General features: G+C 41.6%; 2 protein-coding genes and 9 non-coding genes across 11 annotated transcripts; all 11 read right to left on the minus strand.

The window, feature by feature from the left end:
- Positions 1-3,454: 3,454 nt before the first annotated feature.
- LOC139412415 (cadherin 16, KSP-cadherin) lies at positions 3,455-32,385 on the minus strand. Its single transcript, XM_071159214.1, has 17 exons — positions 32,359-32,385; positions 32,111-32,209; positions 29,905-30,039; positions 29,422-29,551; positions 28,490-28,648; positions 27,780-27,976; positions 23,388-23,513; positions 21,971-22,121; positions 21,533-21,745; positions 21,094-21,170; positions 18,321-18,512; positions 15,650-15,891; positions 15,418-15,548; positions 14,465-14,704; positions 8,554-8,670; positions 7,024-7,140; positions 3,455-6,752 (listed from the first exon to the last, which is right to left on the minus strand). Exons 1-17 carry the CDS (start codon positions 32,383-32,385, stop codon positions 6,652-6,654), a joined length of 2,454 nt encoding a protein of 817 aa, XP_071015315.1. The 3' UTR covers positions 3,455-6,651.
- Positions 32,386-34,078: 1,693 nt separating this feature from the next.
- Positions 34,079-37,022, minus strand: LOC139411377 (GTP-binding protein RAD-like). Its single transcript, XM_071157658.1, has 5 exons — positions 36,912-37,022; positions 36,213-36,576; positions 35,636-35,709; positions 35,224-35,428; positions 34,079-35,037 (listed from the first exon to the last, which is right to left on the minus strand). Exons 2-5 carry the CDS (start codon positions 36,565-36,567, stop codon positions 34,760-34,762), a joined length of 912 nt encoding a protein of 303 aa, XP_071013759.1. The 5' UTR covers positions 36,568-36,576; positions 36,912-37,022; the 3' UTR covers positions 34,079-34,759.
- Positions 37,023-46,931: 9,909 nt separating this feature from the next.
- On the minus strand, positions 46,932-47,004 carry trnaf-gaa (transfer RNA phenylalanine (anticodon GAA)). Its single transcript has one exon. It is a non-coding gene; the product is annotated as a tRNA-Phe (tRNA).
- A 4,814-nt stretch (positions 47,005-51,818) lies between these two features.
- trnaf-gaa (transfer RNA phenylalanine (anticodon GAA)) lies at positions 51,819-51,891 on the minus strand. The gene has a single exon. It is a non-coding gene; the product is annotated as a tRNA-Phe (tRNA).
- Positions 51,892-52,502: 611 nt separating this feature from the next.
- trnam-cau (transfer RNA methionine (anticodon CAU)) lies at positions 52,503-52,574 on the minus strand. Its single transcript has one exon. It is a non-coding gene; the product is annotated as a tRNA-Met (tRNA).
- Positions 52,575-58,102: 5,528 nt separating this feature from the next.
- trnaf-gaa (transfer RNA phenylalanine (anticodon GAA)) lies at positions 58,103-58,175 on the minus strand. Its single transcript has one exon. It is a non-coding gene; the product is annotated as a tRNA-Phe (tRNA).
- A 611-nt stretch (positions 58,176-58,786) lies between these two features.
- Positions 58,787-58,858, minus strand: trnam-cau (transfer RNA methionine (anticodon CAU)). The gene has a single exon. It is a non-coding gene; the product is annotated as a tRNA-Met (tRNA).
- A 5,528-nt stretch (positions 58,859-64,386) lies between these two features.
- trnaf-gaa (transfer RNA phenylalanine (anticodon GAA)) lies at positions 64,387-64,459 on the minus strand. The gene has a single exon. It is a non-coding gene; the product is annotated as a tRNA-Phe (tRNA).
- A 611-nt stretch (positions 64,460-65,070) lies between these two features.
- trnam-cau (transfer RNA methionine (anticodon CAU)) lies at positions 65,071-65,142 on the minus strand. The gene has a single exon. It is a non-coding gene; the product is annotated as a tRNA-Met (tRNA).
- A 5,528-nt stretch (positions 65,143-70,670) lies between these two features.
- Positions 70,671-70,743, minus strand: trnaf-gaa (transfer RNA phenylalanine (anticodon GAA)). Its single transcript has one exon. It is a non-coding gene; the product is annotated as a tRNA-Phe (tRNA).
- A 611-nt stretch (positions 70,744-71,354) lies between these two features.
- On the minus strand, positions 71,355-71,426 carry trnam-cau (transfer RNA methionine (anticodon CAU)). Its single transcript has one exon. It is a non-coding gene; the product is annotated as a tRNA-Met (tRNA).
- Between the last annotated feature and the right edge of the window lie 479 nt (positions 71,427-71,905).

The raw sequence follows: 71,905 nt of genomic DNA on the forward strand, positions 1-71,905 counted from the left end.
CCGTTTCTGTTACTAAATTGGACCTTATTGGAGCCAAACCATGCCTTTCTGTTTCTGGGAAGGCTATGACGTCATGAGGAGAAGCTGGGGACAGCTGGATATGTTGGATATAGTTCCATGCAGCACAACAACAGTTAGGCTACCAGAGAGCAGAGGCAGCCAGCTGGAGCATGAGGTTCACTGTCATGCAATCCAATACCTCAGTAACTTTTTCAATGTTTCCTGTCACTGAGTGTTTACAAGTTAATCTGGAAAGACCTTGAATAGCCAGGGCTTTTCATAGGTAAAACACTAATAGGCATAAGAAGAGGATAAATTATAACTAGGTTTTAATATAGTCAGCGAATCCAATCATGTTGTAATCAAAATGCTAAATTCAGACACCCTGTTTCTTGATTTCATGTTTCTTGTTTTGAATTTGATTCAAATTAGACTAATAAAACGCAGACACATTTGAAGGAGAGTAGTTATTTTCTGCAGACGTATTCTGTGTGTCGCAGAGCAGACCCTAATCACAACCCCAAAATGGTCCCTTTCCCAAACCCACGGGAGAGAGAAATACTCGATATGATTAAATATCCATCAGATCAGGGAAATTACAGGTTTCCTGGTAGAGAGAGAAAGGCTTTTCACATTCTGTCTTCTAACCTTCAGTCGACTTCTGTAATCTTGCCCGTTGTAAACAGGCCGGTGCAGTGGAGGTAGGTGGAGAGGGGGCTAAGTGGCCAAAGCCCTATTAAATTAATCAAGGCAGCGGCCCTCTCTTTCTGAGAGAATAAGTGGGTTTATAAATAGGCGTTGGCGGCGGTGATGGTAAATTCCTTCCAAGTGTGTAACTTTCTATCTGCCCAGAGTTTTGTCCGAATTGGCAGTGGTGAGAGCAGCTAATTTTCACGCTGCTGCCAAGGCTGGCATGGCATCACTTTAAGGTCATTCACTTCCTGCTCTTACCAACTGAACAGGGCAACAGATAGAAAGTAGAAGTGGGTCCCCCACTCACGGCAGAGGTAAAGCCCAGCAGAGGTTCCCCAGGGATTCCCTAACGAAACATTCAGTATGGCAGCTTTTAAACTCTCAGGCACACTTGTTAGGTTCTATAATGGTACTATGATGTCAAACTCTCCCAGTGCTTGACTTGGACTAAAATAGGTTCCGGGACTCATTTTGGTTTACGGTACTGTTTATATTTAGGTGCAGGAGCTCCACAATACATTTGAGATAATATTCTATAAGAGGAACAGGAGTTCAAGCAGTAGAACATTTGAGGTGCTGGTACTCACCTCTGTTGAGCTCCTGCCCAAGTTGAGCACTGAACTTTCCTACATGCTGCTGAAATACAAATAACCCCCATTACAGATGAGCACATTATCATGTTTGACCAAAGTCAAATTGCTCACTGAGAGAATTCAAAATATACTTTTTAAAATGGGGGGGGGACATACCACAATGTTAAGTGACCCAGCAATGGAAACAGTACAGAATGCAAGCAAAGTCACAAAGCATCCATATGTGGTGCATTACCTCTCATTTTCCTTGAGCCAGTTGGCGTTGACACGTCAAAAAACGTCTCCTTCGGCCTCCTGGATGGTGCAGTGGTCTAGGGCACTGCATTGCAGTACTAGCTGTGCCACCAGAGACTCTGGGTTCGAGCCCAGGCTCTGTCGCAGCCGGCCGCGACTGGGTGCTCCATGGGGCGACGCACAATTGGCCTAGCGTCGTCCGGGTTAGGGAGGGTTTGGCCGGTAGGGATATCCTTGTCTCATCGCGCACTAGCGACTCCTGTGGCGGGCCGGGTGCAGTGCACGCTGACCAGGTCGCTAGGGGCATGGTGTTTCCTCCGACTCATTGGTGCGGCTGGCTTCCGGGTTGGATGCATGCTGTGTTAAGAAGCAGTGCGGCTTGGTTGGGTTGTCTTTCAGAGGACGCATGACTCTCGACCTTCGTCTCTCCCGAGCCCATACGGGAGTTGTAGCGATGAGACAAGATAGTAGCTATTAAAAAAACTATTTTTTTTAAACGTCTCCTTCATACATGTCCCTGTCCCATAGCCAGCTGAACCACTCTGGTCCACAGAGACGCAGAATATGGGCACAGAGAGGCTAATAATAGAGCAATAGTCCCTCACAGCCATACTAATGCTTGACCCTATGTCAAAAGCAGGCTTGTTGGGCCTCTTCTACAGGGCTTTTGCGGTTATTCTGATTCCGAAGTATGTAAGCATATGCTGTTTTTAGCTGGGTCACATGAGTATTTGTTCCAGTGTAATTCCCTTGTGTTTGATTCCATGCGCATGTACTACTGTTGGCTACTATTAGAAGACAACATGGAGGAGCATCTTGCCTACCTGTTCTATATATGGTACACTGGATTGAAATGTTATTTTCAAAGTGCTTAGTGCTTTCCTGTTGTTGTTGTTATTGTGTTTTTCCTAGTACAGCCTAGTACGCCTGTGGAGCATTGTGGAACACGGCTGAGCAGAGTGCCTGTGAACTCCTTTCTGCTTTGATACACCACAGCCCATTAACCCTGCTTGGGAGATTATATCGCTAACCCATCTGCTGACCTGCACACAGATGTATACATGAATAGCTATTGTCTCAGCGTCCACATAAACCAGATGCATGACAGGGAATAATGTGGCTGCTGGTCTTTGTTTTAAGGGCCGCCAACGGAGCTTGGGCCAATTGCTCCAAGGGAAAGTGCACCATTAGAAAACCATAATGCATCGACTTGGCTAAACATCTTTCCTTTTTTAGTATACAATTATGTTGGTTGCCGCTGGGCGTCATTCAGTGGACCTTGAGCATTGGGCTATTTATGGCATCCCCCGGGTCTATTTATAGCCCAGCACCCTTGTCAGGTCATCAAGTTCACCTATGCTATTGTCATCATCCTGTAAATTGGAGGCACCTTGCTAAATGGGATTAAGACTGCTCTCTGGATAACCCTGGCTGTTCTTTTACATGTATAACCATTTTGAGGGGGTTATTATAGATCCACAGGGGATGGAATGATTAAAGGCCCAGTGCATTCAAAAATGTGATTTCCTGTGTTTTATATACATTTCCACACTATAGGGTTGGAATAATTCTGTGAAATAGTGAAAATTATGATAATGCCATTTTAGAGGTTTCTAGAGCTTAGAGGTTTAAAGACCACCTGAAATTTTAGCCTGTTTTGGTGGGTTAATTTGTTAATAGACCAATAAGAAAGAGAATTCCGAACCTCTCTGCCAATAATAAGTACTTTTCAGTTATCCCCTCCCCACTCAGACCACTCCGACAGTCCTAGCAAAAGTCTTGCTTGAGAAATTGCTCTACTAAGAAGCTATTTTTGTTATTTTATGCCATTTTATTACGTACAGGGTATTAAACCTGGGATTACTTTAACAATATATCAACCTCGATGTGGTTAAGCCTTCTAAAAAGCATTGTGAATGAACAGTAGGCTTCTCTTTTCAATAGTTTTATTACAATGTGAAATGTAATCAGTGGAATGATATGGTGCGAAGAATAGATTAAATTTGGCATCGTGCATTTTAATTACAAGGTTTAAAATCAACATTAAACAGGAAAAACCTACTGATTCTTACAAATCATTACATGTCAATATTTGAAATAGATAAAATAGCTACATGCTAAAATAACTAAATGTAACATCCCTATAATGCATAGCATGTATGACGCAATCTTAATTAATGATAATATTGTAATTGTGAGTATTGTGTGTGTCACAAAATATGACAGATACTATAACTGAAACGCAACAAATGTCTCATAAATGCTGTAGATGAGCAATGCCAAAAGTCTACAACTTGGGTGGTTCTTGAATTGCGGTGGCATTTAAAACCATCAAAAACACTTTCAAATGACGAATAGTTACATTTCAAACATGTTTTTGTCTATGATAAAATATAATACAAGCCATTTATACTGCCTTTATATTTCTGCATTTTTGAAAATATTTAGGGTTAGCAAATTGCCTTGTCCCAGTTGTGACCCAGTAGAGTTGTAGTCGGTGTCATATATTGAGAGTTCAGCCAGGTTTTTAGTCGTATGTTAGTCGTATGTACGGGATACGCATGTTATACATAATATACATTGTCCAACAAAATACTTGTTGGCACCTTTATTCACAACATTTTGGTGATATTTTGGTTACGAGAGCGTCTCCGACAATTCCCTATGAAATGACCCACCCCTCATGACAAAGTACTACTGAATTACTACACAAAACCTATTTGTGCAGTAGTGACTATGTAGAGTCTTGTAGGGAGTGTGTAGTGAATATGTAGATTATGCATTACTCAAGATACACAAGTAGAGTTTTGTAGTATTCAGTTGGAAAACAGTAGTGTTTCCAGTAGTAATCAGGTATACATTTTTACTACTTGATGTTGATAAATAAGTCGTCTAAACATTACAGCTTTACTACACAGGCGTGTCTATAGCAATCAAGTGGAGTTTTTACTACTTGATGTTGGTAGTGAATAAGTATCACAACACTACAGCCAGACCAACACGTTTTTTTGTGACCGCAAAAGAAGACAAAACAGGAAGTCATAGCTACTGTTTTTGACAATCCCGAATGTAATCATCTTCCATCCTTCGTAATCCAGACTTTCATAGCTGTTATGCTGGCACCATCTTTTATATTTTATGAAAACTTTCATGTCGTTGTTTAGCCATTTATATTGCTTTTTACTACATCAACAAGATTGCTAGCCAAAACGGTATTAGCCGTTAGCCATTGTCATAGAGATGTATTGAGTTTAGCCTAGTTGTTTGCTAGCCACATTGAAATGTAGATATGTAGCCTCTGTTTTTGTCATGCTAGTTAATTAGTATGTGTGTTTGTATGCAAATGTTGGGTATGTTCATATTGGTATACTTAGCCATTCTACTTACCTCTTTTGACATAAGAAGACTAGAGACCACTGTTGGTAAGATTAACATTGTTTATCAAATGTTTTTCTGTGTTGTTTTATGTGACCTCTGTTAGCTGATGATTGGTAATGGCTTATAATTGGTTGTCTCTTCTGCTTGTCTGTATTTTCTAAAAGGTTACGTGGTAGAGAAATGTTGCTGCAACAGAAAACAGGATCTAAAGATAGTTAAGTCAAAGCTGAATGAAGACAAGGCCTGAAATGGATTAACATAAAAGTGGAAATGTGTCATTTAATATGTCATTAATTTAATACAAATACAAAATGTATATATAATTGTTTGATGATATAACTACATTTAGAAACGGTTATGTAGTTACACAGTAGTCATTAAGGGAGAATTATGTAGTGATTTGAGTAGGAAATATGTTGTGTTCACCAGTCATAAAATGTCCCAATTTATCACTCATTACTACTTAAATTATTACATAAATCACTACTGGTTTACTACATATCTCAATAGCAATCAAGTAGTAAAATCAGTAGGTTTTGTGTAGTAATTCTGTAGTACTTTTTCATGAGGGGTCTGTAAACAAGCAAAACAGAGCAGCAATTTTCACAGACGTTTTTTTAATTATCAGCATTCTGAATAATGTGTATCCAAGTCTCTAATGTGTTGTGGTGTCAACAAATTGCATTTTTCCACTTTCGCGGGACATCTTCATAGGTTTTTAAAAACGACCAGAAATAAACATTACAGCGTGGAAGCGTTGATTATCACTTAGCAATGGCTATGGAGCAAAAAGTGTCTCTTTCAGCGCGTTCAGACAGAAATTACATTGGCCAAACTCTCGCTATATACAGTATACTCTATGGCTCTGGTTGTTGTGACATGTTTTGGGGGATTTAGAGATATCTATCTATTATTTTGAATGCTAGAAAGTAAACAAAAGTATTAAACAGATTGTAAAGATCTATAAAAACAGCTATTAACGGCTATTAAAAAAAAGTATGTTTTACTAATATAATGTTTCCCTCAGTTTTATATCATTGGTGTTACCGCCTCGAAAATAATTCATTACGTAAGGGATAATCAACGAGAGGCATGCGTTCTATGCAAAATAATGAGCAACTTGGAAGGTGTGTTCCACAACACGCAAGTGTATTTCCCTCTAGTGAGCATTCCCTCCAGTGGCAAACTGTTAATGGGGGAATGGTCTATTAAATACAATTACAAGCTAATCATACCCTTTTAGTATATCATACATTTAAGGATTCCATTGATCATTTGATGTGTCTAAATCCAAAGTCTTGCATGGTGTTGCTCTATTTAAATGAAGGAAAATGACATTGTGAGCAGAATTATTACTCATATCACTTTAGTAAGTGATCTTTAAAGGGTTAATGACCTTAGATTTTAGTATACTTGGCCTCCATTTCAGAAAATCCTAATTTACCTAAAATGTACTCCTACTGGTGGTACAATGTTATCATAATGGTAAAAATTATTTAAAGTCATTAAGCTGCCATTAGTTGATTTATACTGGGAAGATGTACCCAAATACATTTACTATAAATAAAAAAAATCTAGAAATATTAAGTGCATTTTTTCCCAAATGCACTGCCCAAATACCACCGCAATATAAGAACTACCCACTAGGTAAATACTATGCACAGTACTGAATAAACATTCTCACTATGTCATTGCTCTACTATCATGGCCCTGTCCATATGGGCAAAGTCGGAGACATATGCAGGCAGTACCCTCACAGTGAGATCCTCAGGGGTTCTCTCTCCTGGTTGGTTTTGCTCGGAGGTTTGGGGTTCTGGTAGGACAGCCTCACAAACACAACGATTAGAATGATTCCTGGGATAAATAAGAAAGATAAAATTAGGCCCAACATACTAAAATATCCCATGACTAACTCAAATGTAAGATCCTGAAAAAGATCCTAAGTGAACTCAGATCATCATGACACAAAATTACACAAAGGTCCATTTTGCTTATACTTCAGGCTCGGTTTCTGAAGTAAAACACGCTTTAGAAATACATTTGATTGATTGATTGACGTGGCTATTTTAACTTGGTAGCTTAATTAAAGGTGTTCAGTCTACAATCAAACAGCAGCTACCCTTACCTATGACCCCCAAGGTTCCCAGTAGGATGCCGACGGTGGACTGGACGGTTGGCATTCCTTGCAGCTGCTTAGCGGCGGTCCTGCAGTTTCCTCTCACATTGCATGGGCACACCGTCACTGTGATTTAAGACACAGTCAACGCAACTCACAAAGGGGACATATTCAGCACTCGTAAACACATTACAGATACCCCGAGCAGACCACGATGACAGGGAGAGAACATCTCCATGCCCCTGAGGCCTCAGGGTTTTACTAAATCAGTTCGGTGTGCTGTAGAGGGGGATCACTAGGCAGAGACCAGGCTGTGACAGGGGGAGAAGATGCACCTGCGGTACATCCTGTCATGAGACCGCGTCAGTCTGAACACAATGTCTCAGGATGACCAGTACTCTATTCCAACATGCTGCCATTCATCAGGGAAACAAATCTACAGGGATTATTTTATTTAACTAGGCAAGTCAGTTAAGAACAAATTCTTATTTTCAATGATGGCCTAGGAACAGTGGGTTAACTGCCTTGTTCAGGGGCAGAACGACAGATTTTTACCTTGTCAGCTCGGGATTCGATCTTGCAAACTTTCAGTTACTAGTCCAACACTCTAACCACTAGTCTACCCTGCCACCCCAGAGCAGATGCTGTCAACCAGATTGAGTTGTGGAGATATTCTGAGGGGTGGGAGGGCCAGGAGAAAACACATGAACACAGACCCAGCATACTGTATGCCCAATCCACTCCTATTTGTTTTCAGAGAAAGGACATTAATTACAGAGTAATTACAGCTGCAACATCCCAGCGTGAAAGGAAAGGACAGAAGGGACATTGATTGTAAACACTGCATGTTTCTTTTGATAGTTCAATTGTCCATCGACATGACTGTAATAACAGCTCAGCTACCAGAGAGAACAATGGTGGTGCTGACAGAAATGTATATTCTACTGAAAAGAATGGATGACAAATAATGGCCATCTATTATTGTGACAAAATCAAAGTTACAACACATGAGAAATGATACGTGTCACATTTTGTAAACATGTCCTCGTAGAGCAATATATTCTGCTTCAACACATACTGTTGAAGTCAGAAGTTTACATACAATTAGGTCGAAGTCATTAAAACTTATTTTTCAACCAATCCTATAGAACATTTGTGGGCAGAACTGAAAAAGCGTGTGCGAGCAAGGAGGCCTACAAACCTGACTCAGTTACACCAGCTCTGTCAGGAGGAATGGGCCAAGGAAGCTTGTAGAAGACTACCCGAAACGTTTGACCGAAGTTTAACAACTTAAAGGCAATGCTACCAAATACTAATTGAGTGTATGTAAACTTCTGACCCACTGGGAAAGTGATGAAAGAAATAAAAGCTGAAATAAATAATTCTCTACTATTATTCTGACATTTCACATTCTTAACTGACCTAAAACAGGGAATTTTTACTAGGATTAAATGTCAGGAATTGTGAAAAACTGAGTTTAAATATATTTGGCTAAGGTGTATGTAAACTTCCGACTTCAACTGTATCAATATGTGTCACCTGGCAGGTTGATGAAGGTGCTCCTGGGAGGAGAGCTGCTGTCAGAGATGGTGAAGGGGACCGTGTAGACCTCAGGAGACAGGTATGGGATGTTCAGGGACAGGTTGGTATGGGTGTCTGAGGAAAGACAGATATTACATTGGTAGCCTATGGTAAACCTTTATGACAAAGGTTTATTGGGCTCCATAACTTTGACATTTTCTGTACGTATTCTTGGTCAAATTAAAAAATTGTTCACATAACCTTTCCAAGAATCATACACTATATTACCAAAAGTATGTGGACACCCCTTCAAATTAGTGGATTCTGCAATTTCAACCACACCTGTTGCTGACTGGTGTAAAGCATTGAGCACACAGCCATGCAATCTCCATACACAAACGTTAGCAGTAGAATGGCCTTCCTGAAGAGCTCAGTGACTTTCAATGTGGCACTGTCATAGGATGCAACCTTTCCAACAAGACAGTTCATAAAATTTCTTCCCTGCTAGATCTCTCCAGGTCAAATGTAAGTGCTGTTATTGTGAAGTGGAAACGTCTAGGAGCAACAACAGCTCAGCCACGATGTGGTAGGCCACAGAAGCTCACAGAATGGGACCGCCGAGTACTGTAGCGCATAACGCGTACAAATTGTCTGTCCTCTGTAGAGGGGGTATCACCAGGCAGACTGGGCTGAGACCAGGCTGCGACAGGGGGAAAGGGTGCACCTGCGGCCCATCCTACCCTGAGACTGAGTCAGTCTGAACACAATGTCTCAGGATGACCAGTACTCTGTTCCAACATGCTGCCAAACATCAGGGAACATGCTGCCAAACATCAAGGAAACAAATCTACAGGGATCTATGAGATGTCCTTTTCTATTTACAGAGCAGATGCTGTCAACCAGATTGAGTTGTGGGGATATTCTGAGGGGTGGGAGGGCAAGGAGAAAACACATGAACACAGACTCAGCATATGCCCAATCCACTCCTATTTGTTTTCAGAGAAAGGACATTAATTACAGAGTAATAACAGCTGCAACATCCCAGTGTGAAAGGAAAGGACAGAAGGGACATTGATTGTAAACACTGCATGTTTCTTTTGATAGTTCAATTGTCCATCGACATGACTGTAATAACAGCTCAGCTACCAGAGCGAACAATGGTGGTGCTGACAGAAATGTATATTCTACTGAAAAGAATGGATGACAAATAATGGCCATCTATTATTGTGTCCTCGGTTGCAATACTCACTCCTGTGTTCCAAATTGCCACTGGAAGCAACGTCAGCACAAGAACTGTTCGTCTGGAGCTTCATGAAATGGGTTTCCATCGTTCTCTGGAGTGATGAATCACGCTTCACCATCTGGCAGTACGACGGAAGAATCTGGGTTTGGCGGATGCCAGGAAAACACTACCTACCCCAATGCATAGTGCCAACTGTACAGTTTGGTGGAGGAGGAATAATGGTCTGGGGCTGTTTTTCATGGTTCGGGCTAGGCCCCTTAGTACCAGTGCTACAGCATACAATGACAATCTAGGCAATTCTGTGCTTCCAACTTTGTGGCAACAGTTTGGGGAAGGCCCTTTCCTGTTTCAACATGACAATGCACAAAGCGAGGTCCATACAGAAATGGTTTGTCGAGATTGGCGTGGAAGAGCTTGACTGGCCTGCACAGAGCCCTGATCTCAACCCCATCAAACACCTTTGGGATGAATTGGAACACCGACTGCGAGCCAGGCCTAATCGCCCAACATCAGTGCTCACTTATGCTCACTAATGCTCTTGTGGCAGAATGGAAGCTAGTCCTCGCAGAAATGTTCCAACATCTAGTGGAAAGCCTCCCAATAAAACTGGAGGCTGTTATAGCAGCAAAGGGGGGACCAACTCCATATTAATGCCCATGATTTTGGAATGAAATGTTTGATGAGCAGGTGTCCACATACTTTTGGTCATGCAGTGTACTTTTAAGACCAATTTAACTGACGGTACACAGAAACTTTTGTCCATTTTGGCTAGCGTCTAAAAGCAAAGTAAACATCAGAGGGAAATTCCAAAATCTCCAAAGCCTGTGCAAGAATGAAAAACATTACCTCAAATATATTTTTAAACATCTGCTTGTTCTCAGTAAAGAGTCTGCGATACAGGCCAATTCATAATTATAATGCCATTCACAGCTAAATATACAGTAAATACTCATGGCTGAATGATTAACTAGGTTTTGGTGAACATGTGTAAAATATTGGCATGATCAACAGCCCACATCAACATTATTCTGATAGAGGAAAGACCTAGGTCGGTTTATCATACACATGCTGTATGTGTGAGGGACCCTGTCACTTGTGTCTGGTAGACCCTCTGTGACGCAAAACAAACACAGTGGCCAAGGGGTGACGAAGGTTGGTTCTAGTGCAAATGCACTGATACTTGATCTAATCTATGAATTAATCCAAAATACAGCGATGTATAACAGAGGGTCTACTATCAGACTGTTAGCTGTTATCCGGGGGTCCAAAAGCCCCTGGCTGGCCTCTGACACTGCTCCCCTTCATGTGCCTCTGTTCTGAAAGAGATGGAGAGACTGTGACGCACCTCTGGACCAACACAAAGGACATTCTTATCTTCTTCTATCTTCTACTATTATCACTACAGTTGCTGTACCAGGCGGTGATACAGCCCGACAGGATGCTCTCGATTGTGCATCTGTAAAAGTTTGTATTTTTGTGACAAGTCAAATTTCTTCAGCCTCCTGAGGTTGAAGAGGCGCCTTCTTCACCACGCTGTCTGTGTGGGTGGACCACTTCAGTTTGTCCGTGATGTGTACGCCGAGGAACTTAAAACTTTCCACCTTCTCCACTACTGTCCCACAGATGTGGATAGGGGGGTGCTCCCTCTGCTGTTTCCTGAAGTCCCCGATCATCTCCTTTGTTTTGTTGATGTTGAGTGTGAGGTTGTTTTCCTGTCACCACACTCCAAGGGCCCTCACCTCCTCCCTGTAGGCCGTCTCGTCATTGTTGGTAATCAAGCCTACCACTGTAGTGTCGTCTGCAAACTTGATCAATTGAGTTGGAGGCGTGGCCACACAGTCATGGGTGAACAGGGAGTACAGGAGAGGGCTGAGAATGCACCGTTGTGGGGCCCCGGGGTTGAGGATCAGCGGGGTGGAGATGTTGTTTCCTACCCTCACCACCTGGGGGCGGCCTGTCAGAAAGTCCAGGACCCAGTTGCACAGGGCAGGGTCGAGACCCAGGGTCTCAGGCTTAATGACGAGTTTGGAGGGTACTATGGTGTTAAATGCTGAGCTGTAGTCGATGAACAGAATTCTTACATAGGTATTCCTCTTGTCCAGATGGGTTAGGGCAGTGTGATTGTGATTGCGTCGTCTGTGGACCCATTGGGGTGGTAAGCAAATTGGAGTGGGTCTAGGGTGCCAGGTAGGGTGGAGGTGATATGATCCTTGATTAGTCTCTTAAAGCACTTCATGATGACGGAAGTGAGTGCTACGGGGCGATAGTCATTTAGCTCAGTTAAATTAGCTTTCTTGGGAACAGGAACAATGGTGGCCCTCTTGAAGCATGTGGAAACAGCAGACTTGGATAGGGATTGATTGAATATGTTCGTAAACACACCAGCCAACTGGTCTGCACATGCTCTGAAGACGCGGCTAGGGATGCCGTCTGGGCCAGCAGCCTTGCGAGGGTTAACACGTTTAAATGTTTTACTCACGTTGGCTGCGGTGAAGGAGAGTCCACAGGTTTTGGTAGTGGGTCGTGTCGGTAGCACTGTATTGTCCTCAAAGCAAGCGAAGAAGTTGTTTAGTTTGTCTGGGAGCAACGAAGCTGGTTTTCTTTTTGTGGTCTGTGATTGACTGTAGACCCTGCCACATTCCTCTCGTGTCTGAGCCGTTGAATTGCGACTACTTTGTCTCTATACTGACGCTTAGCTTGTTTGATTGCCTTGGGGAGGGAATTGCTACAATGTTTGTATTCTGTCATGTTTACGGTCTCCTTGCCCTGGTTAAAAGCAATGGTTCGCCAAAAGTGTGCAAAGCTGTTGTCAAGGCAAAGGGTGGCTACTTTGAAGAATCTCAAATATAAAATATATTTTGATTTGTTTGACACCTTTTTGGTTGCTACATGATTCCATATGTGTTATTTCAAAGTGTTTGATGTCCACTATTATTCTGCCATGTAGAAAATAGTAAAAATAAAGAAAAACCCTTGAATGAGTAGGTGTGTCCAAACTTTTGACTGGTACTGTATGTAAATGTGATATAAACTTCTTTTTTATATATACATTAGCAAATATTTCTAAAAACCTGTTTTTGCTTTGTCATTATGGGGTATTTTGTGTAGATTGATGAGGGGGAGAAAACGATTGAATACATTTTAGAATAAGGCTGTAAAGTAACAAAATGTGGAAAAAGTCAAGGGGTCTGAATACTTTCCGAATGCACTGTATATCATCTTGTTAGGTAAGGCTGCGACCGACCGGCGTCAGTGACATAAACAGTAGAGGAGCCCTTGGTCTGCCGCATCCTCAATGGTTCTTATTGTGACTTTTCTTTGATGTCATTGACAGGAATAGTGTATGTGAGAGTTCAAAAAAAATATAGACCTGCTTTTATCACAGCCCACAGGAATAATGGAAAATATAAAGGTAAATCATTGCTGTGTCTATTTATGACTAATTAGAATTGACTGACTGTCTGTTCTGTGGTGGACAGGAACAGTGGAATCTACTGGTACCCTCTCAGGACAAGCACAGCACAGCCGACTATGTGAGCTTCTCAAAGACAGAGGCTGCGTCACACCTCCGTCACTCTCTCCAGCCTCTCCAGTTGTCAGGGAGGAGGGCTAAGAGCCACAAAGGTGAGGTAAATAGGTGCGCCACGGCACGTCTGCAGGAGGTGTTATTAGGGACAAGTCTTGCAGCTGCTGGGTGCTGCTGGGAAAAATACACTTTTAGCCTCTTAGCCTTTCAGCCTGGCGGGCCCCAGCTGTGACATCACACAAATTAAAAGGGAAATATAATTATAGCCAGCCTTCTGCAGCTTCCAATAATAACGCGTCAGAGAGAAATGGCGAGAGAGAAAAACTAAAGAGAAAAGGTTGTCACGGTGATACAATAGAGAGACTATGACAGCACAGCCGAGTCGACACGTCTGATTAATGTATGTCAGCCTGACACATTACAGACAGGCACAGCGACAGGAAGAGGGCCATTAGGTGATTTAGAGACATTGTCTAGTCAGAGCGCCTCAGAAGAAAGGATGGGGGCAATTTACTTCCACTGTCAGTCAGTGTCTCAGTGCCACTCACTCTAATCCTCTACACGTGTCTGTGGATCAACAGGTGGTCTGAATGGATCCCTGAATTACATCCTATTCACCGTTCATCACACTGTAGCAAAACACCCCGGATTGTTCTCTTTCCAATGTTATTGCATGTACATGCTTTCTATTTTGAAAACCATTTTATCGTCAATGACGTTACCCTATACACGGGTAACCACAGTGAGAGTGTCAGGTCTAACGTCACCGTGACGACTCAAATAGAATAAGTGGCCTAATTTGGTACTTTCATTTAGCTGTCTGGTAGTGGTTCTTACACAGACATGACTCAACCAATCCCATACCTCGATCTGGATTGATCCTGCAGAGAGGTTAATGTTTCCTGGGTCCTGCATCCTACAGCATGGTGCGAGCCTACAATGTCATAGCGTTGGGTCACCATGTCGCTACTACAGTGACCACACCTACAGTATTGTCATGGTAATATACACAACAATTTCCACTGCTGGACTGGTTACTGAAATATCTGATGTTCTAAGAGGCTGGTTTGAGTGTGTGTTGATCTTTCTGTTTGTCAAGATAAAACACAAATGTGTTAGTGAAAAAACAGAAGATAGTTTATCTGGATGATGAGGCAGACCATTGATGGGGGTGAGTTTCCAGTTGCCGCGCACAGTGGCGTCACTGCGGAGGGAGAAGTTGAGCCTGCCACCGTGCTGGGGACCATCACTGTCCCGGGATGCCAGCACCAAGGCCTGGTCCTCCCAGCGTGGGGTACATAGGTACTTCCAGGAGTAGTCTCCCACCAACACCGGACTGTTGTCATTCACATCCAGGATATGGACTGTGACCAGTGTTGAAGCTGACAGAGAAGAGTTCCCTGGGAGGCAAATAGTACAGTTTTAATAAACATTAGTACCCACTGAATCATTGGTAACAACAGTCCTCGTGTTGTACCGTATTGGGTGCTGCTGGCCTTGCTTTGACAAGCACAGAGGGACATTAAAAGCATATTTTAAAATGTTTCTGATACCTGTACACTTCGATCCAACTAACATAATACATGATCTCCTCCACCAATTAACGCCACTGCCCTCTCTAACCTCTATAGGTGTGGATTCAAGATGTGAGTCAGAGCCCCCATTCTGTGGGTTATGGACCAGTCTGAATAGATTTTTCACTAGATGTGATAAGTGCATGCGAGGGATAAGGGCAGCGGGTAATTAGAGAGGTGCCGTGTGCAGCTCTCAGACCCTGCAAGTCTGTCTTCTGTTCTGAGTCGTGCTTAACTATTGTGGGGGAGGATTGGATTGGAGTTTTCTATACAACATACACCCCCTCCTCACTTCCCACTCTACACCCACCAGCTAGCTAGCTACACACTGGCTGTCACTTCGCATGACTCACTCCCTGCTTATTACACTGACAGTGAATACTGTGTGGTCTTGAATTCTCAATGTAAGTATTGTTTTAGCCTTGCATTATTACATTTGAAACCCTCTGGGGCAAACACAAGGTTGAGGTCTAAGTTGCCCTGGACCCTCTGTCTGGAAAGATATAGAAGTAGACATTATTGTCAGAAAACCATCTTACGTCCATCTTCAGCCATGACCTCCATGGTGTAGGTGCTGTTTTCTTCTCTGTCCAAGGCCTGGACAGTCTTCAGCTCACCTGAGTACTTCCCAATGGAGAAATACCTCTTTGTGTCTCCTCTGAGCGAGTATCTGGACCAAAACAAAACGGGGTGGGATAACACAATGATCCATGCCTTTAAACTGTGAATTAATGTTTATTTTTATATTATTTCCGATGAACGATGTTTCACCTGATTGGGTGTGAGTCTGGGTCATATCCACGAATAGTGGCAATAACCCGTCCTGGCTCCTCCCCCTCTCTGACGGTGACCTCGTAGTGGCTCTGGGACAGGATGGGGCCCTCGTTGATATCATCCACATAGATGGAGACGGTTGCCGTGGACGCTGGGCCATACCTCCCTCGTACCAGGGCCACTGGGTTTTGAGCACTAAGGACCAGGATGTACTCGCTCTCCCGCTCAAAGTCCAGCACCTGCATGCATACAGGTTGCCGTAGAAATGCTGCTCATATGGAAGGGCATGCACTTACATACATGTAGTGTTCGAATAGTTGTGAAACATGGGAACATAGTGTTCTACAGTGCAAGAATGAACACCAGGAAAATAATCATGGGAGGGATTTACTAACATTTCCCAGAAAATAGCAGACATAATCTAAAGAGCATCAAAGCAGTCAGTGAATGTGTTGTGAATGTGCCATTTCAGCACTCCATGAGACGCACAGGCTGCTCATTTAGACTGAGCAACATATCGAACCGCCCCCTCCAACAGAGGCATGGGATTGTATTACGCTCATGGAGCAAACACAGGAGGTCAGAAAGAGCCTGTATATATCTGCTGGGAATCGACGTGTTCCACAGATTTACAGGCTGATCCTACTGGAAAGGAGAGGGTTGTGGAACACTGCACAGTGACTCTAAACAAGTCCTCTATAATACCGTCACCTGCATAATACCGTCAGACAAGCTGATTTACCGGCAGAGAGGAGTTTTATTTCCACTGTAAAACAAACTGGAATGACAGGGACGGCCATTTGATTCACGTGTCACTTGACATGAATCCTGCCTGTGACAGAGAATCCCGTTAGTGGACAGCCGTTGCTATGCTTACTCTGTGAGTTCACAGCCCGTCATTGTATCCCCTGTGTTGTCTACGTTCGGGTGAAATTAAGTGATTGCTGTTGCTAATAACATGTCGCCTGGCCCAAATAGCTACCTCTGTTGCTAGAGAGAAAACACAGATGTTGTTCAGTGTTGGAGTGACTAATGGTGTTGACTGGAAGTGAAGTGCAGGTTTGTATCAGGCAACAACCAGAAGAATCCAACCACCCCTCAGCTGCTGTTGCTGGCCTTAAGTTGCTGTGTGGAGGGCGGCCCACTAGGTTAAATGGGGATACTTGGACGCATGAGAGTCTCCAGCTCACTGGGTTTAAAATGAAGGAGACGATTACTTGTGATCCCCTCTTTCATAGCAAGATCATAATAAGATCAAAGCATTAGTCCAGTGTGTGGGTGTGTGTGTGCGTGTGTGTGTGTATGGTATGTGTGTGTGTGTTAATTTGTAATCTCTATTCTTCCCCCTGAAAATGATTGAATCAGCTATGTGCACCATCCACCCAGCTCAAGGCGACTGACCACACACTTTTATACGCCATCCTCTCTCATTCACTATTCATGACGGCAGGTACTGCATATATGCGCGTAGGAGACATTGCAACAGAACACATGCTTAACATGGGTCTGGTAAAAGGCCTGGAGTTTTCCCTGATCCGGTCACATGGATTAGCACGATATACCCAACCTCAGACACATCCGCCTACAGCACAGCAGGAGCTGAATATTCTCCTTGCTATTATCCTCACGCTCTCACAACAACTGTTGCACAGCACCAGAGAGACAGATTAGCTAGTGTTCAGTTAGCGGTGCCTTGCCTATGTGGTTTATAGTGAGTAAACTGTAATTGCTTTCTACAGACTAATGGAACTGTGTAATTATTCCATTAGACTTTGTGCAAGCTGCTGTTATTGAGACAACGGGACTACCCTCTGGGTTGTCTCAGTCCCGCCACAAGATCACATATTAGTGAGCATGCTCTGATGTACTAACAAGCTATTTTACCAGACGGACGGTCGTTGGCTGGCTTTAAGCCTGTAACTACTGCACTAAGGATACACTGTATGTGGTGCTTCAAAATGAGCTACAGTAGGCCTATGTCAGAGCCTTATACAGCATATCATTACTGTATGGCAGGGTTCATCAGAGACAATGCAAAGGGGATGTGCTCCAGTCCTGTATTAGTTTAGACAATACCGGAGGCAACACCTGTTTTACCTCTGCGGAATATAGGTAACATTCCTCTACTCCCACAGAGAGGTAGAAGGTCCCGCTTCCAGAGAATGGGGACACAAACAATGACAAACACTCCCTCTTTGTCTCCAAACCCCTCCTGTCCAGGCCAGGGGAGATAGCTGACGCAGGGCGGTGCTGGGGCAGGGCTGGGAGGGTGGAGGGGATTACAGGAGACCAGGGACGAGCCAGAGACAACCCAGGGATGGGCTCAGATTATTTTGGGATAAACTATTGTTTTTGTCATGGCTTATTTTTGGGACACGTGTCATTGAAATACCCATGTGTGTGTGTGTGTGTATGAAGAGACATAGAAAGTGATATGCAAAGCAAGATTCAATATGCATGTATCTTTTCCTTATGGTTTACTATTGCAATGTCGAAATGCATAATTATTATCGCTACAACTCCCGTCAATATTGCATAATTCTATGAAGATATTATTACCATGTTAAAAAGCATCCTATTCATCGACATCTAGGGCTCTTTGGGTTGTGTCTTATTTGTGAATGAACCAGAGAGAAAAGAGACTGTTGAATGAAGGAGATTGCCGTACCTTGGAGAGGATGAGTGAAACTTCATTGGTCTGCTTGTCTGTGACCAGCATGAACACCTCCTCCTCGTTGCCAGACTCCAGCCTGTAATTCACCTGCCAGCTGTCTCCTCCCCTCTCATCAGCATCCCACGCTGACACCGCCGTTACCGTGGCTCCCAAAGGAGCATCCTCTGCCAGGTGGAAGGGGCCGTACTAAGAGAGAAGGGGAGAAGGGAGAGAGAAAGGTGAGAGGAGAAAGGGAGCGAGGAGGGGGGATGAGGACAGGGAGAAGGAAAAGATAATGAAGCATGGGCTACTACATCTGCATAGCTTTCTTTTGGGCTCCCGAGTGGCGCAATGGTCTAAGGCACTGCATCTCAGTGCTAGAGGCGTCACTACAGATGCTGGTTCGATTCTAGGCTGTATCACAACCGGCCGTGATTGGGAGTCCCATAGGGCGGCGCACAATTGGCCCAGTGTAGGCTGTCATTGTAAATAAGAATTTGTTCTTAACTGACTTGCCTAGTTAAATAAAGGTAAAATAAAAAATAAAACAATTATCTCTGGGGTTTTAGGCTGGGTATATGTAAAGCACTGTGTGACAACTATTGAAAAGGACTTTATAAAATAAATGGGATTGATTTTTAAAAATGTATTATTTAGTATTATATTGTTTTAGCTTGGAATTTGCACTTTTAGGACGACTCCATTGGTTCCGTTGTTCCAGGCTAACTAGCTAAATATATCAAGTGCATTTCAAATATTTGAACATATTTGACATAATCTAGGTTATGTATTTGACCCAGGTCTGGTGTGTGTATGCAGGCATGTCCCCTGTGGCCCTGTGTTGTTGACCTTCATTCACACACCTCCTATCTCTCTGCTTGGGAGTCCTTTAATCAGCCACTCACTGTGGTCCTCCACTGAAATGGCTGTGTCTCTGATCTGCCTGCCCGGGCTAGAGGGTCGCTGATACCATGGGTCTCACCACTCACCTGCCAGCTCCCTACAAACCCGATCACATGTTGCTGGAAAAAGCAGGGGCACTCTGGCGTGACCCACTCAAGAGCTTTTTCCACCTCTCTGTGTGTGTGTGTGTGTGTGTGTGTGTGTGTGTGTGTGTGTGTGTGTGTGTGTGTGTGTGTGTGTGTGTGTGTGTGTGTGTGTGTGTGTGTGTGTGTGTGTGTGTGTGTGTGTGTGTGTGTGTGTGTGTGTGTGTGTGTGTGTGTGTGTGTGTGTGTGTGTGTGCCAGAGTGAGAGAATATGAGCCTGGGGCTGGCATCGACTCAAAAAATGATCGCCAGCATTGTTGAGGTGCATAGAGAATCCATAATGAGAATGGCTGTAAATCTTTTGGCATGGATTGAACCCAATGAGGAACAAACTGGATGACACTGGAATAACTCTAGAATATGAATATGTCTCCTGTATCTTAACAGTACCTTCTCTCCCTCCGAGAGCATCTAAACATAACAAGCACAGTTAGGGTTTACATTGACTTAGTCTAGCACCAGTGAGGACAACAACAGCTTTGTGCTTCATTGTCACATGTCCCCATTTTAAGATGGTGATTTGCTCCCACATCTTTCACAACTACTACTACTGTCTCCTGCATTATTCAGGAGGTGTGGGTGTAGACTGTTTTCCATTCTGGAACAGTATGTGAGAAAATGGTCTATCTTTGGCCCGTATACTGCATACCTTGAGGCCAGCGCTAATCCAATGTTGTCTCATTGTGACCTCAGCGGTGACTTCATTATTAATGAGGATCGACTATGAAAAAGACCGCTGGAAACACTGACTGTCCCCAAAGATGCTCTCATAGATCAAAAATAGTGTTTATGTTAAGACTAAGGTCCCTTTCAGGGACACTCCCCCCGTACCAGAGGAGATGACGACACTGTGCGGCTAATGAGATTTCTTATGAGTCACTTCTAAGGGCTTTTTATTGACAAATTCCAGAACAACGCAGCTCATTTCTGTACTAGAAGGGATGCATTTTTTCACTTTTAACCAAGTATTTCATATTTCATCTAGAACTGCTTTTTTGGACCAGTGAGCTCAGACATAGTAGTAATTATTGCTCAGTGCGATGATTTTTCTATAAAGATGTGAAATGTTCCGACTGCTGTATGTGTGAGGGATATCATTTAGAGCTGTCTTATGGCGACGCTGTGGATTTGCCTATTCTATAAATAAAGGATTCTCACAGGCCTCATCTGAGGCTTATTCAGATTAACTCAGAGAACATTGTCCATTTGGAGCACAATGAGAAATAAACCCTACAATAATATGTTTCCATCTTTAAAGTTGTAGGATACTCATTTGATCACCCTGTTGTAGGAGAACTTTCCAGCCATGCAGGAAATGTAAAACGTGTAGTGTATTTGAGGTTTGAAAATGCTTCTGAAGTTTGTCATTTCCTCTTTGAAATTTTAGACTTGATTCTCCCTTACGAAAAATTGTCCATTAATTATAATCCACATAATAATTCACATTTTCTGTTGCTGAAGGATTACTTTCCTGCTGTAGCAAACTGGCTCAAATGAAGGTCCTACATTTGTATAAGCCTGAGATTAAAGCTTGGATCCCCCTCAAAGCACTCCATCTCGCTCCCCTCTGGGAAATCAAATCAGTGACCTGGAGGGAGAGTTCACACAGCAGCCATCCAACAGAAGAGAAACATCTAATATACTGTATAAGAGAGAGATTTTCAATGAGTGCCCTGAATCACGTCTATCCCCCAAACCCAAAATCACACTGTCAGTCCCCTTTTCAGCCTGTGTAAAGGTACCTCGTGTGGAGTGAAGACGGGTGGGTTGTTGTTTTCGTCCTGCACTGTCACAACCACAGTACATGAGCTGTTTAAGCCTGCAAATGAAATCATAATCAGAGAGAGATAGGCTCCATTAGTGAGTCACTTAGTTTGGCATGCCTCTTTCATACTGAAGCCCTCAGTCTTAATCATGATCATCAGTCACTGTAGTGTCATATTTAAACAATATTCTCCTCAAAGGAAGCAGAGGGAAAACCTCCAACGTTACATCTGCTAGTCTAAAACTAATTTACACTACCACTGCACCCGTGTCTACATATCACAATAGGTTACTACTATAGAGTATCTCTGGATTATCTTTACATTGTACTATGTATACATTATCTTTGTGGAAGTAATCCCTCACCCCTCTCCCTAACACCACAGAACCACATTGCCATGCAGTACTGTTGGTCACCTTTAGCGTCCTCGGCAGTGATGGTCAGTGTGTACTGTGGGGCGGCTCCCTCCAGGTTGTCTGCCTGCACTGAGATGACCCCAGAGTCACGGTCCACCCGGAACAAAGCACGAGGGCTCTCTGGGATCTGGCCAACCAGCCGGTAGAAGATCCTCACGTTATCTGTTTTCGGATCATCGTTGTCGGCTGCTTGAACTGTGAGGATTTCCGTCCCTGGGAAAAGAGCAAAGTCCTCACAGATTAGTGTTTGGGCAAAAACAAATTTTCTTTGAGTGAGAAACACAGAATCCTATTTTGAGCGTACTGATGAATTTCTCCATGTTTTTTGATTTCGGAGTATTTAGTTTCAAGCGTAAACAAAAGGCCTTTGCGATCCAGTATGTTCCAGAGTTGTCTGTAGGTGTGTGTTAAAAGTGTGTTCTGAGGGTTGTGCCTCACCCCGTGGGGCGAGCTCCTTGACCACGGTGTGGTACTGTGTGGTAGGGAACGTGGGCCTGTTGTCGTTGGCATCGCCCACCATCACCCTCAGCTCCACAGGCTTGGCGATCTCCCTGCCATCCGGACGCTCCACCACGATGCTGATCTGGAACTAACAGACAGAGGCACATGGGGTCATGTGCTTTTACAAAGTGTCTAGATCAAATCTCCCTGCCTGGACACACAGTGAGACCACAGACAGACACACTGGAATTACACAAAGTGCCAGCTCTCAGCCAGGAAAGATCTTCATGTTCTGTATTGAACGTGGCACAATTACACACTTGAACCACAGTCTGAGATGAAGCCACAACAATTTTGTATTCATTATATATTGAGCTTTCTTAGAATAGATGGCGGGTTGGAGGTATGTGGGGGTGTATGTGTGTGAATGAAGTAAGTTGTTGCTTTTTTAGAGTGCAGATTGCTCACCCCCCCTTGCCCCTTTCACTCCGACCTGTCTTTAGAAGATGAAGCCATTAGGTTAACGATAGGCAGTGACAGTGCCAACACTCAGCGTGTCCATTGATTCCTTGACTGCTACTCAGCTCACAGAACTGAGGCATTTTGCTTGTATAGCGCCTTCTTTGACACATCCAGAGATGATTCATCATCTCTGCGCCCTATACGGGCACGCAACTCTGTCGACACCAAGCGAGAGGTACTGTACATGTGCATGCATCCCCTTCCTCCTCTCCTCCCGCTTCCCTCCATCAGCTGTAAGAGTCACATGTCGCTGACATATGAGTCTCAGTCAGTCAGCGGGGAACCATCTCAATCAGGGAACCTGGACTGCCTCACTCGTGTTGTGTGAGGAGGTGGATCGATAGGCTGTGACTCAGTGTGATGCATGATGGAACATGACAACTCCATCATGATAGGTGACAGTCACTGCCAGGTAGGGAGAGAGGAGAAGGAGGGAAGAGGGTGTGTGTCTATCTTTATAATTACTGTACTATAGGTATAGTTCAGACAGAATAGACTCTCTGAGGGCTTTCTGTAGAAACAGCACATCCAATACAGTGATGTATTTTTCCTTGTGTCAGACCAGTGAGCAGTAAGGTCTCTGGCCAGACACGTTGCTTGCTACTCTGCAGAATGAACCCAAAGTCAACCTGTGCCAAAAAGTGATGTTTATCTAATCCTGTACAGCTTTGGAGCTTAGCTTCTTGGCAAACTGCAGAGGAGGAAAAAAGACACGTTGGGATTTGAATCATGACGCTCCTTTTCTTGTTTACCCAGATTTTCCTCCGTCCTTTCAGTGTAATGTTGTACATCACATGACATGACTATGCGTTCGCAGCCCTAACAAGTCCTTACTATATGATAAAGACAGGAGGTACGATACAATATGAATGAAAAATGTGTGGTCACTCACCTGGTCCTGAGTCTCTCTGTCTAGTGGGGCGTTGAGAGAGATGACTCCCTCTCTGCTGACAGTGAACAGCATCTCTGGGAATTCCCCCTCCAGGCTATACTCTACCAGACCTCCACTCCACTTCACCTAGACACAGCATAGGGAAGCAGGGAAAGCACAGAACAGCTCATAAACTGAACATGGTCAATTCAACGTTCTCTCTGAACTGCGGGATTGTAGGATTGATCCCCCTCTTCCGCTGTTCCCACTCTCTGTCTCTCTCATGTACCTAGGCTTTACTAGAAAGGGAAACCCTGACCTTTAGTAAAAACCTGTGAGGTGTTTAACCTGTTATGATAAAGTGCTGTGTCAATGTACAGGAAGTGATGAGGACCAGAGACCTCTTCCAAAACAAAAGCTCATACATGTTGGATGGGGAGCTTCCACTGATTTAAACCACAGGGCCGGACAGGGTATGATTGGCTCAGAGGACCCCATGAAACAGCACCCAAGAAGGAGAGGTCGCCGGCAGAGACACAGGGGGCATGTGCATCTCCTCAACACACTGTCACACTCCACTCCATTGTTTTGGAGCTGGCTCCCCAAACACTGAGGCTGTGTATACACAAGCCCCTCTTCTCACGACTTCTGTCTTCCCAGTGTCATGGTATTTCAGGGCCTCAGTGCTTTGAAGAGATGTAGTATATAACAATGTTATTAATGACTTGGTTGTTCTAAAAATGGATATGAGTAGAGTACACTGTAGCTGATGTAATGTTTTGCTTTCTGTGCTTTTTTTTAACAGCTTGCAGTGCACGCTCTGACTTCTCTGTCACCTTGTGAATAAGCAGTCTTAAAGGGCAATTCTGACACTTTTCAACCTCATATTCATCATCTCCAGCATCATACCGGTGTCTACATATGTGAAAACGGCGTGTTTCTATGATCTGTGGTTAAAAAGATAAGAAGAAAAGTCCGAAAAATGTATCTGTGACATCAGTGATTTTCAAAACCTGCAACGAGTTTCTAGCCTGAGGGAAGGTCTTTTCTTTCTCCTCACGTCACCAAGAAATTCTCACAGTGTTTGAAAATCACCATTTTTTTTAAATGTTTTCACTTTTGATGATGTCATCGGGTAGAACTTTGTAACTTTGTATATTTTTCTTCAAAACGTTGAAATGTGCCGTTTTCACATTTGTAGACACTGCTATTGTGCTGGAGATAATGACAATGAGGTTGAAAAGTGGGGTAATTGCCCGTTAAGTGCATAACTACTGTATTTCTAATAGACAAATCTGACTTCCATGTATACGAAGTATGCACAATGTGGAATTCTCCTACCTTGATTTAGCCTAATCGTTATTTTGGAAAAAGACCGAAAATGACCAAAGAGGAGCAATGCTTCTTGAGATCAACAACCAAAGTTCAGCTGTATCAATATCAATGACTGAAGGAAAATATTTTGAAAGACAAATGCACGATAGAAGAGAAACCCATCAGCATAACGCTTTATGTGTCTCACAACGTTTTACTGAGTAGAAACACGACTTTCCATGCTGCTGATAGTAAAGGGCTCCCAGCCATACTCAGTCTTTCAACATGACCCCCCCAATCTGCTTGGTAACAGCACAGCTATGAGTCCTACCGCCTACATACACATGGTGGTAAATGCAGAGTGGGTGGAGAGAGGCTTTTCCCATCATGTAGGCATCATCACCAGTGGTGGATTGTACACTGTTAACCCTTTACATGGACATGCAGATGTGGTGTTATGTGCTGCCCCGACAACTATAATTATAATATAGTAATAGCATGTTGACAAACAGATTACTACTAAGTAAATGCACTGTAAAAAAAACACAAGTAATAGCCGATATAATATTTACATCGCAGTATAAAATAGTATACATCATGATAAAATAGTATACATCATGATGATTTGTGGACCTTTGTAGCTCTTGGCTCAGTTGGTAGAGCATGACGCTTGTAACACCAAGGTAGTGGGTTTGATTCCCGGGACCACCCATCCATAAAATTATGCACGCATGACTGTGGATAAAAGCGTCTGCTAAATGGCGTATATTATTATTATTTTGCAATCAGATTTAAAAGAAGCTTCTAGTTTTGTGAGGGTTTGAGAATCTCAAGAACAGAGTCATCTTGTACTTTAAACCTGAGCCATGCTTTTCTGTCAGCAGCCTACCTCCCCGACCCTGCCTCTGAGCTGTGAAGAGCTCTAGAGTACAACCTCTAGCACATTCTCTCTCTATCTCTCTCACAAACACACATAGACACACACATTTATGTTTTCCAGCAGAGATTAGGAGGATTTGCTTGATATTTTGCCTGTCCACATTTGGATGGATTTTATTTTATGTTGGTAAATTGGCATGGAAAATGTGAAAAAGATCAAATCTGCCCATGTTTTGAGTCCACACGTTTTCAGTGGGCGGATGGCACTGGCGTGAGTGAGAGGAGGAGGAGAGGGAGAAGAGGAGGAGGAGGGGAGTTGCTGTGGCGACACCCACAGACCACACTGAAATGTAGAAATACACATATTTGCAGCAAATCATGACTTTATGTTCTCAAGTTTGCATTACTGTCTTAAGGTGTCGAGTTTGCATTTCTGACCATGTTCCAATGTTGTAAGCACCTATATATAGAACACAGACTATTGTTCCATTGTTATAAGCACCTATATATAGAACAGAATATTGTTCCAATGTTGTAAGCACCTATATAAAGAACACAGACTATTGTTCCATTGTTATAAGCACCTATATATAGAACAGAATATTGTTCCAATGTTGTAAGCACCTATATATAGAACACAGACTATTGTTCCATTGTTATAAGCACCTATATATAGAACAGAATATTGTTGTAAGCACCTATATGTTGTATTGTTATAAGCACCTATATATAGAACAGAATATTGTTCAATGTTGTAAGCACCTATTGTTTGTTCCATTGTTATAAGCACCTATATATAGAACAGACTATTGTTCCAATGTTGTAAGCACCTATATATAGAACACAGACTATTGTTTTCCAGACTAATAAATGTTGATAGAGATGCAGAGAAGATCCATACTACTGAGTAGTTACAGAACGTCCTGTTTTCCTCTTTCTGATAATGTCAGATGTTTCCAGTTATTTACACAGCTTTAGTGATTTGGTGCTGATGCAAGCACTGGGCCGTGGCTGATATTATAAATGTTGAATAACAAGCTAAAGGTCAGACTGTAAAGAAGACCAGGTGCAGATACAGAGACACTGGCCCCGGACAGAGCACAGAGACTATTCAATCACAACCGCTAAGTCAGAAACAAAGTGTGAGGTTTGATTGAACAATCTTTGACATTATAGACACACACACACACAGACACACACACACACACACCAACAGCGGGAACGGAACCTCAGGCTGCAGTGACTCAGGCAGGGGAAAGCCTAGGGGTATGAATGACATTAATAATGCACACCTTGGTCTCTTAGGGGGGGGGGGGTTAAAAAGACAACAACACAACTGCAGTATTCTGATGGTTCACCCATTCCATTCCATTATTACATTTTACAATGAACAGTCAAATAAAATATTGGATGAAAGTTCACAGTGTTTGATATTTGTCAGATGATCCCTTTCCATGATTCTATACTAGAGGCAAAGGTTACCTGAGCATGTAATGTATGCAGGAATATCCCTGAAAGCATCACTGTGTGTCACCTGTGAGATGGGGATGGAGAAGGAGCATGATACTAGTCACCTGTAAGATGGGGTAGGGGCCAGGGAGGTTCTACCTGTGAGATGGGAATGGGGTAGGGTCTAGGGAGGTTCTACCTGTGAGATGTGGATGGAGTAGGGGCCAGGGTGATTCTACCTGTGAGATGAGGATGAGGTAGGGGCCAGGGAGGTTCTACCTGTGAGATGGGAATGGGGTAGGGTCCAGGGAGGTTCTACCTGTGAGATGGGGATGGGGTAGGGGCCAGGAATGTTATCCATGTGAGATGTGGATGGGGTAGAGGCCAGGAAGGTTATACCTGTGAGATGGGGTAGGGGCCAGGAAGGTTATACCTGTGAGATGTGGATGGGGTAGGGACCAGGAAGGTTCTACCTGTGAGATGGGATGGGGTAGGGGCCAGGGAGGTACCTGTGAAATGGGGATGGGGTAGGGGCCAGGGAGGTACCTGTGAGATGGGGTAGGGGCCAGTGAGGTACCTGAGAGATGGGGATAGGGTAGGGGCCAGGGAGGTACCTGTGAGATGGGGATGGGATAGGGGCCAGGGAGGTACCTGTGAGATGGAGATGGGATAGGGTCCAGGGAGGTTCTACCTGTGAGATGGGGATGGGATAGGGTCCAGGGAGGTTCTACCTGTGAGATGGGGATGGGATAGGGTCCAGGGAGGTTCTACCTGTGAGATGGGGATGGGGTAGGGGCCAGGGAGGTTCTCCTGGAGGCGAACAGGGTCCGGTGACGCCCAGGTGTTCCCCGTCACCTCCACTGTCACGATGCCCGTGGAGAAGAAAGCGTTGGGTTTCCCCCCCATGTCCTTCACCATCACTGACAGCTTGTAGCGACCACACATCTCTGGGTCCAGGGTGGAAGCCCCTGGAACACACACACACACATATCAATATATTACAATCAGAGAGCTGCATTACGTTGTTCACAGACAGCACGTTGAAAAAAGAGGGAAAACATTGTTAATAACCCACTAACAAGTACATCATAAAGACGTAATTAGCTAATTTCACAGTTAAATGGCCCCTATAGCGGCAGCCAATGGGGTGAATTGGGGTTGTTAGTGTTGTCTAGCTTCAGTCAAGCTGTAACATAAGGGCACCAGCACTGTGCAGAAATAGTCAATAAATCCAGAAATAACACCAGCACTGTCCAAATTGGGACTTTTTAAAATCAGATTTAACTGGTGTACGTGTGTATGTGTGTACGTATGTGTGTGTGTGTACGGGGATGTGCGTGTGTGTATGTGGATTGTGCCCGTGTGTGTATGTGGATTGAGAAGGGGTGTACTAAGTAATTCATTTAACAGTGAACAGAGAAAAGTAAGACAATACCATGTAGAATAAAACAGGGCAGCTGAGTGAGGGGCCTGTAACTCACCGTCCTCAGTGAGAGACACCTCGCCGGTCACAGAGTCTATGAAGAACATGTGACTGGAGGGGATCCTGGGGGTCTGATCCATCAGGCTGAAGCGCAGGTCAGCATGGGCTGTGTTACGGTCGTCACGGTCAGATGCCCCCACCTGCATGAATGAGATCCCTAGCCAAGAGACAGAGAGACAAGCTTCTGTACCGCTGTGTACATTCACACCGTGATTTGACTAGCATGACAATGCCTCGTTCTTATAGTGAAACATCCTTACACAGTCGAAATGCTAGTATTCCTCCTGGGCAATCTTGGTTTAATTATGATAACCTTCTGACTTTATTCTAACATCATTTGTCATGGCTTTGCATTTGGTAAAAATATTACTTGTTAACATATTTGTATCTACTGTAGTTCATTTGAATAGAGGATCACTTTATGGGGTTATGGGATAATATCCTCTCAATGTAAAGTCTGCTCTTCAATTTCTTCAATTTCCTGAAGGTCATGTAATCAATGGTAACCCACTATTATCTGGTGGTGTGATGCTCACACACACACACAGCTCCCTCCACTCAAACGCGAGTCTCCTCAGTGACATAAATCCAGACGCTTGAGTCATCTCTGACGCAAGAACTCAAAGAACTACCCCACAATAGCCCAAGATCAGACTGTAGTAAGACTTCAATTAAAAAAAGATGAAGCACATCACCTCTACTTCTAATACACATACCGTACATGTCCTTCACTAGAGCCATGTGGATAGTTCAGGTGATACTATTCATGTATAAGTCATAAAGATTCAGACAATGCAAACATCACTCATCAGTGTGTATTAAGAAATAAACTCATAAATGTGTCACAAATTAAAATCCCTTCTGTGAACTCCGGTATTTGTTTTCTCCTGAATGGTGGATGGGCTCTATGTTCTGGCTAGTACAACCAACCTTTCAGAAGTCCCAGCTGCACACTGCCTCTCATGCTCTCCTCGATAAACACAGGCACGTTGTCGTTTTTGTCAATGACGCATACCTCCACCATAAAGCTCTGAGACTGCACGGATGCTGAGAAGGACACCTGCGAAAAGCACAAAGTAAATGCAAACTGTAAGTATGAAGGGCAAATATAAGTTCATATAGACACATACGGAAGGTAGCCTGAAGATCTACTTTGATTGTAATTAACTAAGGAGCCTATGTCTCATTTGGTGTTGCTAGACAGTACATTGTTTGAGGACATTGTTTCTCTCAAGCCAGAGATAATACACCCCAATTAAAACAAATCATTGCAATATTTCGCATTCAATTTTATGGTATTTTTGATGAGGATGATTATAATTTCGTTCATTGAATTCTCACAGGTCATAATCACATGTATTGTAAACATATCACTACATGCTTAGATAATGCCATAAATGTGTGACTGTCAACCTGCAGAGAGTAAGATGGCTGCTTCTCTCTGTCCAGAGGCTTCAAGGCGTAAAGAAATCCTGCCTCAACTCCAAAGATCCCCTCATCGTCCCCTGTCACCACCACGTCAGTGGAGGTAGCTGGGAGGTTAGGGAGCTGTGTTGGACAAGTACAAAAATATTAGTTACATTTACAAGTCCCTCTTCTGTCACGCCCTGATCTGTTTTACCTGTTCAAAAGTGATCGTATCCACCCCCTCCAGGTGTTGTTTATTTTCCCCAGTGTATTTATCCCTGTGTTTCCTGTCTCTCAGTGCCAGATCATCTTGTATGTTTTGTCAAGTCAATCATCGTGTTTTTCCTGTACTCCTTTTCTGTTCTCTTTTTATAGTCCTCCCAGTTCTGACTCCTGCCTGACTCTGGACTATTTTCCTGCCTGCCTGATCATCCTGCCTGCCCTGACCTTGATTCTGCCTTCCCTTCGGTATCTATTAGACTCTGATCTGGTTTTGACCTTTTTGCCTGTCCACGACCATTCTCTTGCCTACCCCTTTGGATGAATAAACATTGTAAGACTCCAACCATCTGCCTCCTGTGTCTGCATCTGCGTCTCGCCTTGTGCCTTGATATCTTCAATACAATTAGACTTTAACTTTAGTATTCTCGGCAAGAGTCACATGTGCAGCTAAAATAAAACTTCTGCTTACTGTGTGTGGGCAAATGTTGACCTTTTACGTCAAAGTTGAAAAGATAACTATGTCACTGCAAGCACAGGAGATCTCTGGGCCTTGTGTAATGTGTTTTTGCTCTGTTCATAAAAAGTCAATTGAACATTCACCCATTCTATGATGTGTAAATGGTTGAGTATGTGTATGTATAGCTCCATCTGGCAATCCTTTCGACTCTTTTGAGTGAGCGGTTATGTGTCATAATGACCGTTGATATTTTCCCCCTTTTGGAAAACTTGTTCACCGCTGACAGTTTGTTCTCAAGGGTGTCACAAGCTGCTGGCAGAGGGGCTGTCACGAAACAGACGCCCTCTGGTCCAGACCCACAATCCCCGTGTCTGGCCCGGCCATGGTCAGGTATGAATGGGTATCCTAGTCATGGTGCTGTGTGACTGTCTGTCGTAGAGGACTGTCATGCAGCCTGGCCTGGTATGGTGTTATTGTTGCATGGCTAGAGCAGCCTATAAAACAGCAGCATGCTGGTGATCTCGTGTTTCCAATCAGCACTGCACGTTTTACGGCTTCACATACCACATAGCAACTGGCTCTCAGCCGCCACAGCCGTGCCAATGATCTCAGCATGCGTTTAATTCCCGAGAACCCAACATTTTGATTTAGTCTGGGAAACGTATTTTTTGACTGCCCCATAACCTAATTTTAGACCAACAGGCTGAAAAGTGTATATTTAAGACTATGCAGTGGTTGACAAAGTAGCTAATCGTTCAAAATCAAACATTCTTCTCTTTTTATGCCTCTAATGTGTTGACATGAAATGCAAATGTTTTCATGACAGAAATGTACCTTTTTCATTCTTGTATTCATGTTGTGATAAAACAAAACAGCTATCATGTGCCAGAGCAGAATATCTGAGAAGATCAGAGCCGTTCAAACAGTAAAACAGGTGAGAAAACAACTCTGTCAGTGCCTTTTCTGCTCAAGAACACACATTTTTAAGTAATAATGTTGTCCTTTCCACCCTAACACTAAATTTATGCCAATTATCTGATCTCCACCATGTCCACCATTAAAGTGAATCTGAGATGTGTTTTGATCATACATCATGCAAAAGGGAAAAACATTGACTGGTCTCAAAAAGGCGTCCAATTACAGTGTCAAACACATGCACAGCCGGGACAAACTTGATGATTTATAAGTGCCATTTTGAAAAGAATCCTCCTGCCATGAATGCAGGGCTGATGGTCTAGCATTGAACAGACAGCCAGAGGCGTTCCAATTTTTGTTTCGGGATGAGGGGGCTATGCGGGAGTAGCTCCGTCATAATTATATCTTGAGCACTGAGTGTAGTGCAAGAGCGAAACATTGTATGTCCCTTTTCTCTCTTTAACTTAATCTCAGCAGGCCCAGGGATGCATCACACAGACTGGCAGCAATATGGAGAGAATTATTCCTTAATTATTATTCCCCTATAAGCAAGCTGCTTTGTTGTAAATGTTTTTTTGTTTTTTTGCATAAATGGTCAATCTAACTGAAATGTCTTACCTTAGCCAGGTACCATGGGAAAATACCATCATAGTTTTCAGGGACGCCAATTTTAAGATTGGCCCCTGAGCACTGTGCAGGAGTCTGAAGTACCACCAACTACACAATTCCAAGGAGACAAAGGACAGCATGAATTTCAATAATTTAGTTGAAGTTTGTTTTCACAAAAACAGTATAAAAAAAAAGTATAATAATCTGAGATTGCTATAATAACTTGTGAAGGCCACATTCAAAGGAAGCATACTTACAGTCAGTGTAATGATAAAGATGGACATAACTTATCTTCTAGTCATGTGTTTCTGTAACTGTATATCTGTAAAGTCAGGATGCACAACATTTCCAATCAAACAGTGGTTATCTTTTACGTTTGGGAACACATGGTTTCTATCATTTCTGTCTTGTTACTGATTGATTCTCACTGTTATAAAGCAGAGAAAGAAAGATGGAGAAAGAGACCGACAGAGAAAAAAACAGTGTGAAGGCTGCATGTGCAACTATTCTATTTTACTAATCTTTTAAATTATTATTTTTTAAACTAGACCTACCAATCTGCGGAATCAACCATCTTAAAAAAAAAAAAAAGTAAATAAATACAACTTCAATAGGCCTACACCTGTGCAAGAAAATGTTTCATTTAAATGCCTGTTAGGTTAAACATATACTCAGTAGCCACAGGCAGTAGGCCTACATGGTACATTAATGTCTCATCACATTCACAGACCTAAAAGCTGAACTAACCCTGCAACCTGGACTCAAGGGTAGACGTAACATAGTAAATTAAAATCTGGGTCATTCAAATTAGTTTATGTTTCAAATTACTATTTCTATATGTTGCGAATTCCAATTTGTGTGATATTTCATGAATTACAATTTGTTCAATATGTTACAAATTTGAATGATATGTTACGAATTACAATTTGTTTTGGCTAACGTTAGCTAGGTGGCTAACACTAACGTTCGCTAGGTGGCTAACACTAACGTTAGCTAGGTGGCTAACATTAGCTAGGTTAGGGGTTAATGTTTAGGGGAAGGGTTAGCTAACATGCTAAGTAGTTGCAAAGTCACAAAAAAGTAGTAAGTAGTTTCAAAGTCATGCACCCGACCAACAACCCTCCTTTAGTTTTTGCCTTAAGTAGCCTTCTGTCTTGTGTAACCATACCGAAGCCATACTATTTTGAGTGTACTATGTCACGTATAGTTTATGAGACCGGGCTGCACTCTCTGTTTCCAGCACACGATTACACCTGCGACACAAAACAGCCTAGCAATTAATTGTTCTCTCAATAAAAATAATAAATAAATATGACTTTATAGTATGTGTTATATGGTCACAAAGGAGAAGGCAATTGGCACAAGAAAGAGTTAAGGATGAGATTTTGCATTCCAATAAATTACCCCAAAATAAAATTATGCTGGGCACAAGTCAGACAGCAATTCACAACACCCATAGGCCATTCGCTTGGAACAATATTTAGATGTCTTATTGTGATTTACAAAGACCGGCGAATGAAAACAAACGCACTCTCTCAATCTCAACCTGTAGGCCAGAATAAGAGCCTGTACCTCACAAAATCTGAATAAATGACTGGCAAACATCACTTATTTACCTAACACTCCACGATCATTTTTATAACTCAATTTTCATTCGAAAACGTTATATTTATTTTGTCTTACCTTCTCTCAATCTTGTGCGTGTTCCCTATGAAGGTGGGAGAACGGTTTGAATAGTGTGGAAAAATGAAGTGCGTTTGCAGGACTCTCCAGTTTAATGTTTTACTACCTTGTTTCCTTCCAGTAATTCTGTTGGTCAACAAGACTCCAGTCCACTGAACAATCTAATGAATGAATATTTATGAGGACATAAATCAAATAACAAGGAGGTGTGTTTTAAATATATATACACACCTTTCGTTTTTGGTGTAGCCTAATTGTTTTGTTTTATGATCTGGGTAAGAAAAAATATGGAATAGTTGTATTTCATTTTTTTTATTAAAAAAATTAAAATGTAAACATAAGGAAATTATTAAATATTAAAAGGAAGTGCAAATCAACTGTATTTAAAGCAAAACATTAAATTCACATGACAAATATAACTTATTGCTTTCTTCATTCACATCTGGACTGAAGGTTAGGACAATAGAATAATATATTTTTCCAAAACCTGGCCTAATTCCCATTACACATTATTCATGTGCTCAGTATCATGGCCAAAGTACGAACCTGCGTACCCAGTTTCAAGTAAAAATGACTCCAGGTGACAGAATGCAGTGAAATCACTCATAGTGCTTACATTTCCATTGCTTTTCAGGACAGTGTACCATAATCTAATATTTCATGAGGGCTATATACAACACTACCAACACTAAATGGAGTAGAACCAAACACACTGTCCCCCGTTATCAAGGCAATCTTACAACTCATGGTTTAAAATAACAAGCCTTGGTGGATTTAATATACATACACATAAGGCAGACAAAAACAATGAAACCTCATGCAGATCATTAACATGAACATGTCTGTTGTGTTTAATTAATATAATAAAATATATAATATCTGTACAGCTCTATCAGTCCTTGGGGTTAGTGATAAAAACACACAGCGTCTGGTCTTGAAGGCCTAAGAGAAAAAAGCAGTCCAGATACTGTACTCTCAGAGGACCGAGAGGTCATGGCAGGACTTGGACTTCTGTCTGAAGGCCATCTTCTTGTTCTTCCGGGCCACCATACGGCCCAGGAAACGCTTGGCCTTCTTGCCAATGCTCTCGCGTCGCTTGCAGTTGGCCATACGACGAGCATTCTCCTCCTTGCTGTCTTTGCGCAGTCGGATCTGCCGGACGATGCCATCGAACAGGTCCCTGACGTTGTGGTGGAGATTGGCTGAGGTCTCGATGAACTTGCAGTCAAACACCACAGCGCAAGCACTGCCCTCTGCAACAGCAACAAAAAAAAGAGGGGAGGCGCAGGTGAGAATCTATCGTGTTCCCTGGGGACAGTGACTTCACCCTCACCATTATGCCTTTGCATAACACCTTGATACTAGCTTTAACATTCTAAAATAAGTAGCACTGTGCAAATACAGAGATGCCTTGGACAGAAGAGATCACCGTCACTTACCATCCACAGAGACTTCTCTGGACCGCACCAGGTCGCTCTTATTGCCCACAAGGATGATGGGAATGTTTTCAGACTGGCGAGCTCTGCGTAGCTGGATGCGTAGCTCTGACGCCTTCTCAAAGCTGGACTTGTCTGTCACTGAGTAGACGATGATGTAGGCGTCACCTATCCTCATGCACTGTTCCTTCAGCCACTGACTGTTATCCTGCAGGCGAAAGAGAAATAGAATTAGATTAGCTACATTGCTTATCTAATCAAAAGCTACAGGTGCTCAAATAAAAATGATTAGTGATATATGATATTATACACCAGCATTAGAGCACTACACATTACGTCAAATGATATGCTAAGACTAAGACCAATTTTACTGAGGGTCAGACTGAAATTGCATAATTTGCATTATATGCCTCACCTGCTCCCAAATGTCGTACAACAAGATGGACGCCTCCTCCTCGTCCACCTCGATCGATCTGTCATATGTGTTTCCTGAAACAAAAGCAAGCAGACAGATAAATACTCCTGTCCCAAATTCTACAAACCCACTAACTTGGTCGAGTGTGAAGTCTCACTCACTATTGCCCATGTCATGATGCCTTTAGTACAGCTTATTAACTCTCAATTAACCTGTATCTATCTGTGATGGGTACTACTGTGCATTACTGTCTCCTTCCCTCAGTCATTGATTTTCATATCTCCCATCCACTATCTCTGTGGCTGTATATGTCAACAGCAGTACTTTGATATATGTGGCGCCTTACTGACTGGATGGAAATAGCAATAATCAATGTACTTCAACTTGTGTGCCAAGATGATATGGAAACCAATCCTATATTTACTTAGTTTGGTACATTAGCTCTAATGGGGTGCTGAGAACAGCCACAGTCAAACAGTTATTTTCTTTGTTTAAAAAAGTATTGCCTTTGGGTGTATTCTCAATGCTATATAAACTTCAACACCATCATCTTCGGTAACCGTCATCAGACACACACCTGTCTCGTCGCAGTCGTGACCATCCTCGACTCCACCGAAAATACGTGCCAGGCTAGACTTGCCGACACCCTGCTCGCCGAGGAGAACCACCTTGTACACATGTCCCTCCGAGTCGCTGCCGGAGGAGATAACGGAATCGGACGAGTCCGATACACAGCTGTCTCGGTGAGGCTCACCGGGGGTGTAGGACGTGCAGCGCATGAGGTTGGACAGCTCTCCAGTTTGCACCTTGCGCATCTCGCGGTCGTCCACTGGCATGCTTCTTCTGTGCAGGTTCTGCAGGTGCATGGGAAACGGCATGCTCCCTCTCCTTTTGTCCATGTTCCGCAATTTGTCACCTTTGTTCAAAGTCATAATTTTTGTCTGTGAAATAGATGCGCTCTTTAGTAAGATTCCGCTGTTAACATGAAAAGCAACCAACTCTGACAAAGAATTAATTTCTCATCACTACGCCTATATGTTGATTTAAAAAAAAAATCCTTTATTTGGCCACAGCTTATATGAACTTTTGTGTCATATTTATTTGAACAACTGAATTTAAGACAATCGTGTGCTTGTGTCCTATGATATTAATTACGGTTTGATGGAGCATTGACAATGTTAAAATTAAAGTTGAACTCAAATTATTTGAAACAGAAATAGCCTAATTCATGTATTATCACGACTGCAAAATAATTCAATTCCATAGGCAAACTTACATTTGATGTGCGTCTGTGGTATTCCAAAATCCTGAATCAGACAATCCACTTGTGATCTATCCTTTCGTTAGCGTGTTCACTCAGTGAAGGGAAGTTTCGGTTTGATACAGTGAACCGTACGGATCCCCATATTTATCTAGTTGCCGAGCGAGTGACGTCACCATGAGGTTTGCCTCTGAGAGTCACGTCTCTTCTCATTATAGTGCTACGTAACATCATGCCAGGGTGGGAGGAGAGGAAGTGAGGACCGCTCCACAAAAACGTGATTGGAAATGATGCGCGGGCGGGCAAAGGGATTCTCCCCTCCTGCAATGCAATGCCATCGTGCCAGTGATGTAATTATTTTTGCAGAGTAATTCGGCCATTTACTCTCAAGGGGTAAGCTAACTAGCATAGTTTTAACACCAGTTGGCCCAGAGCCATGGAGAGTTGACCTGACACGGCCTCCGTGCTTTGTGATGGCGCGCGCCACAATGTATATGGACAGGTCAGGTGTTCCCAGCCATTCGCAAGGTTTACCATGTTCAATCAATTATTTTAAATAACACGATTTGTTTGTAATTGATAAATGATCTGCTACAAATTGTCAGTGGATTAGCCAAGAGCATCTGAGACGTCAAGCATTTCCAATAGATGCTTCTCAGCATTTCGGCCCATAGGTCGCGTAGCCTTGGTGACACGAGTTGTGATGTGAATGAGGTTAATGTGGAAAAAAAGCGACGATTCACCACAGAAATAGGACACATTATCACTTAAAACGACGCCTAGACATATCACTGGGGGCACATGTATCCCATAGGACTCAGCAAGCGACAGGAAAGAAAGACCATGAAAGAAAACCATTGCGATCCAAAATAATGATGATTTCACCTGCATCAGTCTGATTGAGGTTAGTTAATCTAGTCTGTAGTCGCCATCTGCTGGTGGTTATGTGAAATGCACAATGTTATTGTAGGCTGCTGGGACTGCAAGGTCTGTCTTTTACCATTCTGCTTCATGAGAAGGAGAGAAGACCAGTGACAAAGGAATAATTACTAGCTTACTTCATTATTATCTCTGGCAAGTTGGCAAGCCTCATTCCTCATGATTGGAGACAATGCTCAATACATAAAGTCATTGGGTGGTGTATTGCTGGACAGACTAATGTTAAACGCATTCTCAAGTGACATTAACTGTCACACAGTTACTAAAGGTTTTCAGTTGAATAGCACAATGTTGCCAAAAACATGTATTGGTCAAATATTTTCATTGATTGATGTTTTTCTTTGTTGTCAGGGCTTCTTTTGGTGGTCTATGAAACGTGTTTGACTCACTGGGTTGCTCTGACTCAGTGGTAGCTTGATCTTTTTATCTTCTGTCTCCATCACTCACATACACATGCAGAACAGTGTGGAGATGGAGATGTTTTTCTCCATTCTTATAAACAAAGTCCACATTAAGATACCAGCTGTTTTGTCCTCAGTGACTCACTAGTTATATTGGGTTGCTCCTGTAGTTTCATTAGCATAACATTTTTAACATTGAATAATAGATCAGTCAGTGTTTACGTAGCCTACTGAAGCCTGCTGAGTGGTCTTCACTGATTGTGGGCTATATAGGTATGAACACCTCAGTGAGAGAACCCAGGGTGTAGGCTGTTGTTATTTACAGAAAAACATTTGCATATTTCCGTTAGGAAACGCCTACTCTGTGAAGTGTGCGTGTTCAATATCACAATTCGCCTTTGCACTCCTAAACCACGCACTCCTAAATAACACATTAGTCCACTCTGCTCGAAACAGATTCTAGTGTTGGGAACAGAATTCTGTATTGAGATCAAATGTTTCATCGATGAGAAAATTGTCGGCCAAAATCCATCTCGTTTCATCTTCTCCCACGGCCGGCACTGGGTTTACCCTCACTACCATATTTGGTAGTGTGTAGAAACGCCAAGCGGATTCTTCACATTTATACATCCGGTGAAATATTTGTCTCATTGTTCAATCTGCGCTACAATGGTGGATATTGCTCGTCTGCCTGCCGCTAACTCTAGCAGTATTGTAACTGCGCGTGCATGTCGCACGTGGCTGGCTAGTCCAACACTGAACTCTTCCTTGAAACAATGCTGAAACTTCAAACCATGGGCAAATCAGTGGTACATTTTAATTTGTGCCGAAATCGAAATTAAAATAAAGTTATCTTGCAAATTCAGCAGGCTATCAGGTGAAAGACGTTTAGAAGTGTCATCTTTATTTAATTACTTTGGTGTGGTTATCAATGCACTAGCACCTTTTTCCCCTCTCCTATGATAATACAATTTTTTAAAGTTGTACAAAAGTTTTACTGTGTGTGAAGTTTCAAATGCATTTGTCATTACTAAATGTGTAATGTCATCAGTATTTTAACATTACAATGTTTTAACACACAAAAACAACACACTCTTTGTGAGAGTGGGGGAATCTGATTTAATTGGTCCTCAACTTGCGGCTCAGACACTTCATTCATGATACATGTAGTTAGCCTGCCCTGGAGCAGGTTAGTTCTGAAGATTTCAGTGACATTTACATTTTCCTGGCTAAAAGGAGAGCCACTTCATTGGTAGCAGTTATCCCAAGTTGAACTCAGAGTTGACCAAAGTTACCTCGCTAACTCCTCAAACTACATTCGTAGTATAAGGCTCTCCAGCCTGGCTTTTGAATTTTCGGGTTTTTACTTAAAAAATAAATGGTAAAATGGTAATGACACAATAATAACCTGTCACAAGGAAAAGTCTTATGTACTTAACTGTTCCATAGGGAATGAAGAGGAGTAAGTAAGTAGTCGTGCAAGGAATAGTCAGCTCCACTGAGACATGAGCTGTGTTCGAATACCCAGACTAAAATACTGTATGCTACACACTTAATGACTATATACTACATACTATTAGTTCATTTTAGTATACTATAAACGAACAGTATGCTTTCAGTTGAGCGTACTAGCTCTTCGCCTGTCTACTGGAAGTTGATGCTGTTGCTATGCAACCTCTTGCTAGCTAATTAGCTTAACAAATTACTAGTTAGACATTGTACGACTTGGGGTGTGTTTTTAAATTCAATGTGGAGTACCAGAGTGCGCTCCTAAATTCAGAGCATTGTCAGATTGTCTGTTTGTAAAGTCAGAGCGTTTCGCTCTCGGCGTGCACACTGGGTGCTCAGGCCGAAGAGTAAGGTTGATTTGAGCATTCTGACCTTACAACGGCAGTCAAGCACCTAAGCTAATGTTGGTTAGCTTGCTTACTACTTCCAGATACAAATGAGACCATTGACCATTTTACTCACCATAGCAGAGCTGGTTAGGCCGTTTTCATGTTATCCAGTGTGTTGGTGACAGTAACTGTGCTGCTGGCAACAATTTAATTACACTTTCTTGCAGACATTTACTGTCACCGGCCATATTCAACGGGTGTTGAGCGCTGGTATATTCATTATTCTGCGCTCTGGTACACTCAGACAGAGTGCTCTGAAATTGGAGTAGATAGCCAGAGCGAATTTACAAAAGCACCCGAATGTTCATTTCTTGAAGAATTGCATTATGGGCCCTACAGTACCAAAATAGTGTCCTCTGCGTGTATACTTCATATTTTGGCAAATTTAATACGACATCCGGGAACCTTTGACATACTATGACCAATAAGCATCTATATACTCAATTCACATCACAAATAGTACGGTTAGTGCGGTTAGTATGAGAATTCGAACACAGCTATGCTGTATATAAGAAATCTTCATGTTACTTTTGTACAATGCTACTCAACCAATGCTGCTTGGATAGGCTACTACAGTCATCTCCAATGCAACGAGGAGACTACTTCAGATCAGGCAGATTGTATCTACAGGAATCTGAAACAATTCTTCTCTGGTCCCCAATCTGAGACACCACATGTTAGCTGACAATGCATTGGCAATGGTAACCTTTAAATTCAACACCTTAGCCCACCCACCACACTGACCCCCTCCTGACCTCTGATGACCCTTCACACAAACAGCCTTTCAGGTGAACACAAACTAGTATGGGTAAATGACTTCAGACAAATAGCTTGGTTGTGTGTATCGGTAACAGCATAGATTTGGTGCTATATTGGTGGAAGGCACTGACAACCCTCAGGGAATTGCAGATGGTCTTTAAATGGGCAAAATGGAACAGCATTGGAAAAGTGTTCTGTTACAGTTAGAAGAAACCGTATCACTCATCCATTTTTAATGCACAGCAATGGCAGCAGATTCGAGTGGTAACTGAGAGAAGTCTCCGGGGATAATAACTCCAGAACATTTCTACAACTTCATTTAATTTAGCTTTGTTTCAAACAAATTATATCACACATTTTATTAATCATAGTAGGCTAGTTCTAAATTAACTATGGCATGTATCTCTAAATAATGTAGCATGCAATGTTAAAAGGTATGGTATACTTTATCATCAGTGTAACATCTTAAAAGAAGAATACTTTATTGCCCATGTTTACAGAAAACAGAAATGTGTCTTGTTTTACATTTCAATTGTCAGGAAATGGCGTCTAGGATCGCTTCCCACCCAGATTTTAACTTTGGGCCTGGGATTCAAACCTGCAACCCTTGAGGTTGCTGCCGCCTGAAAAATGCTACCTGCCAAAACCGAACCAGAGACCATCAGATCTTCAGTCTAACGCCCTACTGCGCCAAGGATATCGCTCATTAGACAAGGTTTTCCACCAGGAATTAACAAGTGTTGCGAATTCGGGGGGTATTTTCTACCAAGAATGGACATACTTGCCGATGCCGACCCTGTATCGAATCCCGACACTGCTGCTGTATTTAGACTTGAATCTTTCTTTTTTTATGCTTTCTTTTCCTACTGTGAAAATCTGACAGTAGTTTCAAAGCATTGGGCTTCTTCTGACAATTCTCGTGACTCTTACCCTGTAAATCTGTCATCATCCATAACTTAATATGAAAACCTGTTTATTTTCGTCAAACTGCTCTCCCTCGTCATGATTCAAACTTGTTAAAGGATTAATGTGTTAAGCCTAAACACCACAGGAGTTCAATCTTGTTTATCTCAAGAGAAAGGGCTTAATCTATACATTTAAGATAATTTTTACACCGAAAACTTAATGTTAGCAAAATTGTTTTGAATGTAAATCAAGGAAGTAATTGAAGCCGTGACAATGACAAATACTCAAATTGCTTGAAATCGGTGCACATAGCACACAAAAATATGAACGCAACATGTCAAATGTTGGTCCCATGTTTCACGAGCTGAAATAAAACCCAGAATGTCCATATGCACAAGTGTATTTCTCTCAAATTCTGTGCACAAATTTGTTTACATACCTGTTAGTGAGCATTTCTCATTTGCCAAGATAATCCATCCACTTGACAAGTGTGGCATATCAAGAAACTGATTAAACAGCATGATCATTACACCTTGTCCAGTGCACCTTGTGCTGGGGACAATAAAAAAGCCACTCTAAAATGTGCAGTTTTGTCACACAACACAATACCACAGATGTCTCAAGTTTAGGGAGCATGCTATTGGCATGCTGACCGCAGGAATGTCCACCAGAGCTGTCGATAATTAAATGTTAATTTCTCTACCATAAGCCACCTCCAACGTTGTTTTAGAGAATTTGGCAGTATGTCCAACCGGCCTCACAACTGCAGACCGTGTGTAACCATGACAGCCCAAGACCTCCACATCTGGGTTCTTCACCTGCGGGATCGTCTGAGACCAGCCACCCGTACAGCTTACGAAAACGTGGGTTTCCACAACCGAAGAAATTCCGCACAAACAAGATCCTGAGGCCCATTTTCATGCCAATCATCTGCCGCTATCACCTCATGTTTCAATATGATAATTCAGGGTCCCATGTTGTAAGAATCTGTACACCATTCCTGGAAGCTGAAAATGGCCCAGGTCTTCCATGGCCTGCATACTCACCAGACATGTCACCATTTAGCATGTATGGGATGCTCTGGATCAACATGTACGACAACGTGTTACAGTTCCCGCCAATATCCAGTAACTTCACACAGCCATTAAAGAGGAGTGGGACAACATTCCACAGGCCACAGCCTGATCAACTCTACGCAAAGGAGATGTCGCGCTGCATGAGGCAAACGGCGGTCACCCCAGATACTGACTGGTTTTCAGATCCATGCTCCTACCTTTTTTTTTTTTTAAAGGTATCTGTGACCAGATGCATATCTGTATTCTTAGTCATGTGAAATCCATGGATTAGGGCCTAATGAATTTATTTAAATTGACTGATTTCCTTATATGAACTGTAACTCAGTAAAATCTTTGAAATTGTTGCATTTATATTATTAGTCAGTGTAGTTTATACAATGGAGCATTCAAAGACTGACATTTTTTTGTTTGTTTGTTTTTGTTGAATTTTTACCCCCTTTTTCTCCCCAATTTCATGGTATCCAATTGTTGTAGTAGCTACTATCTTGTCTCATCGCTACAACTCCCTCGGGAGAGACGAAGGTTGAAAGTCATGCGTCCACCGATACACAACCCAACCAGCCGCACTGCTTCTTAACACAGCACCATCCAACCCGGAAGCCATCCGCACCAATGGTTAGCGCGCACTGCGCCCGGCCCGCCACAGGAGGCGCTGGTGCGCAATGAGACAAGGACATCCCTACCGACCAATCCCTCCCTAACCCGGACGACGCTAGGCCAATTGTGCGTCGCCCCACGGACCTCCCGGTCGCAGCCGGTTACGACAGAGCCTGGGCGCAAACCCAGGGACTCTGATGGCACAGCTGGCGCTGCAGTACAGCGCCCTTAACCACTGCGCCACCCGGGAGGCCAAAAATGACATTAATAGTGATTAGAGCATTCAGATAATGTCACGAACGTCATCAGGGAAATGACCGGACCAAGGTGCAGCGTGGTGAGCGTACATTTTTTATTTTGAATGTCGCAAACAAAAACCAGAACCAACACCACACCGCTTACCAGCGCTATACAGGCCACTAACAAAGTCAACTACCCACAACTAAGGTGGCAAAACAGGCTGCCTAAGAATGATTCCCAATCAGAGACAACAATAGACAGCTGTCCCTGATTGAGAACCATACCCGGCAAAAACATACAAACAGAAAACAGAATGCCCACCACACATCACACCCTGACCTAACCACATAGAGAAATAAAACGGCTCTCTAAGGTCAGGGCGTGACAGATAAGGGCTTTTGTGAGTGAATTAAGGAGAGAATACTGTTGAGTAATAAATACATGAAAAATGCTGTAGAAGCTTCAAAAATAGTAATACAATTAAATAAACACCACAAAGGGACAAACAAATTGAACACAAATATTTACAATGATATATAATTAACTGAAAATGGGGAAGTACTGATCGCTGGCTCCATCAGATTGCCCAGCCCATAAGGAGGACTGGGGGCTGACTGAGGGACAGCCGAGCATAGTCATAGAGGATGGACAGAAGCCCAATCGGGCACACATGTGGAGATCACAGACAGCAACATGGTCTCAGAGCATTTCATATTATTCTGTACGTAAATCTGATAGATCTATTTGGTATTGTTTTTTGGATGCATGTCATCCATTTCAAATGATATGTTACGAATCCCTTTTGGCCCAACAGTCTAGGGGGGGGATGGTAATGAGACCCGTAACATAACTCATGCAAATTATAATAGTGACTAAGTAAAAGTGTGAACGAAATAACCACGACAACTGAAATCTACCGTCAAACTCAGGGTTTATTGTAACACACACGGTAATGGGGGGAGCAGGAAAAGGGGCTGAGCTGGACCCGAGGAAAGAAACAATAAGTATTCAAAAACAACCCTAAGCTAGACTAGCCTACTTTAACAGCTAACTAACCAAAAATACAGTGGGTGGTCCGCCCAGTTCTAACTAGTGTATTTAACAAAGTCTACCTACCTACCTACCTACTAGTGTATGCCCATGGGCGACTTGTCTTGGTTCCCCCTTTTCCCACAAGCAATCAAACCCAAACACCATAACCAAAAACAATACTCACAGGTGATGACGAAGTGCTATGGAGGTGCTCAAACAAAAGAGAGGTTAAGACACAAAGAGAGAGTGAACCACAGAGACCTACAGACATGGCATTTACAGAGAGATTGAGCTCTAGAGCAAACAACTGATGGGGTTTTTAAACCAAGGGAAAGGAACTGTGATTGGGTAGGAAACAGGAGGAGGTGTGTCTTCTGATTGATGATTGGATTGGGGACTGATTGGGGAGTGATGATTTTCACCTGTGAGGGGAGAAGGAGAGAAAACACAGGATACATACACACACACACAGGATACCTGTATCCGTAACAGTTACGAATTAAAATCATACAAAAGTTACAAATGTTAGCTAGCTGGCTAACATTAGCTAGGGGTTAGGAATAAAGGTTAGGAGTTAGGTTGAAGGTTTATGGTAAGGGTTAGATTAAAGGGCTAGCTTAGGTTTAGGGTAAGTAGCTAAAAAGTAGTAAGAAGTTACGTGATGAGTAGTTAGAAGTTACGTCCGTGATGAGATTCAAACACGCAACCTTTGGGTTGGTAGAAGTTCTTAACCTTATGTCTATGTAACCATACTAAATATAACATACTAATTTGAGTGTCCCTGAGTTATGGTTACCATGTTACGTCTGGTCTATGAGACCAGTCTGCAGACAGACGCCCAGCCGGACACAGGCCTCGAGGGCTCGGACAGAGGCCCAGCAGGGCACAGTTGTTGAGGGCACATACAACGGATAAAGGCTGGTGTCTTTCAGGACAAGGCTCCCGCTTCATTTCTGCTATTTGTAATTATGACTATAACATGTAACATTTAATCACAGTGAGCAGATCGGATGTTTAGTTGGAACATTAAATTAATAGTGTTTAACCTTTAGCTAACATCTAAATTTGCTCAGCACATTAGAACACACAACACACAAGCATAAGTAAGTGCATGTGTATTCAATATCAACAGCTAGCTAGCTGTAGCGTTGGTGAAGTAATTTCAAAGTATCTAATTTTAGCTAGCTGGGTGTGACAAAACAAAGGCCTAATATAAAATCACACAATGATTTCAGCTTAGTATGGAAATATTGGGGCTGACAGATTATTTTGATGATAATGTGACAAACTATTCCGATCATCTGTCAAGGAGAGCAGGAAATGTGGAAACAAATGTGCTTGAAGGAAATGAGACTCCTTCACTGAAGCATCATTATGCAAATTACATTTAGGCTACAAGGGATTAATCACAAATTAAATGTGTAAAGTAGTACAAATACATGTACAGTAGCTAGTTGTGCTAGACATTTTATCGATAAAAGGATATGTAGCATATTGTTTTTAAATATTTGCATGCTTTTCTCCTCCCAGTAAAAAACAGCTGATTCAAAGGGGGTGTAGCGGATCTCAAAACTCTTCTACGAAGGACTCAGGTAGGAGGATACTCTTGTGCTTCCTCTCTGGGAGAAGGCTATCGAGTCGGGAAGGCCACTCCTCTGTTGGCCTTTTCTCAATTAGATTTGCTCAAGTCCTGCGTCCTCTCTTCTGTGTCCTCTCTCGCCTTCTTTTGAAAAAGTTAAAATTACGTTTACAGTGTTGGATCCCAAAATAAATGTGTAATGTCATTAAAACAAATTGAGTCAGACGTGAAAGACAAATTGGAATTCGTAGCATATCATACGTTTAGCAAAATCTTAACATATTGTACATGTTGCTAATTTGTAATGTATTGTACGTTTTGGAAATTCTTAACATCATACAAATTGTAATTCATATCATATGAAATGGATGATGGACATTCCTAAATAATACATACAATAATGAAATGTAACATATCATATTAAATGGAGTATCTTTGATATACATACAGAACAATATGAAATCCTCTGAGTATAGGTTGGGTCATGGAGAAAGGGTGGAGGAGTTGAGGAGAGTTCAGGGTTTTGTCCAACCCATAATCTCCCAACTAAATGTACCCTTTGAACCTGTGTTTCAGGCCAAATTTAGAAGTCTCGCAAAATGAACACTTGCCGAAACCCGGGATCGAACCAGGGACCTTTAGATCTTCAGTCTAACGCTCTCCCAACTGAGCTATTTCGGCCACCCTGCAAAAATATTATTTCTCATTATTTTCTAAGGTGTCTTGTTTGAAAATAACAATACTCCTTCCACTGCCATAGTAAAATAAGTATAGACAAATCTAATGACAAAAAAAGCAACTCCAAATGCTAATTCACATATTTTACTGTATTTTTGAAAAACATGCAATAAAGTATCTGATGGAAATCCAGATGGTGCAAGTATTATACTATCTAAGGCCTTTCTCATTCAGTGTCAGGGCCCCTTCCCCAGTCTTTTGGCGTGTACTTTTAGATCACTTCATTTATTAGAGAAGTATGCATTTTCTTGGTTCTCTTTGCAAATGCCATTAATATCAGATATATTTTCAATGGCAGAATAAGTCTATTTTATTGCTTTACTTGTATAATAAAGGATATAATGCTTGTCTATAATAGTGTAAAACTGAATATGTCAGGAATCTAGTGAATATATAACTATAGTGTGTGTTTAGTATTTCTGCCTACAGCATGGACTCAAACATTCTACAAGGGATTTCTGTTAGATGAAAATAATACAATGGCCATCCTTCCCCCGTAGGTACATGTGATTGCCTAACACCCTGATCTGTTTCACCTGTCTGTCCTTGTGATTGTCTCCACCCCCAGTGTATTTATTCCTGTGTTTATTGTCTCACGGTTCCAGTTTGTCTTGTATGTTCAAGTCAACCAATGTGTTTTTCCCATGCACCTGCTTTTTCTATTCTCTTTTTGCTAGTCCTCACGGTTTTGACCCTTGCCTGTTTCTGTACCCGCCTGCCTGACCGTTCTGCCGGCCACTCTGCACCTCCTGCACTCTGAACTGGTTTTGACCTTTTGCTTGTCCATGACCAATCTCTTGGATTATAATAAATATCAAAGACCCAAACCATCTGCCTCCTGTGTCTGCATCTGGGTCTCGCCTTGTGCCCTTATAGTTGGAAGACAGGAGTTGTTGAAATACTGAAGTTTAAGGCGGCTGTGATGACAGAGCTGCGGAAGGGGATCAGTTTGAGGTAGGCTATACTTTCAAACTGAAAAGTATGTATCTCCCCTTCATAACACTGCACTAAACCATCAAATGTTCTCACAGGTGGCTTGCGTCAGACTGGAGGGACAGTTAAGTCCAGTCACTGGATGAGAAGACACTTGTAAGGTTCTCATCAATCAATAATATCAATTGTGTAAGCACATGGAAATAATCTTTAAATTATTTGACACATGATTTAAGTGGTGTGCTGTGAGTGATGGACAATGATTCCATAGTACCGGAACTGGCCATATAATTAATTTGTTTAATTTCGCACCGAACTTAAGAAAAAACTATTACTCTGCATATAATAGAAGAAACACTTGTGTATTACCATTTTAATTAGATCTGACAGTGTAGCAAGTTTATTTATTGGCCAAACGTTTTCTGTAGTTGCGGATCAGACCTGCACAACGATCAGGAGGAATTTTGGATCAATCCTCTTTACAAAACTTCCAGTTCAGCAATATTCTTATGACGTCTGGTGTGAACCTCTCTCTTGAGGTCATGCCACCATCTCAATCGGGTTGAGGTCAGGACTGACTAGGCCACTCCATAAGATGTATTTTCTTCTGAAGCCATTCTGTTGATTTACTTCTGTTTTGGGTCGTTGTCCTGTTGCGTCACCCAACTTCTGTTGACCCTCAATTGGCAGACAGCCTTAAATTCTCCTGCGAAAAGTCTTGATAAACTTGGGAATAATTTTTCCGTTGATGCTAGCAAGCTGTCCAAGCCCTGAGGCAGCAAAGTAGCCCCAAACCATGATGCTCCCTCCACCATACTTTACAGTTGGGGTGAGGTTTTCATGTTGGTGTGCTGTGCCTCTTAAAAAAATAATTTCTCAACACATGGTGTGTTCCTTCCAAACAACTTAACTTTAGTTTCATCTGTCCACAGAATACATTTCCAGTAGTGCTGTGGTGTCAAGTAGTGTCAAGCCAGGTCCTCTTTTGCGAACTTCAGACGTGCAGAAATGTTTTTTTTTGGGCAGCGGTGTCTTCTCCCGTGGTGTTCTCCCGTGAACACCATTGTTGTTTAGTGTTTTACGTATCGTAGACTCGTCAACAGAGATGTTAGCATGTTCCAGAGATTTCTGTAAGTCTTAAGCTGAAACTCTAGGATTCTTCACCTCATTGTGCTCTTGCAGTCATCATTGCAGGACAGCCACGCCTAGGGAGAGTAGCAACAGTGCTGAACTTTCTCCATTTATAGACCATTTGTCTTAATGTGGACTGCTGAACATCAAGGCTTTTAGAATTTTTGTAACCCTTTCCAGCTTTATGCAAGTCAACAATTCTTAATCTTAGGTCTTCTGAGATCTCTTTTGTTCGAGGCATGGTTCACATCAGGCAATGCTTCTTGTGAAGAGCAAACTCAAATTTTGTGAGTTGTGTAGGGCAGGGCAACTCTAACCAACATCTCCAATATTCTCATTCATTGGACTCCAGGTTAGCTGACTCCAATTAGCTTTTGGAGAAGTCATTAGCCTAGGGGTTCACAAACTTTTTCCAACCTCCACTGAATTTTTAAATTATTTTTTCAATGTAGACGAGAAAAACTATTTCTGTTATTAGTTTAAGCACACTGTCTATTGTTGTGACTTAGATGAAGGTTAGATCAAGTTTGATCAATTTATGCAGAAATCCAGGTAATTAACAAAGGGTTCACACTTTTTCTTGCACTGTATATCAATCAGCTTTACACCAGGTGCCTCTTAGTAGGCTACAGTAATTTTGTAATCAATGTTCATAGATTCCAATTTATGTTCATCTGTCTGATACCCAGAGGTTGTATCGTTCTGGTCTTAAATAAAACAGACAGAATTCCCAGCTCACAATTGATCAGATCCCGATTTATTTGCGAGAGCTCTCTAGTTTACACAAATACATTCCTTTTATACCATCCTAACCTACGCACATACATACACACCAACATAGGGACTTTCTCATGAGTCTCACCACAGATTATAACCACTCAGCTGACAGTTCCAGGCTCCCCCAGATACTAGAGCTCTGGAGGGGCTCTCCCTGTCCTATCTCCCCAGATATACAGCCAGGTCGGTTCAAACATAGGTTAATGTGCCCCTCCGTTCTCTTTCTACCCCCACATACATTAATTTCTTCCTAGGCCCATGCCATATAACCCCTTCCTAATGAACAAACATTATTCAACACTACAAGAAAGACAGGGTAGAATTCTTGCCAGTTATAGTGCAGTATACCTCATTTAGTCATTATTCATAAAAAATCCCATAACACTTTCTAATGTAAAATTATATATTTTTTTACCATGAGTATATCAGTTGACATCAATTCATTAGGGTGAAACAACTATTAAATCATATGCTGCTATAAATAGTCATGCTACGTTATTTTTCTTCATCAGCCACTAAGCTTTAACAGGACACATGATGGTGTAGGATGCAGTGTGAATTAAACACAGCAAAAAAATACTCACTGTCAACTGCGTTTTATTTTTCAGCAAACTTAACAAGTGTAAATATTTGTATGAACATAAGATTCAACAACTGAGACAAACTGAACAAGTTCCACAGACGTCTGACTAAGAAATTGAATAATGTGTCCCTGACCAAATAGGGATCAAAAGTAACAGTCAGTATCTGGTGTGGCCACGTGCTGCATTAAGTACAGCAGTGCATCTCCTCCTCATGGACTGTACCAGATTTACCAATTCTTGCTGGAGATGTTACCCCACTCTTCCACCAAGGCACCTGCAAGTTCCTGGACATTTCTGGGGGGAATGGCCCTAGCCCTCACCCTCCGATCCAACAGGTCCCAGACGTGCTCAATGGGATAGAGATCCTGGCTCTCTCTCAGTGGTCAGTGGAAAGGCCTCTTTAGTGTCCTAGGTTTTCATAACTGTGACCTTAATTGCCTGCCGTCTGTAAGCGTCTTAATGACCGTTCCACAGGTGCATGTTCATTAATTGTTTATGGTTCATTGAACAAGCAGGAAAACAGTGTTTAAACCCTTTACAATGAAGATCTGTGAAGTTATTTGGATTATTATGAATTATCTTTGAAAGACAGGGATGTTTCTGAAAGGGATGTTTCTTTTTTTGCTGAGTTTATATGGGTTGGGCAACATTACCTTCCACTCAATATCAAATTAGAAAGATTTTGTACTTGCAATGTTGCAAGGGGTAGCAATGACTTACAACATGCTGCACCAACACTTTATTACATCAATAATACATTCATACTATGTAATCGTTTGAAACACACACAGCTGTTAGTGCTTAATTCATTGTCAAACGGTAGAGGTAGTGTTTCCTCTGTTTCATACTGAGGTAAAGCCCCACAATCCTCTTCTGGAGATGCTCCGTCTGCCCTGTCTGAAGTGTGGCTGTCAAACAGGGACAATTACAAACATGACTCCACTGACATCAATGCAATTATGAAGTTGAGTCCGAGAAACATTCATAACTGAATTGCATAAAGGCTTTTAGAAATATTTTTAATTCGTGTTTTACCTTCGCTGAATTGGCCACATGTAAAACATGATGGTTTCGATCCATCGACCTCTGGGTTATGGGCCCAGCACGCTTCCGCTGCGCCACTCTGCTATCTAGTGATAGGTGGACGTAGGGGGGATGTAGCCTTTGTAACTCAGTAAAATCTTTGAAATTGTTGCATGTTGCGTTTATATTATTATTCAATGTAGTTATTACAATGGAGCATTTAAAGACTGACATTAATAGATCAAAATGTGATTAGAGAATTCAGGTAATGTCACGAACCAAATTTAGACCTCTCGCAAAAACTGTTCCTGCCGAAACCCGGGATCGAACCAGGGACCTTTAGATCTTCAGTCTAACGCTCTCCCAACTGAGCTATTTCGGCCACCTTAGAGTGGTTGTGGTGTGGTTGGCTGTCTTGTGTATTCTGCTGACTTTAGGATCCAACAGCGAGTGACAAATGCCTCCACATGGATGGAGTAATCACGCACACGTTCTTTTTGAAGCGTCCACCTGCTGGTCCCCTGACAAACTCACACATACTTTCAATTTGAATTTTTGTTCAAATTAGGCTAACCCAATTACTGACGACAGCTACGAAAATGAGCCTCAGTTGATCTGGAGTCTTCTTCCTAACAGACACAGGCTCTCAATGTGTAATGGAAGTTCTAGAACTACACAGATAAAATGACCTGTTATTTTATCCATTGTCCATGAGAGGGTGGTAGTGAACACGTCAAATTTGCACTTACCCTTCAGGATGACGCAATATTAATGTGGTCTAACTCACCCATTCATACTTTATAGTTGATATATTATATAAGTTATAGTATTGCTTACAAATACAATTTTAACGCATTCTTTGAAAACAAACTTATCCTTTTATTTTGTCAAATCATAACTGTATGGTAGGTATCATTTATATTGCATAAAGGCTTTCTATATTATCTTATTATCTGTTTTTGTCTTCGCCGAATTGTCCACATGTAAAATACATAGCAGAGGATGGTTTCGATCCATCGACCTCTGGGTTATGGGCCCAGCACGCTTCCGCTGCGCCACTCTGCTTTCTGGTAATAGGTGGAGGGGACGACCTTATCGTGTATACAATGAAGATCTTATCGGCTCCTTGAAGGGAATTTGAAGATAACAATACTCCTTCCACTGCCATAGTAAAATAAGTATAGACAAATCTAATGACAAAAAAAGCAACTCCAAATGCTAATTCACATATTTTACTGTATTTTTGAAAAACATGCAATAAAGTATCTGATGGAAATCCAGATGGTGCAAGTATTATACTATCTAAGGCCTTTCTCATTCAGTGTCAGGGCCCCTTCCCCAGTCTTTTGGCGTGTACTTTTAGATCACTTCATTTATTAGAGAAGTATGCATTTTCTTGGTTCTCTTTGCAAATGCCATTAATATCAGATATATTTTCAATGGCAGAATAAGTCTATTTTATTGCTTTACTTGTATAATAAAGGATATAATGCTTGTCTATAATAGTGTAAAACTGAATATGTCAGGAATCTAGTGAATATATAACTATAGTGTGTGTTTAGTATTTCTGCCTACAGCATGGACTCAAACATTCTACAAGGGATTTCTGTTAGATGAAAATAATACAATGGCAGCATAGGAGATACATTTGCCATTTACTCAACATAAACAGAACAACCAGTCCAGTTAATATGTCAGGAGAGAAACATTAAGCCTACTCCTAGACTAAGGAGAACGTTCTATTGATCCATCAGGACGGTCAGCTTGTCCTTGCATTGGATATCAGACACTGGTTGACCACCTCCAGAAGCTGCGAGTTCTCGAGTGCAGCGGCCACTCTCTCTTTGTCTGCCAGCTGTTTGTTGACTGGAACAAAAGCAAAAACAAAGGGTTTAGTTCGGGGCAATTCCACAATAACTGAGTGATGCTGACACTTTGATATTTCACTATAAAATATGTAAAACAAAACTCAACGATTGAAAAGTTAAAACAACCCAATTTTCGTAAGAGAATTACAGCAAAAAAAGCACAAACCGTTCTTCTGTTACCAAACTTTGTATCTGCACTGATCTTCAAGTAAATGTGTTTTTGTAACATTTTCTGTGGAAATTGTTAAAAGTAATCCTTGTGCATAGAGGTGTGCATAGACCTATCATGGTTAACACATGTTTCCCATGCCAATAAAGAACCTTGAATTTCATTGAATTGAGAGGTGGGAAGAGAGTGAAAGACAGAGAGAGATGGAGAGTGAGAGAAACAGAAAGAGAAAGACAGCAGGGCATATTGACTTTGTGAAAATCACCCTCCTGTGTGGCTGGCCATCCTTCCCCCGTAGGTACATGTGATTGCCTAACACCCTGATCTGTTTCACCTGTCTGTCCTTGTGATTGTCTCCACCCCCAGTGTATTTATTCCTGTGTTTATTGTCTCACGGTTCCAGTTTGTCTTGTATGTTCAAGTCAACCAATGTGTTTTTCCCATGCACCTGCTTTTTCTATTCTCTTTTTGCTAGTCCTCACGGTTTTGACCCTTGCCTGTTTCTGTACCCGCCTGCCTGACCGTTCTGCCGGCCACTCTGTACCTCCTGCACTCTGAACTGGTTTTGACCTTTTGCTTGTCCATGACCAATCTCTTGGATTATAATAAATATCAAAGACCCAAACCATCTGCCTCCTGTGTCTGCATCTGGGTCTCGCCTTGTGCCCTTATAGTTGGAAGACAGGAGTTGTTGAAATACTGAAGTTTAAGGCGGCTGTGATGACAGAGCTGCGGAAGGGGATCAGTTTGAGGTAGGCTATACTTTCAAACTGAAAAGTATGTATCTCCCCTTCATAACACTGCACTAAACCATCAAATGTTCTCACAGGTGGCTTGCGTCAGACTGGAGGGACAGTTAAGTCCAGTCACTGGATGAGAAGACACTTGTAAGGTTCTCATCAATCAATAATATCAATTGTGTAAGCACATGGAAATAATCTTTAAATTATTTGACACATGATTTAAGTGGTGTGCTGTGAGTGATGGACAATGATTCCATAGTACCGGAACTGGCCATATAATTAATTTGTTTAATTTCGCACCGAACTTAAGAAAAAACTATTACTCTGCATGTAATAGAAGAAACACTTGTGTATTACCATTTTAATTAGATCTGACAGTGTAGCAAGTTTATTTATTGGCCAAACGTTTTCTGTAGTTGCGGATCAGACCTGCACAACGATCAGGAGGAATTTTGGATCAATCCTCTTTACAAAACTTCCAGTTCAGCAATATTCTTATGACGTCTGGTGTGAACCGCTCTCTTGAGGTCATGCCACCATCTCAATCGGGTTGAGGTCAGGACTGACTAGGCCACTCCATAAGATGTATTTTCTTCTGAAGCCATTCTGTTGATTTACTTCTGTTTTGGGTCGTTGTCCTGTTGCGTCACCCAACTTCTGTTGACCCTCAATTGGCAGACAGCCTTAAATTCTCCTGCAAAAAGTCTTGATAAACTTGGGAATAATTTTTCCGTTGATGCTAGCAAGCTGTCCAAGCCCTGAGGCAGCAAAGTAGCCCCAAACCATGATGCTCCCTCCACCATACTTTACAGTGGGGGTGAGGTTTTCATGTTGGTGTGCTGTGCCTCTTAAAAAAAATAATTTCTCAACACATGGTGTGTTCCTTCCAAACAACTTAACTTTAGTTTCATCTGTCCACAGAATACATTTCCAGTAGTGCTGTGGTGTCAAGTAGTGTCAAGCCAGGTCCTCTTTTGCGAACTTCAGACGTGCAGAAATGTTTTTTTTTGGGCAGCGGTGTCTTCTCCCGTGGTGTTCTCCCGTGAACACCATTGTTGTTTAGTGTTTTACGTATCGTAGACTCGTCAACAGAGATGTTAGCGTGTTCCAGAGATTTCTGTAAGTCTTAAGCTGACACTCTAGGATTCTTCACCTCATTGTGCTCTTGCAGTCATCATTGCAGGACAGCCACGCCTAGGGAGAGTAGCAACAGTGCTGAACTTTCTCCATTTATAGACCATTTGTCTTAATGTGGACTGCTGAACATCAAGGCTTTTAGAATTTTTGTAACCCTTTCCAGCTTTATGCAAGTCAACAATTCTTAATCTTAGGTCTTCTGAGATCTCTTTTGTTCGAGGCATGGTTCACATCAGGCAATGCTTCTTGTGAAGAGCAAACTCAAATTTTGTGAGTTGTGTAGGGCAGGGCAACTCTAACCAACATCTCCAATATTCTCATTCATTGGACTCCAGGTTAGCTGACTCCAATTAGCTTTTGGAGAAGTCATTAGCCTAGGGGTTCACAAACTTTTTCCAACCTCCACTGAATTTTTAAATTATTTTTTCAATGTAGACGAGAAAAACTATTTCTGTTATTAGTTTAAGCACACTGTCTATTGTTGTGACTTAGATGAAGGTTAGATCAAGTTTGATCAATTTATGCAGAAATCCAGGTAATTAACAAAGGGTTCACACTTTTTCTTGCACTGTATATCAATCAGCTTTACACCAGGTGCCTCTTAGTAGGCTACAGTAATTTTGTAATCAATGTTCATAGATTCCAATTTATGTTCATCTGTCTGATACCCAGAGGTTGTATCGTTCTGGTCTTAAATAAAACAGACAGAATTCCCAGCTCACAATTGATCAGATCCCGATTTATTTGCGAGAGCTCTCTAGTTTACACAAATACATTCCTTTTATACCATCCTAACCTACGCACATACATACACACCAACATAGGGACTTTCTCATGAGTCTCACCACAGATTATAACCACTCAGCTGACAGTTCCAGGCTCCCCCAGATACTAGAGCTCTGGAGGGGCTCTCCCTGTCCTATCTCCCCAGATATACAGCCAGGTCGGTTCAAACATAGGTTAATGTGCCCCTCCGTTCTCTTTCTACCCCCACATACATTAATTTCTTCCTAGGCCCATGCCATATAACCCCTTCCTAATGAACAAACATTATTCAACACTACAAGAAAGACAGGGTAGAATTCTTGCCAGTTATAGTGCAGTATACCTCATTTAGTCATTATTCATAAAAAATCCCATAACACTTTCTAATGTAAAATTATATATTTTTTTACCATGAGTATATCAGTTGACATCAATTCATTAGGGTGAAACAACTATTAAATCATATGCTGCTATAAATAGTCATGCTACGTTATTTTTCTTCATCAGCCACTAAGCTTTAACAGGACACATGATGGTGTAGGATGCAGTGTGAATTAAACACAGCAAAAAAATACTCACTGTCAACTGCGTTTTATTTTTCAGCAAACTTAACAAGTGTAAATATTTGTATGAACATAAGATTCAACAACTGAGACAAACTGAACAAGTTCCACAGACGTCTGACTAAGAAATTGAATAATGTGTCCCTGACCAAATAGGGATCAAAAGTAACAGTCAGTATCTGGTGTGGCCACGTGCTGCATTAAGTACAGCAGTGCATCTCCTCCTCATGGACTGTACCAGATTTACCAATTCTTGCTGGAGATGTTACCCCACTCTTCCACCAAGGCACCTGCAAGTTCCTGGACATTTCTGGGGGGAATGGCCCTAGCCCTCACCCTCCGATCCAACAGGTCCCAGACGTGCTCAATGGGATAGAGATCCTGGCTCTCTCTCAGTGGTCAGTGGAAAGGCCTCTTTAGTGTCCTAGGTTTTCATAACTGTGACCTTAATTGCCTGCCGTCTGTAAGCGTCTTAATGACCGTTCCACAGGTGCATGTTCATTAATTGTTTATGGTTCATTGAACAAGCAGGAAAACAGTGTTTAAACCCTTTACAATGAAGATCTGTGAAGTTATTTGGATTATTATGAATTATCTTTGAAAGACAGGGATGTTTCTGAAAGGGATGTTTCTTTTTTTGCTGAGTTTATATGGGTTGGGCAACATTACCTTCCACTCAATATCAAATTAGAAAGATTTTGTACTTGCAATGTTGCAAGGGGTAGCAATGACTTACAACATGCTGCACCAACACTTTATTACATCAATAATACATTCATACTATGTAATCGTTTGAAACACACACAGCTGTTAGTGCTTAATTCATTGTCAAACGGTAGAGGTAGTGTTTCCTCTGTTTCATACTGAGGTAAAGCCCCACAATCCTCTTCTGGAGATGCTCCGTCTGCCCTGTCTGAAGTGTGGCTGTCAAACAGGGACAATTACAAACATGACTCCACTGACATCAATGCAATTATGAAGTTGAGTCCGAGAAACATTCATAACTGAATTGCATAAAGGCTTTTAGAAATATTTTTAATTCGTGTTTTACCTTCGCTGAATTGGCCACATGTAAAACATGATGGTTTCGATCCATCGACCTCTGGGTTATGGGCCCAGCACGCTTCCGCTGCGCCACTCTGCTATCTAGTGATAGGTGGACGTAGGGGGGATGTAGCCTTTGTAACTCAGTAAAATCTTTGAAATTGTTGCATGTTGCGTTTATATTATTATTCAATGTAGTTATTACAATGGAGCATTTAAAGACTGACATTAATAGATCAAAATGTGATTAGAGAATTCAGGTAATGTCACGAACCAAATTTAGACCTCTCGCAAAAACTGTTCCTGCCGAAACCAGGGATCGAACCAGGGACCTTTAGATCTTCAGTCTAACGCTCTCCCAACTGAGCTATTTCGGCCACCTTAGAGTGGTTGTGGTGTGGTTGGCTGTCTTGTGTATTCTGCTGACTTTAGGATCCAACAGCGAGTGACAAATGCCTCCACATGGATGGAGTAATCACGCACACGTTCTTTTTGAAGCGTCCACCTGCTGGTCCCCTGACAAACTCACACATACTTTCAATTTGAATTTTTGTTCAAATTAGGCTAACCCAATTACTGACGACAGCTACGAAAATGAGCCTCAGTTGATCTGGAGTCTTCTTCCTAACAGACACAGGCTCTCAATGTGTAATGGAAGTTCTAGAACTACTCAGATAAAATGACCTGTTATTTTATCCATTGTCCATGAGAGGGTGGTAGTGAACACGTCAAATTTGCACTTACCCTTCAGGATGACGCAATATTAATGTGGTCTAACTCACCCATTCATACTTTATAGTTGATATATTATATAAGTTATAGTATTGCTTACAAATACAATTTTAACGCATTCTTTGAAAACAAACTTATCCTTTTATTTTGTCAAATCATAACTGTATGGTAGGTATCATTTATATTGCATAAAGGCTTTTTATATTATCTTATTATCTGTTTTTGTCTTCGCCGAATTGTCCACATGTAAAATACATAGCAGAGGATGGTTTCGATCCATCGACCTCTGGGTTATGGGCCCAGCACGCTTCCGCTGCGCCACTCTGCTTTCTGGTAATAGGTGGAGGGGACGACCTTATCGTGTATACAATGAAGATCTTATCGGCTCCTTGAAGGGAATTTGAAAATAACAATACTCCTTCCACTGCCATAGTAAAATAAGTATAGACAAATCTAATGACAAAAAAAGCAACTCCAAATGCTAATTCACATATTTTACTGTATTTTTGAAAAACATGCAATAAAGTATCTGATGGAAATCCAGATGGTGCAAGTATTATACTATCTAAGGCCTTTCTCATTCAGTGTCAGGGCCCCTTCCCCAGTCTTTTGGCGTGTACTTTTAGATCACTTCATTTATTAGAGAAGTATGCATTTTCTTGGTTCTCTTTGCAAATGCCATTAATATCAGATATATTTTCAATGGCAGAATAAGTCTATTTTATTGCTTTACTTGTATAATAAAGGATATAATGCTTGTCTATAATAGTGTAAAACTGAATATGTCAGGAATCTAGTGAATATATAACTATAGTGTGTGTTTAGTATTTCTGCCTACAGCATGGACTCAAACATTCTACAAGGGATTTCTGTTAGATGAAAATAATACAATGGCAGCATAGGAGATACATTTGCCATTTACTCAACATAAACAGAACAACCAGTCCAGTTAATATGTCAGGAGAGAAACATTAAGCCTACTCCTAGACTAAGGAGAACGTTCTATTGATCCATCAGGACGGTCAGCTTGTCCTTGCATTGGATATCAGACACTGGTTGACCACCTCCAGAAGCTGCGAGTTCTCGAGTGCAGCGGCCACTCTCTCTTTGTCTGCCAGCTGTTTGTTGACTGGAACAAAAGCAAAAACAAAGGGTTTAGTTCGGGGCAATTCCACAATAACTGAGTGATGCTGACACTTTGATATTTCACTATAAAATATGTAAAACAAAACTCAACGATTGAAAAGTTAAAACAACCCAATTTTCGTAAGAGAATTACAGCAAAAAAAGCACAAACCGTTCTTCTGTTACCAAACTTTGTATCTGCACTGATCTTCAAGTAAATGTGTTTTTGTAACATTTTCTGTGGAAATTGTTAAAAGTAATCCTTGTGCATAGAGGTGTGCATAGACCTATCATGGTTAACACATGTTTCCCATGCCAATAAAGAACCTTGAATTTCATTGAATTGAGAGGTGGGAAGAGAGTGAAAGACAGAGAGAGATGGAGAGTGAGAGAAACAGAAAGAGAAAGACAGCAGGGCATATTGACTTTGTGAAAATCACCCTCCTGTGTGGCTGGCCATCCTTCCCCCGTAGGTACATGTGATTGCCTAACACCCTGATCTGTTTCACCTGTCTGTCCTTGTGATTGTCTCCACCCCCAGTGTATTTATTCCTGTGTTTATTGTCTCACGGTTCCAGTTTGTCTTGTATGTTCAAGTCAACCAATGTGTTTTTCCCATGCACCTGCTTTTTCTATTCTCTTTTTGCTAGTCCTCACGGTTTTGACCCTTGCCTGTTTCTGTACCCGCCTGCCTGACCGTTCTGCCGGCCACTCTGTACCTCCTGCACTCTGAACTGGTTTTGACCTTTTGCTTGTCCATGACCAATCTCTTGGATTATAATAAATATCAAAGACCCAAACCATCTGCCTCCTGTGTCTGCATCTGGGTCTCGCCTTGTGCCCTTATAGTTGGAAGACAGGAGTTGTTGAAATACTGAAGTTTAAGGCGGCTGTGATGACAGAGCTGCGGAAGGGGATCAGTTTGAGGTAGGCTATACTTTCAAACTGAAAAGTATGTATCTCCCCTTCATAACACTGCACTAAACCATCAAATGTTCTCACAGGTGGCTTGCGTCAGACTGGAGGGACAGTTAAGTCCAGTCACTGGATGAGAAGACACTTGTAAGGTTCTCATCAATCAATAATATCAATTGTGTAAGCACATGGAAATAATCTTTAAATTATTTGACACATGATTTAAGTGGTGTGCTGTGAGTGATGGACAATGATTCCATAGTACCGGAACTGGCCATATAATTAATTTGTTTAATTTCGCACCGAACTTAAGAAAAAACTATTACTCTGCATGTAATAGAAGAAACACTTGTGTATTACCATTTTAATTAGATCTGACAGTGTAGCAAGTTTATTTATTGGCCAAACGTTTTCTGTAGTTGCGGATCAGACCTGCACAACGATCAGGAGGAATTTTGGATCAATCCTCTTTACAAAACTTCCAGTTCAGCAATATTCTTATGACGTCTGGTGTGAACCGCTCTCTTGAGGTCATGCCACCATCTCAATCGGGTTGAGGTCAGGACTGACTAGGCCACTCCATAAGATGTATTTTCTTCTGAAGCCATTCTGTTGATTTACTTCTGTTTTGGGTCGTTGTCCTGTTGCGTCACCCAACTTCTGTTGACCCTCAATTGGCAGACAGCCTTAAATTCTCCTGCAAAAAGTCTTGATAAACTTGGGAATAATTTTTCCGTTGATGCTAGCAAGCTGTCCAAGCCCTGAGGCAGCAAAGTAGCCCCAAACCATGATGCTCCCTCCACCATACTTTACAGTGGGGGTGAGGTTTTTATGTTGGTGTGCTGTGCCTCTTAAAAAAAATAATTTCTCAACACATGGTGTGTTCCTTCCAAACAACTTAACTTTAGTTTCATCTGTCCACAGAATACATTTCCAGTAGTGCTGTGGTGTCAAGTAGTGTCAAGCCAGGTCCTCTTTTGCGAACTTCAGACGTGCAGAAATGTTTTTTTTTGGGCAGCGGTGTCTTCTCCCGTGGTGTTCTCCCGTGAACACCATTCTTGTTTAGTGTTTTACGTATCGTAGACTCGTCAACAGAGATGTTAGCGTGTTCCAGAGATTTCTGTAAGTCTTAAGCTGACACTCTAGGATTCTTCACCTCATTGTGCTCTTGCAGTCATCATTGCAGGACAGCCACGCCTAGGGAGAGTAGCAACAGTGCTGAACTTTCTCCATTTATAGACCATTTGTCTTAATGTGGACTGCTGAACATCAAGGCTTTTAGAATTTTTGTAACCCTTTCCAGCTTTATGCAAGTCAACAATTCTTAATCTTAGGTCTTCTGAGATCTCTTTTGTTCGAGGCATGGTTCACATCAGGCAATGCTTCTTGTGAAGAGCAAACTCAAATTTTGTGAGTTGTGTAGGGCAGGGCAACTCTAACCAACATCTCCAATATTCTCATTCATTGGACTCCAGGTTAGCTGACTCCAATTAGCTTTTGGAGAAGTCATTAGCCTAGGGGTTCACAAACTTTTTCCAACCTCCACTGAATTTTTAAATTATTTTTTCAATGTAGACGAGAAAAACTATTTCTGTTATTAGTTTAAGCACACTGTCTATTGTTGTGACTTAGATGAAGGTTAGATCAAGTTTGATCAATTTATGCAGAAATCCAGGTAATTAACAAAGGGTTCACACTTTTTCTTGCACTGTATATCAATCAGCTTTACACCAGGTGCCTCTTAGTAGGCTACAGTAATTTTGTAATCAATGTTCATAGATTCCAATTTATGTTCATCTGTCTGATACCCAGAGGTTGTATCGTTCTGGTCTTAAATAAAACAGACAGAATTCCCAGCTCACAATTGATCAGATCCCGATTTATTTGCGAGAGCTCTCTAGTTTACACAAATACATTCCTTTTATACCATCCTAACCTACGCACATACATACACACCAACATAGGGACTTTCTCATGAGTCTCACCACAGATTATAACCACTCAGCTGACAGTTCCAGGCTCCCCCAGATACTAGAGCTCTGGAGGGGCTCTCCCTGTCCTATCTCCCCAGATATACAGCCAGGTCGGTTCAAACATAGGTTAATGTGCCCCTCCGTTCTCTTTCTACCCCCACATACATTAATTTCTTCCTAGGCCCATGCCATATAACCCCTTCCTAATGAACAAACATTATTCAACACTACAAGAAAGACAGGGTAGAATTCTTGCCAGTTATAGTGCAGTATACCTCATTTAGTCATTATTCATAAAAAATCCCATAACACTTTCTAATGTAAAATTATATATTTTTTTACCATGAGTATATCAGTTGACATCAATTCATTAGGGTGAAACAACTATTAAATCATATGCTGCTATAAATAGTCATGCTACGTTATTTTTCTTCATCAGCCACTAAGCTTTAACAGGACACATGATGGTGTAGGATGCAGTGTGAATTAAACACAGCAAAAAAATACTCACTGTCAACTGCGTTTTATTTTTCAGCAAACTTAACAAGTGTAAATATTTGTATGAACATAAGATTCAACAACTGAGACAAACTGAACAAGTTCCACAGACGTCTGACTAAGAAATTGAATAATGTGTCCCTGACCAAATAGGGATCAAAAGTAACAGTCAGTATCTGGTGTGGCCACGTGCTGCATTAAGTACAGCAGTGCATCTCCTCCTCATGGACTGTACCAGATTTACCAATTCTTGCTGGAGATGTTACCCCACTCTTCCACCAAGGCACCTGCAAGTTCCTGGACATTTCTGGGGGGAATGGCCCTAGCCCTCACCCTCCGATCCAACAGGTCCCAGACGTGCTCAATGGGATAGAGATCCTGGCTCTCTCTCAGTGGTCAGTGGAAAGGCCTCTTTAGTGTCCTAGGTTTTCATAACTGTGACCTTAATTGCCTGCCGTCTGTAAGCGTCTTAATGACCGTTCCACAGGTGCATGTTCATTAATTGTTTATGGTTCATTGAACAAGCAGGAAAACAGTGTTTAAACCCTTTACAATGAAGATCTGTGAAGTTATTTGGATTATTATGAATTATCTTTGAAAGACAGGGATGTTTCTGAAAGGGATGTTTCTTTTTTTGCTGAGTTTATATGGGTTGGGCAACATTACCTTCCACTCAATATCAAATTAGAAAGATTTTGTACTTGCAATGTTGCAAGGGGTAGCAATGACTTACAACATGCTGCACCAACACTTTATTACATCAATAATACATTCATACTATGTAATCGTTTGAAACACACACAGCTGTTAGTGCTTAATTCATTGTCAAACGGTAGAGGTAGTGTTTCCTCTGTTTCATACTGAGGTAAAGCCCCACAATCCTCTTCTGGAGATGCTCCGTCTGCCCTGTCTGAAGTGTGGCTGTCAAACAGGGACAATTACAAACATGACTCCACTGACATCAATGCAATTATGAAGTTGAGTCCGAGAAACATTCATAACTGAATTGCATAAAGGCTTTTAGAAATATTTTTAATTCGTGTTTTACCTTCGCTGAATTGGCCACATGTAAAACATGATGGTTTCGATCCATCGACCTCTGGGTTATGGGCCCAGCACGCTTCCGCTGCGCCACTCTGCTATCTAGTGATAGGTGGACGTAGGGGGGATGTAGCCTTTGTAACTCAGTAAAATCTTTGAAATTGTTGCATGTTGCGTTTATATTATTATTCAATGTAGTTATTACAATGGAGCATTTAAAGACTGACATTAATAGATCAAAATGTGATTAGAGAATTCAGGTAATGTCACGAACCAAATTTAGACCTCTCGCAAAAACTGTTCCTGCCGAAACCAGGGATCGAACCAGGGACCTTTAGATCTTCAGTCTAACGCTCTCCCAACTGAGCTATTTCGGCCACCTTAGAGTGGTTGTGGTGTGGTTGGCTGTCTTGTGTATTCTGCTGACTTTAGGATCCAACAGCGAGTGACAAATGCCTCCACATGGATGGAGTAATCACGCACACGTTCTTTTTGAAGCGTCCACCTGCTGGTCCCCTGACAAACTCACACATACTTTCAATTTGAATTTTTGTTCAAATTAGGCTAACCCAATTACTGACGACAGCTACGAAAATGAGCCTCAGTTGATCTGGAGTCTTCTTCCTAACAGACACAGGCTCTCAATGTGTAATGGAAGTTCTAGAACTACTCAGATAAAATGACCTGTTATTTTATCCATTGTCCATGAGAGGGTGGTAGTGAACACGTCAAATTTGCACTTACCCTTCAGGATGACGCAATATTAATGTGGTCTAACTCACCCATTCATACTTTATAGTTGATATATTATATAAGTTATAGTATTGCTTACAAATACAATTTTAACGCATTCTTTGAAAACAAACTTATCCTTTTATTTTGTCAAATCATAACTGTATGGTAGGTATCATTTATATTGCATAAAGGCTTTTTATATTATCTTATTATCTGTTTTTGTCTTCGCCGAATTGTCCACATGTAAAATACATAGCAGAGGATGGTTTCGATCCATCGACCTCTGGGTTATGGGCCCAGCACGCTTCCGCTGCGCCACTCTGCTTTCTGGTAATAGGTGGAGGGGACGACCTTATCGTGTATACAATGAAGATCTTATCGGCTCCTTGAAGGGAATTTGAAAATAACAATACTCCTTCCACTGCCATAGTAAAATAAGTATAGACAAATCTAATGACAAAAAAAGCAACTCCAAATGCTAATTCACATATTTTACTGTATTTTTGAAAAACATGCAATAAAGTATCTGATGGAAATCCAGATGGTGCAAGTATTATACTATCTAAGGCCTTTCTCATTCAGTGTCAGGGCCCCTTCCCCAGTCTTTTGGCGTGTACTTTTAGATCACTTCATTTATTAGAGAAGTATGCATTTTCTTGGTTCTCTTTGCAAATGCCATTAATATCAGATATATTTTCAATGGCAGAATAAGTCTATTTTATTGCTTTACTTGTATAATAAAGGATATAATGCTTGTCTATAATAGTGTAAAACTGAATATGTCAGGAATCTAGTGAATATATAACTATAGTGTGTGTTTAGTATTTCTGCCTACAGCATGGACTCAAACATTCTACAAGGGATTTCTGTTAGATGAAAATAATACAATGGCAGCATAGGAGATACATTTGCCATTTACTCAACATAAACAGAACAACCAGTCCAGTTAATATGTCAGGAGAGAAACATTAAGCCTACTCCTAGACTAAGGAGAACGTTCTATTGATCCATCAGGACGGTCAGCTTGTCCTTGCATTGGATATCAGACACTGGTTGACCACCTCCAGAAGCTGCGAGTTCTCGAGTGCAGCGGCCACTCTCTCTTTGTCTGCCAGCTGTTTGTTGACTGGAACAAAAGCAAAAACAAAGGGTTTAGTTCGGGGCAATTCCACAATAACTGAGTGATGCTGACACTTTGATATTTCACTATAAAATATGTAAAACAAAACTCAACGATTGAAAAGTTAAAACAACCCAATTTTCGTAAGAGAATTACAGCAAAAAAAGCACAAACCGTTCTTCTGTTACCAAACTTTGTATCTGCACTGATCTTCAAGTAAATGTGTTTTTGTAACATTTTCTGTGGAAATTGTTAAAAGTAATCCTTGTGCATAGAGGTGTGCATAGACCTATCATGGTTAACACATGTTTCCCATGCCAATAAAGAACCTTGAATTTCATTGAATTGAGAGGTGGGAAGAGAGTGAAAGACAGAGAGAGATGGAGAGTGAGAGAAACAGAAAGAGAAAGACAGCAGGGCATATTGACTTTGTGAAAATCACCCTCCTGTGTGGCTGGCCATCCTTCCCCCGTAGGTACATGTGATTGCCTAACACCCTGATCTGTTTCACCTGTCTGTCCTTGTGATTGTCTCCACCCCCAGTGTATTTATTCCTGTGTTTATTGTCTCACGGTTCCAGTTTGTCTTGTATGTTCAAGTCAACCAATGTGTTTTTCCCATGCACCTGCTTTTTCTATTCTCTTTTTGCTAGTCCTCACGGTTTTGACCCTTGCCTGTTTCTGTACCCGCCTGCCTGACCGTTCTGCCGGCCACTCTGTACCTCCTGCACTCTGAACTGGTTTTGACCTTTTGCTTGTCCATGACCAATCTCTTGGATTATAATAAATATCAAAGACCCAAACCATCTGCCTCCTGTGTCTGCATCTGGGTCTCGCCTTGTGCCCTTATAGTTGGAAGACAGGAGTTGTTGAAATACTGAAGTTTAAGGCGGCTGTGATGACAGAGCTGCGGAAGGGGATCAGTTTGAGGTAGGCTATACTTTCAAACTGAAAAGTATGTATCTCCCCTTCATAACACTGCACTAAACCATCAAATGTTCTCACAGGTGGCTTGCGTCAGACTGGAGGGACAGTTAAGTCCAGTCACTGGATGAGAAGACACTTGTAAGGTTCTCATCAATCAATAATATCAATTGTGTAAGCACATGGAAATAATCTTTAAATTATTTGACACATGATTTAAGTGGTGTGCTGTGAGTGATGGACAATGATTCCATAGTACCGGAACTGGCCATATAATTAATTTGTTTAATTTCGCACCGAACTTAAGAAAAAACTATTACTCTGCATGTAATAGAAGAAACACTTGTGTATTACCATTTTAATTAGATCTGACAGTGTAGCAAGTTTATTTATTGGCCAAACGTTTTCTGTAGTTGCGGATCAGACCTGCACAACGATCAGGAGGAATTTTGGATCAATCCTCTTTACAAAACTTCCAGTTCAGCAATATTCTTATGACGTCTGGTGTGAACCGCTCTCTTGAGGTCATGCCACCATCTCAATCGGGTTGAGGTCAGGACTGACTAGGCCACTCCATAAGATGTATTTTCTTCTGAAGCCATTCTGTTGATTTACTTCTGTTTTGGGTCGTTGTCCTGTTGCGTCACCCAACTTCTGTTGACCCTCAATTGGCAGACAGCCTTAAATTCTCCTGCAAAAAGTCTTGATAAACTTGGGAATAATTTTTCCGTTGATGCTAGCAAGCTGTCCAAGCCCTGAGGCAGCAAAGTAGCCCCAAACCATGATGCTCCCTCCACCATACTTTACAGTGGGGGTGAGGTTTTTATGTTGGTGTGCTGTGCCTCTTAAAAAAAATAATTTCTCAACACATGGTGTGTTCCTTCCAAACAACTTAACTTTAGTTTCATCTGTCCACAGAATACATTTCCAGTAGTGCTGTGGTGTCAAGTAGTGTCAAGCCAGGTCCTCTTTTGCGAACTTCAGACGTGCAGAAATGTTTTTTTTTGGGCAGCGGTGTCTTCTCCCGTGGTGTTCTCCCGTGAACACCATTGTTGTTTAGTGTTTTACGTATCGTAGACTCGTCAACAGAGATGTTAGCGTGTTCCAGAGATTTCTGTAAGTCTTAAGCTGACACTCTAGGATTCTTCACCTCATTGTGCTCTTGCAGTCATCATTGCAGGACAGCCACGCCTAGGGAGAGTAGCAACAGTGCTGAACTTTCTCCATTTATAGACCATTTGTCTTAATGTGGACTGCTGAACATCAAGGCTTTTAGAATTTTTGTAACCCTTTCCAGCTTTATGCAAGTCAACAATTCTTAATCTTAGGTCTTCTGAGATCTCTTTTGTTCGAGGCATGGTTCACATCAGGCAATGCTTCTTGTGAAGAGCAAACTCAAATTTTGTGAGTTGTGTAGGGCAGGGCAACTCTAACCAACATCTCCAATATTCTCATTCATTGGACTCCAGGTTAGCTGACTCCAATTAGCTTTTGGAGAAGTCATTAGCCTAGGGGTTCACAAACTTTTTCCAACCTCCACTGAATTTTTAAATTATTTTTTCAATGTAGACGAGAAAAACTATTTCTGTTATTAGTTTAAGCACACTGTCTATTGTTGTGACTTAGATGAAGGTTAGATCAAGTTTGATCAATTTATGCAGAAATCCAGGTAATTAACAAAGGGTTCACACTTTTTCTTGCACTGTATATCAATCAGCTTTACACCAGGTGCCTCTTAGTAGGCTACAGTAATTTTGTAATCAATGTTCATAGATTCCAATTTATGTTCATCTGTCTGATACCCAGAGGTTGTATCGTTCTGGTCTTAAATAAAACAGACAGAATTCCCAGCTCACAATTGATCAGATCCCGATTTATTTGCGAGAGCTCTCTAGTTTACACAAATACATTCCTTTTATACCATCCTAACCTACGCACATACATACACACCAACATAGGGACTTTCTCATGAGTCTCACCACAGATTATAACCACTCAGCTGACAGTTCCAGGCTCCCCCAGATACTAGAGCTCTGGAGGGGCTCTCCCTGTCCTATCTCCCCAGATATACAGCCAGGTCGGTTCAAACATAGGTTAATGTGCCCCTCCGTTCTCTTTCTACCCCCACATACATTAATTTCTTCCTAGGCCCATGCCATATAACCCCTTCCTAATGAACAAACATTATTCAACACTACAAGAAAGACAGGGTAGAATTCTTGCCAGTTATAGTGCAGTATACCTCATTTAGTCATTATTCATAAAAAATCCCATAACACTTTCTAATGTAAAATTATATATTTTTTTACCATGAGTATATCAGTTGACATCAATTCATTAGGGTGAAACAACTATTAAATCATATGCTGCTATAAATAGTCATGCTACGTTATTTTTCTTCATCAGCCACTAAGCTTTAACAGGACACATGATGGTGTAGGATGCAGTGTGAATTAAACACAGCAAAAAAATACTCACTGTCAACTGCGTTTTATTTTTCAGCAAACTTAACAAGTGTAAATATTTGTATGAACATAAGATTCAACAACTGAGACAAACTGAACAAGTTCCACAGACGTCTGACTAAGAAATTGAATAATGTGTCCCTGACCAAATAGGGATCAAAAGTAACAGTCAGTATCTGGTGTGGCCACGTGCTGCATTAAGTACAGCAGTGCATCTCCTCCTCATGGACTGTACCAGATTTACCAATTCTTGCTGGAGATGTTACCCCACTCTTCCACCAAGGCACCTGCAAGTTCCTGGACATTTCTGGGGGGAATGGCCCTAGCCCTCACCCTCCGATCCAACAGGTCCCAGACGTGCTCAATGGGATAGAGATCCTGGCTCTCTCTCAGTGGTCAGTGGAAAGGCCTCTTTAGTGTCCTAGGTTTTCATAACTGTGACCTTAATTGCCTGCCGTCTGTAAGCGTCTTAATGACCGTTCCACAGGTGCATGTTCATTAATTGTTTATGGTTCATTGAACAAGCAGGAAAACAGTGTTTAAACCCTTTACAATGAAGATCTGTGAAGTTATTTGGATTATTATGAATTATCTTTGAAAGACAGGGATGTTTCTGAAAGGGATGTTTCTTTTTTTGCTGAGTTTATATGGGTTGGGCAACATTACCTTCCACTCAATATCAAATTAGAAAGATTTTGTACTTGCAATGTTGCAAGGGGTAGCAATGACTTACAACATGCTGCACCAACACTTTATTACATCAATAATACATTCATACTATGTAATCGTTTGAAACACACACAGCTGTTAGTGCTTAATTCATTGTCAAACGGTAGAGGTAGTGTTTCCTCTGTTTCATACTGAGGTAAAGCCCCACAATCCTCTTCTGGAGATGCTCCGTCTGCCCTGTCTGAAGTGTGGCTGTCAAACAGGGACAATTACAAACATGACTCCACTGACATCAATGCAATTATGAAGTTGAGTCCGAGAAACATTCATAACTGAATTGCATAAAGGCTTTTAGAAATATTTTTAATTCGTGTTTTACCTTCGCTGAATTGGCCACATGTAAAACATGATGGTTTCGATCCATCGACCTCTGGGTTATGGGCCCAGCACGCTTCCGCTGCGCCACTCTGCTATCTAGTGATAGGTGGACGTAGGGGGGATGTAGCCTTTGTAACTCAGTAAAATCTTTGAAATTGTTGCATGTTGCGTTTATATTATTATTCAATGTAGTTATTACAATGGAGCATTTAAAGACTGACATTAATAGATCAAAATGTGATTAGAGAATTCAGGTAACGTCACGAACCAAATTTAGACCTCTCGCAAAAACTGTTCCTGCCGAAACCAGGGATCGAACCAGGGACCTTTAGATCTTCAGTCTAACGCTCTCCCAACTGAGCTATTTCGGCCACCTTAGAGTGGTTGTGGTGTGGTTGGCTGTCTTGTGTATTCTGCTGACTTTAGGATCCAACAGCGAGTGACAAATGCCTCCACATGGATGGAGTAATCACGCACACGTTCTTTTTGAAGCGTCCACCTGCTGGTCCCCTGACAAACTCACACATACTTTCAATTTGAATTTTTGTTCAAATTAGGCTAACCCAATTACTGACGACAGCTACGAAAATGAGCCTCAGTTGATCTGGAGTCTTCTTCCTAACAGACACAGGCTCTCAATGTGTAATGGAAGTTCTAGAACTACACAGATAAAATGACCTGTTATTTTATCCATTGTCCATGAGAGGGTGGTAGTGAACACGTCAAATTTGCACTTACCCTTCAGGATGACGCAATATTAATGTGGTCTAACTCACCCATTCATACTTTATAGTTGATATATTATATAAGTTATAGTATTGCTTACAAATACAATTTTAACGCATTCTTTGAAAACAAACTTATCCTTTTATTTTGTCAAATCATAACTGTATGGTAGGTATCATTTATATTGCATAAAGGCTTTCTATATTATCTTATTATCTGTTTTTGTCTTCGCCGAATTGTCCACATGTAAAATACATAGCAGAGGATGGTTTCGATCCATCGACCTCTGGGTTATGGGCCCAGCACGCTTCCGCTGCGCCACTCTGCTTTCTGGTAATAGGTGGAGGGGACGACCTTATCGTGTATACAATGAAGATCTTATCGGCTCCTTGAAGGGAATTTGAAGATAACAATACTCCTTCCACTGCCATAGTAAAATAAGTATAGACAAATCTAATGACAAAAAAAGCAACTCCAAATGCTAATTCACATATTTTACTGTATTTTTGAAAAACATGCAATAAAGTATCTGATGGAAATCCAGATGGTGCAAGTATTATACTATCTAAGGCCTTTCTCATTCAGTGTCAGGGCCCCTTCCCCAGTCTTTTGGCGTGTACTTTTAGATCACTTCATTTATTAGAGAAGTATGCATTTTCTTGGTTCTCTTTGCAAATGCCATTAATATCAGATATATTTTCAATGGCAGAATAAGTCTATTTTATTGCTTTACTTGTATAATAAAGGATATAATGCTTGTCTATAATAGTGTAAAACTGAATATGTCAGGAATCTAGTGAATATATA

Source organism: Oncorhynchus clarkii, chromosome 6 (genome assembly GCF_045791955.1).
Source record: "Oncorhynchus clarkii lewisi isolate Uvic-CL-2024 chromosome 6, UVic_Ocla_1.0, whole genome shotgun sequence".
NCBI classification, from domain to species: domain Eukaryota; kingdom Metazoa; phylum Chordata; class Actinopteri; order Salmoniformes; family Salmonidae; genus Oncorhynchus; species Oncorhynchus clarkii.

Coding starts and splice junctions, on each gene's coding strand:
- LOC139412415 (XM_071159214.1), bottom strand. CDS start 32,385: ATGTCCATCTTTATCATTACACTGACT. Junction 15,892..18,320: donor TTTCACTCATCCTCTCCAAG/GTACGGCAATCT, acceptor GTATGCATGCAG/GTGCTGGACTTTGAGCGGGA. Junction 15,549..15,649: donor CCAGACTCACACCCAATCAG/GTGAAACATCGT, acceptor GTTTTGGTCCAG/ATACTCGCTCAGAGGAGACA.
- LOC139411377 (XM_071157658.1), bottom strand. CDS start 36,567: ATGACTTTGAACAAAGGTGACAAATTGCGGAACATGGACAAAAGGAGA. Junction 35,710..36,212: donor TCACGACTGCGACGAGACAG/GTGTGTGTCTGA, acceptor CTTTTGTTTCAG/GAAACACATATGACAGATCG. Junction 35,429..35,635: donor TGTACGACATTTGGGAGCAG/GTGAGGCATATA, acceptor TTTCGCCTGCAG/GATAACAGTCAGTGGCTGAA.